Source organism: Silene latifolia, chromosome 8 (assembly GCF_048544455.1).
Source record: "Silene latifolia isolate original U9 population chromosome 8, ASM4854445v1, whole genome shotgun sequence".
Lineage (NCBI taxonomy): Eukaryota > Viridiplantae > Streptophyta > Magnoliopsida > Caryophyllales > Caryophyllaceae > Silene > Silene latifolia.
Genome location: NC_133533.1, coordinates 96058492 through 96130580, shown reverse-complemented (window position 1 = coordinate 96130580; position 72089 = coordinate 96058492). Strand labels below are relative to the sequence as shown.

Here is a 72089-nt window from a genome sequence, read left to right as displayed (position 1 = left end):
TTTGCACCGTGATTCCTTAATTCGCTCGTAGTTATAGACGATTACTTTGACTCACTAATCGAAACAACTAACTGGTAAATTTTTACCAAAACAGTTGTCCCAGGATAAATCAGTTATTGGTGAGATATTGCGAAGATGACGAATCAACTCGAGAGGATGAGAGCCTTTCATCCGAATCCATGAACAGTAAATATATTGGCGGTAAATCCCAAGGGGCTAAGCCTTGTAATACAAGTGTAGTAGAATTGACGACCCAACTTCTACCACTTAAAAGGCGCCTCAAAAAGGTAAGAGCATTTTGTGCTTCTACGGAATAGTCCGAGACAGAAACATAAGTTTTATGCTAGGATTCATTTGTTGGTGATGGAGAGGCCTATCTTGCCGAGTGAGGTTACTGGTGATGTCGTCTACATCTTCTGAGGATATAACTGATGGCAGAAATGGGATTCAGTTCATAGTTGGGTTGCAATGCTTGACCGTCATCAGGAGTATATATTATACTCGTACCGATGATGAAATCGGCATTGGAACTTGCGAAAGGAGCACCCCTAATAGGAATTTTATGATATGAGAAATGATCTAATGTACCCACGATGATGATGATGATAATGGCCATACTGCCTACCAACACTATTTACTTTGCAACTTTAAATAATGTAAATTTAAACTAAGATTACATGACATGTTTTTATGTTACTTTTAAAGTTAATTAGTCCTATCATGTTGTCAAAAGGTTCACCCGACATGGTAATAAAAATCATAAACCTGGCTTGGTGGAGCAGCAGAGTAATGCAAGTGTATATGTCATTGGTCGAAATGTGCCCGTGTATATAGTTACCGATTCACGAGTCAACGATATAAAATGAATTGAATCTTATTTTATGGTTAAAATGTTAAATTAACATAAAATTTTCGTCCTAGTTATGAAGGATATTCATCACATTTCGGTCATGTTAGATACACTCATTTAGATTACTAAATACAGTCTTTTACCTTGTTAGATACACTCCTTTATCTTCCTAGATACACATCTTTGACAAGCTAGATACACAGCTATGTGTAGATACCCAGTATCTGTCGAGTCTCCAACAAACACCCGATGATTATCGGGCTACAACATGCTTAGGATTCACAGCGTTTGATCGACAGTTTGTGTACAACTATACGTCGGAAAATTTAAAACAATTTCGAAAATAAAACATTTTAAAACTCTTCAAAAGTACCTGGAGCGTTTAATGCATGACGACAGGGTCGCAATGACACTAACTAGAGTCAAAACCAACACCGGACCATAAACCGACTCAAAATTCAAATCCCGACTCCAACAAAGAGTCAAACCGATTCAAACACCAAGAAACAAACTTTTCAAGACTTCGATGTTAAGTATTTCCCAGAATGCTTCATGGTCAAGTACAAATCAAGTTCATTCAAACATAGGATAGAACAAATTATCATTACAATTGCGTGATAGTGACAAGACACCTCGAAGACCCGCGAATTGGCGCGCGCCTCTTCGAGCTGCCCATGCGGCCACATCGCTCAAAACGCACATAACCACCCATTTCTCTATAAATATCCCTCAAATGCCACCATTTGAGAGTTACGCGAGTGTCCGCCCCCTCATTTCTCCCTTAAAATTCTAGACTCGACTTCTAAAGTCACAAACTGACACGTGTTTTCGACCTACCGATCAAAAACACAAGCCTTACACATTGTTTGGTACCGTCATCGTGCATTAAATCACTTGACCGACCATCTCGACCAACTACACCATCACTAAACTTAAAACACTCTTTTACATTGCTAAAACGGTTTGCAAACCGAGTTTTCCGACCAAACAAGTTGATACACTTTCGTCGTTTTCTCGTCTCAAGCCTAGCATGTAAGTATGAAGGTGTAAAAATACTATTCTATCATGTTTTTCATTTTTTTCATGACTATAATATGCTAAAACATGCATAACATGGTCCAATATGGGATGAATGGGCCAAAGCCGGATTTTTGGCCGAGACAGGGGCTGCTTGTATAGCAGCAGGGCTCGTACCTAAAGCCCCTCTCAGGCCTTAATCCAGCCGTGTTTGGTTTCATCTTCCTCTTTATTTCATTTCATATTTGTAATCGGTTTTTACCATTTCAAATATTTCAAATCATTTTTATGATAAACCTTTAACCATAAAAAAATTTTCATCCTTGGTTCATAATACCATGACGGTTTAATCCGTGTTTTGGTGATAATATATGGTTAATTACATTTTAAAAGGTATTTTAAAACCCTTTATTTCATTTCTTTACATTTTCAAAACAAATGCATTAGTCATAAGTACAAAATCATCCTTGGTTCTACATACCATGTCGGATTTTAACCCGAATAAGATGATAAACATTGACTAATTACAAACAAATGAACTTAAAACAATTAGTTCATAATCATTTTCAAAACTATTCATGTCAAGTTTACAAAACCAAACCCGACATCGAATATTGTCAAAACAATGACGATTATTCAAGTCTCGTTCTTCACATCAACACAAAAGCGGTTTAAACAACCTTTTCAAATAAGACGAGTACAAACACCCTCTTTTCAAACCATTTTACAAACTTTTTCAATGGTCAGAAGACGTCCTTCGATCGTCCGTTGACCCGCGCCTAAAAATGCCACTCATTTTCTTATTTTCAAATCAGGACAGGCCTGTTTGCATCGCCGGATGGCTCACGCCTATATAGGTTACCTGATGCAAACCCTGTTTCTTTCCAGCACTTGTCTAGGACGATCCCAACTTCGGTTAACCCGAATACAGGACAGATCAGATGACAAATTTGCCCATTTTACATCACATTTGCAAAGCGCCTTACTAAGACAAATGGATCACGTTATGCACCATAAACCTAACTCGGTAAATGGATGTTTAATTTCCGTCTTGCATGCAAATCAACATTAAATCCAACTCGACATCAAATACTTGATACTTGGATTAAACAACCGACATAGAAAGCTCACATGTTAGGTTAAACTTTTTAGATACGCATTCATGCATTTAAACCGTTTTATCAACTTTTGCATTTAACCAAACAAGATTGATGAGTAGAGGCCGCTACCGCGGGCGAAATTTGGTGTCTGATTAAAGGGCTTCCCAATACGTACCTTCACCTCTTACTCATAAACTTTGGATAGTGGACGACCTTATCCAAGGCGTACGAGAGTCATTCTAGAGATAGGATGCTAAAGAGGGACAACTCCTTATCTTTAGTACCTATGTCAAACACAGCTTTTTTCCCTTGGTTGACCTAGGTATAAAGTGGATTCAAACGGGTTCCAAGCATCCCAGAAATGCTGGGTGGTGACTCCCAAACATCTCTTGCATCGTTTCGAGACCCTTGCCGAGACGAAACCGACCGATCTAAAATGATCCGGTCGAAAGCATTTTTCACCGCCAAGCGTGGTTTTCAAAAGACCGCTGCTACGTCCCACAGATCGCCTGGGCATTGCAGGTGGGCCATGTCCACATTATGACAAGCTAAATGCACTCCTTTAGACTACTAGATGCAGGTCTTAACCTTGCTAGATACACTTTATTACCTTGCTAGATACATATCTCTTACCAGCTAGATACACTCTTTTACATTGGTATATACGGGTCTTTACCTTGTTAGATACACTCAATCACCTTACTAGATAGTGCTAGTTACAGTCTTTTACCTTGCTAGATACACATCTCTAACAAGCTAAATACACTCCGTTAGATTGGTAGATACACTCTTTTATTTTGCTAGATACATTTCTTTTCCCTGCTACATACACTCTTTTACCTTGTTAGACGCACATCTCTAACAAGTTAGATACACTTCTTTAGATTACTAGATACATGTTTTTTACCTTGCTATATACAATCATTTATCTTACTAGATACTCATCCATTGCATAGTATATATGGTCTTTTACATTGATATAGATACACTCATTTTTTGGAAACACAACGCAAAAAAATACAAAAATAATCTAATAAATTTTAGAACAATTCAGATACGGTTTTTTCCATCTTACGTACACTTTCCTTTATGAAAATGTGTCTAATATTTAATAATTATTGCATCTGCTAATATTTTCATGAATCATACACCTAATTACATGAATAATCTGATACAACATGCCAATTCGAGCTAGGATGTTATTTTTCCCAAAATAATCTTGCTGAAAAAAGCTAATTCGTCCTATTGCAATTGTTATTTAGATGACTTACCTTTGTTCTTGGAATTTGCTTTGTTTGTTCCCGCTAACTCATGAATTGCACAAGTTGCAACAATTCATCATCATTGTTTTATGACTACGCTAATTAGTATTGCTCTTATCTGCGTTTTGGCAACCATTTTCGTCTCATATGGTGCAATTGAACAGCTCATCGTCATCCATTGCAAGTTCTAATTCACAGCCTACTCCTACCACACAAGAGACCAACGTCATAGCCTACTTTTACCATTCAAGCACACCGCCGGATACTAAGCAACCGTCTGCCACTTACGGTGCGACCCACACGAAGCAAATGAGGCGACCGTCTCACCATACTCACCGCTGTCCACGCCTCCGGCTAACCACCAATCAAAACCATCACAATCGTAGAGCACCATTCCCCAAAATCGATCCCAAAAAATGCGATACCCCTACATCTATGCTCATAATCGAGCTATTAATGTCACCGTCAACTACAACATACACTCGTTGCGACACCCATAGACCACCTAACCCCGCAAAAATCATTGTCGAGGCGCTAATACAACCACCAAGGAGAGGTAAAGAGAGTTTCGAATGGCTCAAAAGTGGTGGTTAATTAGATCTGGGTCACCAGCCAGATGCCGAGTATGTCTATACCGTTAATGGTCAGAGGAGGCGATTCTGGTGGTAGTCTGCATCGCCGGTGATATGAACGATGGCAATGAGATGTGAAGGTAGAAAAAGAGTAGGAGGAATCCAATCAGCTATAATGGTGGTCGTCGCCGCTGGTGGAGTAAGTAGTCGTGGATGGTCGGTGGTCGTCGTGCCGACAGCAGAGAGCGTAGGCACCGATATGCGAGTATGTAACTGTTGATTGGTAAGGGAAGGATAGAGAAGAAGGAGAGAGTCTGGTTATGGATTGATTTAGAAATAATCTGAGTCTTTCATTTTGACTTAATTCAAATGTTATTATGGAGTTCGTACGGTTCGTACGGTTCGCACCGTAAGATAGTTCGTACGGGATCCCGCCCATATATAGAGGTGGGATCAAATGAGTCCACCCAATTTCATTGAGTCCATAAGTCATCTTTAGGGTCATTGAAAAGATGAGATGAGGGGCTGAGATTGAAGGGAAAAAAGGAAGGGATTAGTGCAAAAAGAAGGGATTAATGCTAATGTAAGACACTCTCTCTCACTACCTCACTAATCAACCCCTAATTTCACTATACAACCCTTCTTTTTCCACTCACTTCTCTCTCCTATCACACAAATATCAATCCTCCATATCTCTAAAAACCAAAAAAATCAAAAACCCAAAAAAATAACACTCCTCTCATCCTCACCCCCCGCCACCACCCCACATACCCGGACTTCCCTCCTCCCTCCTGTCCGCCACCACCACCCCACCCTCAACCTCCCCCACCACCGCAGCCATGACCCACCACGCATCACTCTCATAACAACCCCATCTCCTCTTCTCTTCCCCTCGACCCACAAAATCTGCCACTCCCCTCCACCACCCGCGCCCACGACCTCAAACCGTGCACCACCACCGCCACTACCCCTCCTCAAACCATGCACCACCACCGCAACTACTCTGCCATGTCGCTCTGTCACGCGCCACCCCAACATCGCGCGTCCTCCTCTTCCACTCGTCTCAGATCTGAAAATTATAGGCTTGAATTTTGAGTTCTCATATCTGAAAATTTTTTATTTTGGTTTTCTATTTTTAACATTTAATTTTTGATGCGTTTTTTAACATTTAACATTGTTGTGAATGAGGTTCTTTTTTTAACATTCCACTCCTCCTCTTCCACTCGTCTTTTTTTTGTTCTTTTTTTTTTTTAGTTTTTGTCTTTTTTTTTTTTTGATGAGTTGTGAATGAGGTTGTATTTCAGTTTTTGTCTTTGTTGTCCATTTTGTTGTTTGTTTCACCTTTCTTCCAGATCTCGTTTCAATGTTTTTTTTTTTAATTTAATAAGTTATTGTTTGTTAAGGGGTTATATATTTTTTGTTAAAGTTACAGATCTACTTTTTAATTTTGTGTGGGTTGGTGAGGGAGCACGGTGGTGGTATTGGTCTCATTTTTCAGATTTACAAGTGTAAATCTAAAAAAAAACTTGTATTTTATTAAAATTACATTCATTTTTCAGATTTACACTCGTATTTTATTAAATTTACATTCGTAGATCTAATAAATATATAGTAGATTTTTGAGAAAAAAAACGTATTATCATAATTTTTATTCTTAGATCTAATAAATATATTTATTTTACTCATATTTTTTTACATTTACAATCGTACTTCTTCACATTTACACTCATATTTCTTTACATTTACACGCATTTTTCAGATTTACACTCATATTTCTTTACAGTTACACTCATATTGTTTTACGTTTACACTCATAATTCTTTACATTTACACTCGTAAATCATTACATTTACACTCGTATTTCCTCACATTTACACTCATATTTCTTTAAATTTACACTTGTATTTCCTCACATTTACACTCATATTTCTTTAAATTTACACTTGTATTTCTCACATTTACACTCATATTTCTTTAAATTTACACTTGTAATTCCTTACATTTACACTCATATTTCTTTAAATTTTCACTTGTATTTCCTCACATTTACACTCTTTACATTTACACTCGTTAAAATTATATAAATTTGCATTCATAGTTTTTGTGGATACGAGTTGGTGGTGGAGGAGGACTTGGTGGTGTTTGTTGGTAGTCGGACTAAAGTTTTACTCGTAAAGGACCAAAGTTACACTTGTAAAGGACCAAAGTTACACTAAACGGACCAAAGTTACACTCTTAAACCTTCAAATTTATACTTAAAATACTACATTTACACTCGTAAAATATCACATTGATGTGATCAATATTTGAGCATATTTAGTCCCCGAATTAGCCTCGTTCCTATGCTTTTTAGTGCATATTTGGGTCATTTACTATCTTTAGTTCTTTGTTTTGCATATTCTTTGAGGTTTTGTTTCCTTGGTAGGAGAGGAGTGCAAACCTTGCATTTTCATGGCAAAATAGAGCTAAATTGATCGAATCTAATGACCAAGCATCAAAGAGAAGACAAGACTAGAAGCCTTTGTACATAATGTAGTAGATGGGCAATGATGAAGAAGATCCTTGCATCTCCGACAAAATCCCGGAGGATTGTTGGAAAAAGAAAAGAAGAAAAGAAGAAATGGCACGCTGGACTAGGATCCGAGCGTCTCACCTATCGGGACGCTCGTCCAGAAGCTCCACAGGCCGCTCGTCCAAGCCGCCAGGCCGCTCGTCCAACGCCTACACAATCCGCTCGTCCCGACCTTTTGGACGCTCGGATTGTCCTCCAGTGCAACACGTCCTCTTCTTTCTCCATTCGAGATGCGCATATTTTTGAAAGACTAGCAAAAAGAAGACTCGCATATTTTCTTGAGAGGAGCGATTCCTCAAGGACTTAATCGTCATTGGGAGATTGACAACCTTCCATCAATCATCAAGTACTTCTATTATTCTTTGCATTATTATTTTGGAATCATCATTAGGTATAATTCTCTTAATCCCTTTTTAATTATTGTTAATCATCTTCATTTATTCATCATGTTTTGCTTTGTTAATATGATTGACAACCTTGTTAACATGTTAAACATGATAATGAGTGAGTAGTTTCCTTAACTAGGGTTAATGGGGAATTAGGGGAAACCAACATGGGGGATGATTCATGCTTAATCTAATATGTTCACATAATTTATTTGCTTGCTTGTTGTGATCTCAACTTATGCACATGTTATGTTTGATGAAATGCGAGCCTATGAATCCTTGCATTTTTTACCCATCACTTACCTTTTCAATGAGACTTGTAAGACATAAACAAACTCGAGTCTCATTAGACCATGCATATAGTTGAGTAGGGAGGATTAAGTCGACTTGTAGGTGTTGTACAATCTAATCGATTCGGCTCCGGGACCCAAACCTTCCTAGGATTGTAAGATATAAACTAACTCGATCCTATCACAACAATAATTGCTTGCTTATAATTTGAGAATATGTTTGTATGATCAATTCCCATGAATCCCCTATGAAACCATGACACCCTAGTGCTTTTAATCAATTGTTCACATCTCATTTTAGTTATCTTGCTTGTTTACTTTTATTGTTATTTAGTTTAGTGATCTTCTTATCTCAACCCAAATTGTGACACCCTTAGACACCACTACTTGCAATCGAAAATCCTACTTCAATACCCGTCCCTTGGGATCCGACCTTTACTTGCCTCTTTACTAATAGTAGAGTTGTTTATGAAGTTATAAATATTGTTTTGGTCTAGGTGCTCCTAACGACAAGTAACCGAAATCTAAGCTCAAAGCGGACCCGACCAAAAATGGCGCCGTTGCCGGGGACGGTGTTAACTTGATTTGATTTTCTTTGATTGTTATTAGTTGTGTCTTTCTTTGCCTTGGGGAAGAAAAAATCCTCAAGGTTTGTTCTAATTGTTTTCGAGTTGTTTGATATTTTGCATGTCTAGAAGATCACAAGGTAACTTGTTACCCATTGATCACGAAATTGAAAGAACTTTGACAACTAATAGAAGAATTGCTAGAAATACTTTGAGAGGTATTGGTGAGGTTGTAGATATTCAACCAAATACTATTGAGTTCATCAACCCTTTTTCAAGAGAAGGTGAGGAGAACCCAACACAAAACCCAACACAAAATCAACCCACGATGCCTAAGTTTTCATCACATTCCGTACCAACCGAGGAGAACCTACCCAATGGTACTCCCACACCACAACACTTAACCGGAAATTTCATTGCAAAATCCGCATTTATCCAATTAGTCGAAAGAAGCCAATTTGGGGGGATGCCTAGTGAAGACCCTCACTCTCACATGGAGGCTTTTTGTGACTATTGTGATGCGATTTCACAAACCGGAGTGACTCAAGACCAAATTCGATGGGTCTTATTTCTTTTTTCTTTAATTGGTACCGCGAAACAATGGTTGAAGAGCCTTGATAAGGCTACTCTTGGAATTGACTCTTGGAAGAAGGTGGCTCTAGCTTTCTACAAAAAATTCTACCCTCCGGAAAAGACTAACATGCTAAGAGCTCAAATCACGGGTTTTAAGCAAAGGGACGAAGAATCGTTGTATGAAGCTTGGGAGCGATTCAAAGGAACTTGTCGCTCATGTCCTCATCATGGACTTAGCGAGTGGTTCTTGGTACAAAAATTTTGGAATGGTCTTTAGGAAGACTCAAGAAACATTCTCAACATGGGATCAAATGGTATGTTCACCGAAGTTGACGATAATCAAACTTGGAACAAGATTGAGGAAATGGCGGTCCATAATTCACAATATAGTAGACCTCGCAAGGCTACTAGAGGAGGAAAGCATGAAGTGGACTCTATTACTCAATTGGGTGCTCAACTTAGTGCTCATATTGATACCATCAACTTGAAGTTTGAAAAGGCTATGGCTAAGCTTGAAGAAGCCTCAAAATCACCAAAGCATCATGTTAATACCATGGTGGCATCTTTATCAATCCCAAGTGGAATATGTGAGAATTGTGGAACTTTGGGACATGACCAAAGTGAATGTAGGGGAACAAATGAGCAAGTGAATGCTTTTCAAGCATACAAAAGTGGTACCCCTTATTCCAACTATTACAATGAAAACACCAAATTCCATCCAAATCTCTCATACAAAAGCCAAAATGTTCAAAACCCTCAACCAACATACACCCCACCTCCCATGAGAAACCAAAATCAAAGACCCTTTTTCAACCAAAACCAAGGTTATCAAAATCAAACTCCATACAATCAACAAAATGACCAAGGTTTTGATGTTCAAAAAGCGGTCCTCCAAATGCAAAAGAATCAACAAGAATTTTTCACTCAAATGCAAAAAGATAGCCAAGCAAAAGACATCACCATCAACAACATCCTAGCCCACACAAAAATGTTGGAAACTCAAATGACCCAACTAGCATCTTTAAGCTCTCAAAGACAAAAGGGGCAATTACCACCTCAAAGTAATCCCCCAAGACATGAAACAGTTAGTGCCATCCACTTGAGGAGTGGTACAAGATATGAAGGGCCAAAAAAGAAAGTTGAGGATGAAGTTGTGGAAGCTAGTGACAAGGAAAGAGTTGTGCAAAACTCTAGGGAAGAAGAACCCACCAATCAAGAAGTTTCAAAGAAAAGTGAAGAAAAGGCCAAAGAGAAGGAGCCCATTGTGATTAGACTTCCATTCCCGAGTCGTCAAGCTAAGCCTAAGTTTGATGACCAACTTGGAAAATTCATGGAAATTGTGAAGAATTTAGAATCTCGATTCCTTTCACGGAATTGATCAATCACGTTCCGGCCTATGCAAAGTACATGAAGGACATCCTTACGAAGAAAAAATCAATCCGGAAGCTTGAGACTATTGCCTTCACTAAGGTGAGTAGTGCCATCCTTCAAGGGAGTTCACCTCCAAAGCTCAAGGATCCGGGAAGTTTCTCCATTCCATGCACTATTGGTGACACTACAATCAACAAAGCTTTATGTGACCTTGGGGCAAGCGTTAGTATCATGCCATACTCGGTTAGCAAGAAGCTAGGAATGGGAGAACTCAAATGTATAACATCACGCTTCAGATGGCGGATAGATCAACAAAGACACCTTTAGGGGTATGGGAAGATGTTCCCGTGAGAATTGGAAAATTCTTCATCCCGGTGGATTTCGTTATTGTTGACATGGAAGAAGACTCCAACATTCCTATTATCTTAGGAAGACCTTTCTTGCACACCGCAGGAGCGGTGATCGATGTGAAGCATGGAGAGCTCACCCTTGAAGTGGGAGATGAAACCATCACTTTAAATCTTGACAAGACCATGAGAGCTCCCCGATTGCATGAGTCATGCTTTATGGTTGATCACTATAGCCGGAAGGATGATAGGAAGAAGTTGGAATTTCAATGGAAAAAGAAAGTGGATGATGCTCCATCAAAAGAACAAGGAAATAGCAATAATGAGAGCTTGAAAAGCTCACCCATGACAAGTGAAGAAGATGGCCCCATTGGCCAAGACAAGAAAGAAGGAGGGTTGTCTCTATCAACTCAAGAAATTTTTAGTGATCAAGTAGACGAAGTTTGCGGTCTTTGGGATGATGAGTTCGAAGGGATATTCAATCCCTATATTGGTAATGCTATGAACCAAGACTATCAAGGAGAACAACAAGTGCAAAGGTCTATTGAGGATCTTTATCATGATAATGAGCAAGCTTTCGACTACTTCTTCAAGGTGTTGAGTAACATCAACAACACCTTGAACACGCCCCCTTGACATCTCACATTGGATGAGAGTTTGGTGGAGTACTCCCAAAACCACCGTTTGTAAATATTCTAACTCCCTAACTTGCATTTCAATTATTACATTGCATTTTTGTCATTTTTGGATTTATATTTTTGTGCCTTGATCAAGATATTCATCATTTTGAGAGAAGTGAGGGAGGGACTTATGATTTTATTAATGTGTAGTGCTTTACCTTAGTGTGGGGATAGCAATTGCCTAGGCTATTCATGCCTTTGTAGTGCCCCTACAATGAAGAACACGAGAATTGAAGAATGAAAATGACACGGGTTACGAAGTACCCACGGATGGACCTGAATCCGTGTGGTCAAGGAAGAATCCGAGCGGCCAAACGAACAATCCGCTCGTCCTAAATAAACCCGAGCGTCCAAGTTACCAGACGCTCGTCTGGTAGAGCTGCAGAAATCAAAAATCTAGTCTGACTGTGAATCCGAGCGTCTCAGCTGAGAAACCGATCGTCTCATTTTGGACGGTCGTCCTTCAAGAAAGACGCTCGTCTTTTTGCTGTAAAATTTTGGGATTTTCTCTGTAAAGGAATCCGAGCGTCCATCCAGAAAGACGCTCGTCTCACCACGAAGAATCCGCTCATCTCTCCAGGAATCCGCTCGTCCTGTGGCGTCTTTTCCTGAGCCAAATTTTGAAGAATCTGAGCGTCCCGACACCTGGTCCGCTCGTCTTCCCCTGCAGTTTCAAATATAACGGGTCTTTTTAAAACCCTCTTCTCACTTTCATTCTCATTTATTCAAACATACAAACACTACCCAAAACCCAAAAAACCCAAAACCCTCATCCTTTCCATCAACAAAAACAAATTTCCTCAACCAAATCAAATCCAAACTTCCTCACAACAAAAATTAATCACTCCTTTTGCAACAACAAGTGATTCAAACACCAAAATCTTCAAACCTTTGAGTCGATTTTCAAGATACAAAGCAACATTCTTTTCATCCTAAATCGATTTGGGTCTCACTAAAAATTGAAGATTCCAATCTTTCATTGGTGTAATCAAGCAAAGGAGAATGGCAAGAACTAAAGGAGGCAACAAGGCACCCCAAAAGAAGACACTTTCCAAAAGGCAACTAGCTCTTCAAGCAAAACAATTGTCAAAGGCATTGGTAGTCCATGAGGCAAGGTTGGAGGTTCAACAACAAGATCCCCCTATGGAAGCTACAACATCAACAACTCCAGTCATTGAACAATTATCCAATTATCCGGAGGTAATTTTCACTTCCGACTCTCATAGGGAGAAATTTATTCTCTTTGCTAAGAAAACCATCATGCCTACTAAGTTTATTTATGAAGATGCATTGTCAAAATTGGGTGTCCTTGAACAAACCAAAACCTTCTTTGAGTCTATGGGATTGGGTAAATTGTTTACAATGAAAGAATTGATATACCCCTCCCTCTCCTTGGAATTTTTAAGTTCTTTGAAAGTCACAAGGGTGGAGACTCGAACCAACATCGAGTTTCGTCTTGAAAATGTTGATAGACGCATAACTTATGGCGAATTGGGTAAGATATTAGGCCTTAGTGATAACCCGAAATATACAAAGATTCCTATCAAGGATGACCCCGCTCCTCTTTGGATGGCGATTTCCGGAAAGAAATTCATACGCTTTCATGATTGTCGTGCTCTCTTAGTCCACCATCCGAGCATTAGAGTATGGCATAAGGTTATTGGGAATACTTTGATAGCTAGAAATGGCACAAATCATCTTACCAAGCTCGATTGTATTCTTCTTGAGTCGGCCTTGAACATTGGGAGGGAATTTACCAAGCCATACAACGCTCTAAGACTTTTGGTTGAACGATGGCTTAATGTCGATTGTGGCAAAGAAGGCACCGCCTTTATTGTCAATGGAGGACTAGTTACCCATTTGGCTAAGCATTTCAACCGGAATTTCAACAAAGACAACACTTATATGCCGGTTAAAGGAGGCCATCTTATTGATATAGACACCATGATTCACAAGTTCAAGTGGGTCAAGCACGACACTCTTGACAACAAATATGGGTGGTTAACAAATGAAGCTAACTCCTTCACCTTGCCTTCCAAAATTTGTCGATTGAATGTTCACCGACCGAACTACCTTCTCCCACTCTCCGAAGAGACCGAGTATATCATTCAACAACAAAGGGGCGAAATTGTCAAGCCCTCCTCCTCCATTATCACCCCACCTTACCCATTTGAATACCACGAGTTCAAACCCAAAGATGTCGAAGTGGGAAATGATTACTTGACTCTACTTATGAGGGAAATGCATAAGCAAGCTTACAATGATAGAGTGGATGCTTACAAGGCCCAATATCCACCCCTCCTACATCTAGCTAGACAAGGACTTCTTGATCCGTCTTGTCCTTTGCCTAGTTGGGCGGATAGGGAAGTATTCTTTCCTAGCATTTCTAGTGGTGGTAGACCGGGTGGAGAGGATATGGTTGTTGAAGAGGGTGGTGACCAAGAAGGAGAAGAAGAAGAAGAAGTCCAAGAAGAAGAAGAGGAAAGTGAGGAAGAACAAGCAAGTGAAAGTGAGAGTGGACATGATTCCACATCTATGGAGGTTGATGATGCTTCAAGAGAGGAAGATGATGATGATGATGATGATGATGATGATGATGATGATGATACGATGGGTGAGGATTAGCAAACTTTGGAGGCTCCTACATTCTTACACCTCCCTTATGGTTTGTCTACTTCTCTGGTTTTTATTTTATCTTGATCATTTTATTGGAGTCCTAGCAACATTATAGGACTAACACCTTGGCTTCATTAAGGTGTTCATTATTATTGTTCCCGACTTGTAAAATCCAAAATGACAATCTTTAGTTTCATGCATTGCATTCCATGTGCATGAACTCCCCCGAAATTCATGACATTAGAAATAATGTCTATTTTGGTTTGGGGAAGTCCATGCATATGCATTGGGAGCTAATTTAAATTATGCTCTCCGCCATAACAAAAACTCATGCATCATGTAGTGTAGTATAGTTTGCATTTAGTTTAGAAATCATGCATATTCATTGCATAATTTCCTATCGTATTGGCCATTGAAGACAATGCCCATACTAGTGTGGGGATGGAAAATTCTAACTTGACTTTTATACAAAAACCAAAAAAATCAAAAATTTCGAAAAATCCAAAAAAATTGCAAAATTGAAAATCCAAAAACAAGTTCATTTCCTTTGTAGTATAGTCTTGTATATATTGTGTTTGTTCATCCTTTTTCACATTGATTGACTACGCCACATCCGAGACATGAGGATATTGAAGACCGCATGGTATGATCTTTCCAATCTCCTTTTTCCTCTTTATGTTAATGACTATGTGGCTTTATTTTGATTGATGCGATATAAACAATGTGAATTTAGGACTTGCATTTAGATTATTTGGCATACTAGTTGGTAGAAGCATATGCATTAGGATGTATAAATGTTAGTTGCAGCATGGCATGTAGTTGCATGTTAGGAGAATTTCGCGAAACCGTCTATTTGGGAAGCTTGACAAGTATATATAGGCCCTAGTAGATGCTTTTTCTTCTTAAAATTTTGCTTGTTAGAATACTTGTAAAATACCCTAGGATGTGTCATGCTAGTATCCTTTGACCCATGGATTAAGGCCTAGTCAAGAGTACCTTGTGGTGTGATAACTCCTTGGCTACCGTTTATTCCAAGGTGACCCTTGAAACCATGCAACCATCATCCATGTTCTACCATATATTTTGTCATCAAAGGGAATGGGCACAAAAATTATTCAAATTTGAGTTCAAGAAATGAAATGAAAAGTCAAAAAGTTTGCAAATTTATCAAAAGAAAAGAAAGGAGTAACAAAAATGAAAACTCCTATGCTTCAAATATAAGCACCCTCCCTACAAATGGGGTGACTTTGAAAATGTTCAAAAGAAAATGCAAAAGTTGAAAGTTGTCAAGTATTGAAATGCCAAAAAAAATAAAAAATAAAGTGTTCTCAAATGTTATATGCCACAAGAAATTGGGGGGAAAACAACAACAACAAAAGCAAACTCCCAAATGAAACTCAAATACTATTGATCCCTTTATCCATCGTATCCATTTTTGTGCATGGTAGAGAGGGGACGACCCTTCTTCTTGTCTAGGCAAGAAGGGGAATTCCGCGATCCTCCGGTGTTTCTAACACCATGGGGAGTCTATTCTTGACAAAAACATTTAACGATTGAGGACAAAGGTACCCTAGCTTGACACAACTTGGAGGTGATTTATTGGTATCCTTCTAGGCTTAATAGTTTGAAAAAACCATATCTATGAAGGAGTGTGTACCCTTGGATTGCTTCCCCTTTAGATAATTTCCGCCACTTAGATGAGGAAAGTGGCTATTCTTTTGTATATGCATCCATTACTTGATTTTGTGTGCTTTAATGATTGGATGTGTCGCCATTTTGACAAGACCCACATTGCCTTGCAAGAAGGCATCCTACCTCATGGTTGTCTTGTTGTGAGTTGAAGGGGCGGAGTGAGACCCGTTAATTGTCTCATATCGGCTATATTAGTAGGATAGTTTAAATAAGGGTCCTAGTTTTGTCACCTCTTTACTCGGGACGAGCAAAGGTTCGGTTTGGGGATATTTGATGTGATCAATAATTGAGCATATTTAGTCCCCGAATTAGCCTCATTCCTATGCTTTTTAGTGCATATTTGGGTCATTTATTATCTTTAGTTCTTTGTTTTGCATATTCTTTGAGGTTTTGTTTCCTTGGTAGGAGAGGAGTGCAAACCTTGCATTTTCATGGCTAAATAGAGTTAAATTGATCGAATCTAATAACCAAGCATCAAAGAGAAGACAAGACTAGAAGGCATTTGTACATAATGTAGTAGATGGGTAATGATGAAGAAGATCCTTGCATCTCCGACAAAATCCCGGAGGATTGTTGGAAGAAGAAAAGAAGAAAAGAAGAAATGGCACGCTGGACTAGGATCCGAGTGTCTCACCTATCGGGAAGCTCCACAGGCCGCTCGTCCAAGCCGCCAGGCCACTCGTCCAACGCCTACACAATCCGCTCGTCCCGACCTTTTGGACGCTCGGATTGTCCTCCAGTGCAACACGTCATCTTCTTTCTCCATTCGAGATGCGCATATTTTTGAAAGACTAGCAAAAAGGAGACCCGCATCTTTTCTTGAGAGGAGCGATTCCTCAAGGACTTAATCGTCATTTAAGCCCTTAGTAACCCTAATTTGTGCACCTAATCCCCACTATAAATACCCCATTAGTCTAATTAGATTATCATGTTCTTCTTATCAATCTTTAGTGTAGTTTATATTATTCTAATCTCTCTTTAATCTTGTAATCAACTTCTAATCAAGTCTTAATACAAATCTCAATTCCTTGATCTCTCTATTGTTCATCTTTTATTTTGGGTAAATTGAAGATTATTTGGGTTTATTGGGAGATTGACAACCTTCCATCAATCATCAAGTACTTCTATTATTCTTTGCATTATTATTTTGGAATCATCATTAGGTATAATTCTCTTAATCCCTTTTTAATTATTGTTAATCATCTTTATTTATTCATCATGTTTTCCTTTGTTAATATGATTGACAACCTTGTTAACATGTTAAACTTGATAATGAGTGAGTAGTTTCCTTAACTAGGGTTAATGGGGAATTAGGGGAAACTAACATGGGGGATGATTCATGCTTAATCTAATATGTTCACATAATTTATTTGCTTGCTTGTTGTGATCTCAACTTATGCACATGTTATATTTGATGAAATGCGAGCCTATGAATCCTTGCATTTTTTACCCATCACTTACCTTTTCAATGAGACTTGTAAGACATAAACCAACTCGAGTCTCATTAGACCATGCATATAGTTGAGTAGGGAGGATTAAGTCGACTTGTAGGTGTTGTACAATCTAATCGATTCGGCTCCGGGGCCCAAACCTTCCTAGGATTGTAAGATATAAACCAACTCGATCCTATCACAACAATAATTGCTTGCTTATAATTTGAGAATATGTTTGTATGATCAATTCTCATGAATCCCCTATGAACCCATGACACCCTAGTGCTTTTAATCAATTGTTCACATCTCATTTTAGTCATCTTGCTTGTTTACTTTTATTGTTATTTAGTTTAGTGATCTTCTTATCTCAACCCAAATTGTGACACCTCTAGACACCACTACTTGCAATCGAAAATCCTACATCAATACCCGTCCCTTGGTATCCGACCTTTACTTGCCTCTTTACTAATAGTAGAGTTGTTTGTGAAGTTATAAATATTATTTTGGTCTAGGTGCTCCTAACGACAAGTAACCGACATCTAAGCTCAAAGCGGACCCGACCACACATTTACACTTGGTAACATGTTAAGATTATATAAATTCAAATTTTTATATAGAAAATTGCCTAAGAAATTAAATTTACACTCTTAACATATTTACATTTACACTTGCAAAACATCAAATTTACAGTCGTAAAATGTTAAAATTATATAAATTCAAAATTTTCGTCACAAAAAAACAAATTTACACTCTTAAAATATTACATTTACACTCGTAAAACATCAAATTTACACTTGTAAAATGCTAAAATTATATAAATTCAAAATTTCCGTCACAAAAAATCAAATTTACACTCTTAAAATATTACATTTACACTCGTAAAACATCAAATTTACACTTGTAAAATGTTAAAATTATATAAATTTAAAATTTCCGTCACAAAAAATCAAATTTACACTCTTAAAATTTTACATTTACACTCGTAAAACATCAAATTTACACTTGTAAAATGTTAAAATTATATAAATTCAAAATTTCCGTTACAAAAAATCAAATTTACACTCTTAAAATATTACATTTACACTCGTAAAACATCAAATTTACACTTGTAAAATGTTAAAATTATATAAATTCAAAATTTCCGTCACAAAAAATCAAATTTACACTCTTAAAATGTTACATTTACACTCGTAAAATGTCAGATTTACACTTGTAAAACTCATACAACATTACATTTACACTTCTGAAATCTGAAACTCAAAACTGATTAATTAGGGGCTAGAGAGAGAAAGAAAAATTAATTAGTGTATAGAAATTTGATTAGTGGTAATTTTTTTTTGTTATTTTCAATCTCAACCACCCATCTCAATCCAACCATCCACATTTTTTTCCTTTTCTTTTTAATAGCCCTTAATCAAATTCATCTCAACCATCCATTGAGTCCATCCAATGGCCCTTAGAGGGACTTATGGACTCAATGGCATATGATGGACTCATTAGAACTCCTATATATATATATATATATATATATATATATATATATATATATATATATATATATATATATATATATATATATATATATATAGAGAGAGAGAGAGAGAGAGAGAGTCGGAATCCGGTGAGAACTCCTAAATATTTGAGGATTGAGGATTAGTGAATACAATATCACAGGTTCTTCAATACAATATCACGAAAAATCTGACCTTAGCCTTTTTTTTTTTTTTTAAAATAATAATTTTTTTTTTGCACAGGTGTGTTTTTTTGGTGATATTTTATCGAATAACCGGTGATATTGTATTGAAGAACCTCTGATATTGTAACGAAATCCTTAATCCTCAAAAATATAGTGTATCCTCACATGATCTCATTCATATATATATATATATATATATATATATATATATATATAGGGGAGTTCTAATGAGTCCACCTCCAAATATAAGTCCCTAAGTCCTTTTGTTAGCCACTGGATTAGGAAAAATCAATGGATGAGATTAAGAGGCTCTTTAGTACAAAAAAATATAAAAAAGAAAAATTAATTAGAGAGAACACACTCTTTATTCTACCAAGACTGATTACGTTGCAATCATAACTACAACTGTCATCACTTTATTTTATGTTCTCACGCATAACCACTAAAACCCTTTCTTCTTCATTTTGTTTTCATCTTCATTCGTGCAAACCCTTTCTTCTTCCTTTTTTTTTCATCTTCATTCGTGCAAACTGTTCCATCTGATTCCTTTTGTTTTCACCTTTTGTTTTCTCAAGCACACCGTTTGTTCCTAATCCTGTCTCGGCGTCGTTGAACAACAACTTATCAGTAACATAATCATATCCTTTATTTTCTTCATAAACATGTCTTGTATGGATATTGTAGCAGTGGAGAATGGTAAGTTCGTTTTTATCTTTCCGCTTTTTTGTTTAATTTCTTCTTCTTTATTTTGTTTTTTGAAGATATAGTTGAAGCTGTTGATCTAAATTTGCATGTGTTTTTTATTTTTTGTATTTTTTTTTTAGTAATTTTGTTCGTTATAGTAAATGTTGAAGATTCTTATTGTAATGTAATATAGGATTTCGTTAATCACCATTGAAGGAACTTGAAAATAAAGGTTGCAGGGTTGTTGTCTGTAACAATTTTGATCTGTTAACGGCGAAAGTGTCGTTGTATATTTGTGATGATGTTAAAGTTTTTGGTCTGAGGAATTACAGTTGGATAGATTGAGTTCGGCGTTGATTTTTGTGGTTTTTGTTTTTGTATTAAAGTGTAGTTGTAGATTGTAATAAAGTTTCATTTTTTATGTATTACAGTTTCACAAATTACAGTTGAAGTAACTAAATAACAAAGTTTCAGTTTTTGTATTATAAGGTTTCAAAAATTCCCGTCAGAGTTACATATTTTGGCAGTTTAAGAGAATTTCAGGTTTGATTATTAAAGTGTGATTAAGTTTAATTATTAAAGTTTCATCAAAAGTGAAGTAAAGTTTTAGTAGTTAGAGTTAAAGTTACTAATTCATGTTAACTGAATTCTATTCTGAACTGAAAAAAAAGAGTAGTATTAAAGTTTCAGAAGTAGAGAATTGAAGTTTTGTACAACATTATTAAAGTTATAAAGTACAAACTCATTGTAAAAGTATGAAAGTACGGAATCAAAGTTCCAGAAATCCGAGTTAAAGTTACCAATTAAACAGTTGGACTGTAATTACTAGAAGTTAAATGCGAAACATTTAATCCTATTTAAGTTAGTTTGTTGTTTGTTATTGTTCAGTGACAGATGATGGTACACCAAAAGCACATGTTACAGAGGAGGAATTTTGTTGGCAGGTGGAAGATGTTTTTACACCGTACGTCGGAATGCAGTTTGGGGACATTGAGGAAGCTATTACTTTTTATAATGTGTACGCACTTGCTATTGGATTTGATGTGCGTAAGTACACGACAAAGAAGTGGCGTGATGGCGCTATAAAATCGAAGCTTCTGGTGTGTAACAGGGAAGGTTTCACTCCAATAATTAAGGAGAACATAAGTAATGAGGGGAATGAGGTGAAGCAGAAAAGGAGAACTAAGTTAAAGAGAATGGGGTGCAAGGCTAGAATTAGGTTATTTTTGAAGAATGGTGTCTTATTAGTAGACCAATTTCACGAGGGGCATAATCATGAGCTTGTATCTGTCAAAGATAGAGAGTTTCAGAAGTTATCGAAAAACATTTTGAAGTTTCACATGGGTTTGATTGTCGCAAATTCAAGGGTGAGTAAACTGAAATTATTTATACATCTTTAAATGTTGGTTGATGTTCTTATGCGGTCTTGTAGAGTTTTATACACATTTTCAAAAGTTAAAGAAAAAAAATTGGCAGTGGAGAGACTGTTGGTGTTAAAGTGATGAATATACTGAGATAAACTTTCAAAAGTTAAAGAAAAAAAAATTGGCAGTGGAGAGACTGTTGGTGTTAAAGTGATGAATATACTGAGATAAAGTTTCAAACTGAATGCGTATAGTAGTAATTCGTAGTACATTTATTATAGTTTTGTAAATGTTAGTTGTTGTTATAATGAACTCTTCTAGTCAACTGTTAAACTCACAATTTTTAAAATTTCGTTTTTTGGTTTTGTCTTTGTAGCTAAATATTGGAGCAACAAAGACTTACAGAATGTGTAAGGAGCTTGTTAAGGGTTTTGAGAATATTGGAGCTAGTTTGAACGACTTCAAGAATTTCCAAAGAGACATTAAGTGTTTCGTTCACGAGAGGGATGGACAGCTTTTTATTGATCGTTTCAAGAGCATGGCAGAAACTCAGCTAGGTTTCTACTTCGACTATGATGTGGACTCAGATGGTAGCCTGCGTAGGGCAATTTGGGCAGATGGTATTGCTAGAAGGAACTATGTCGCCTTTGGTGATGCTGTTTCTTATGACCCTACCTACTCGACAAACAAGTACTCAATGGTTTTCACCCCATTCACTGGTGTTGACAACCATAAACGATCCGTAACCTTTTGTTGCGCAATTATTGCAAAAAAAAAATCATGAATCGTTTAAGTGGGTTTTTGACAGGTTTCTCATTGCAATGGGGAGTAAGGAACCAGAGTATTTAATAACCGATCACGGTCCGGGAATTATGAAAGCTTTTCCCCTTGTTTTCAAGACAACAAGACATAGGTTTTGTATGTGGCATATTACGAATAAGGTGCCTACTAAGTATGGTAGCTCGCGAGACGATTACCAGGATTTCTTGAAGAAATTAAATGCTATCATATGGGACGAGGATCTTGAAGCGGAGGAGTTTGATGGTAAGTGGTTAGAAATAATGGATCAACATATAGTTGGTGACGTTGAGTGGTTTGTTGACTGCTACTCTATAAGGAAGCAGTGGGTGATGGCCCATTGTAAAGACTTGAATATGGGGGTTGTAATGAGGATGACGCAGAGGTCGGAGAGTGAGAACAGTTTTTTTAAGCGGTTTGAGCACAAATCTGGTACTTTGGTAGAGTTTTGGATGCGCTTTGAAAGTGCTATGGAACAACAAAGACACAATACAAAGAGACTTGACAACGAAAACCGACAATCAAACCCTAAGCTGTCTACTAAGTTGGCAATAGAGAGTGACGGGGCAAGGGTTTACACACATTACGTATTTGAGGAGTTTCAAGAGGAGGTGAAGTACTCCACTGATGCATGTAGTTGCAAGGGTTTTGTGGTATTGGGTAACTTAGAGGTGAGTACCGTGATGGATGCAGAGAGAAGCCGTAATTTTGAAGTTCAGTTTAACCCAGGTATGACTGTGTTTGGAGTTTATTTTATCAAAAAGTAATAAAGTTTAACTCTGTAAAATATAAAGTTTGCTAAAAGTGTAAAAAATTTACAAACCATGTTAATGTTGATTATTCACCTACTGCTACAGTTTTTGAAATTATAAAGTTGTAAAGAGTGTACTTAAAGTTAAATTTTTGTGTTTGTTACAAACTATGTTAATGTTGGTTGTATCCATGTTTCCTTCCAATTAATAAAGTTATAAACCGTGAACGTGAAGTTAAATTTTTTGTTTTTTTATGATGACACAGGTACACTCGAGGCGAGATGTACGTGTAGACTGTTTGAGCGTAGGGTACTGCTATGTAGACATATAATTTGGATCTATTCGGGCAATAGTGTAAAAAAAATTCCGGAATATGCAGTTGCCAGGAGATGGTCGAAGGATGCAGTGAGGGGAACTGAGTGCATTTGTGACGGGGAGGAAATTGTGGACATGGATATCATCGACGCAAAACAGCTTGAGATGACGAAGTTGTGGTCGGAAGTTTATGAGACCGTTGGATTACTTGGTGGCAGAGATAAGGAAGATGTTGATAGCCTTTTCAAACTAATTAGAGACTTTCGGGAAATGCTATTACCGTCAGTTGAGGAACTGAGTAAAAAAGAAGAAATGGAAAAATTACTTGGTTGTAAAACAAGTAAGGAGATCACTATACTACCACCTAAGTATTCGAAAAATAAGGGTAGTGGGAAAAGGTTACTGTCTCGGAAGTCGAAGGCGATTGCAATTGCGAGAAAGCCGAAACGGATGTGCAATAACTGCAAGCAAATGGGGCACCACGACAAGAGGAACTGCCCTAACCCGTTTGCAGAGCGTCCACCACCATTGCAAGAATCAAGTGAAGAAGAAGAGGAGGAGGAGGAAGAGGACGATGAGGAGAAAGAGGAGGGGGAAGAAGAGGATGTATCACACGAATAGATTTTTATGGCGTAGGAGTAGGAAAACATTTCAGTACTGTTTAATTGTTTTGCATTTGAACTTTGAACAATGTATCTTTTGCATTTAACATTTGCAACTTTTGAACTAAAGGTTGAACAGGCAGTCTGAAGGTTTTATTATATTTTTTGGGAGGTTAAGAAATACTTTGATTTAAAGTGACTAAATTTGTTAATTGAAGTTTCAGAAAACAGTATTAAAGTTACACTTTCTGTCGAAAAGGTTTGATCTTTAAAGTTTTGTAGGCAGTGAATTAAAGTTCCGTAATTTATTGTTAAAGTTTACGAAATTAAGAAATTGGAGTACAAAAAAAGTAAGTATTAAAGTTTCACAATTAGTAAATTGAAGTTTCAGAAAACAGTATTAAAGTTACACTTTCTGTGGAAAAGGTTTGATCATTAAAGTTTTATAGTCAGTGAATTAAAGTTTCGTAATTTGTTGTTAAAGTTTACGAAAATTAAAAACTGGAGTACAAAAAAGTAAGTATTAAAGTTTCAGAATTAGTTAATTGAAGTTTCAGAAAACAGTATTAAAGTTACACTTTCTGTCGAAAAAAGTTTGATCATTAAAGTTTTGTAGGCAGTGAATTAAAGTTCCGTAATTTATTGTTAAAGTTTAAGAAATTAAGAAATTGGAGTACAAGAAAAAGTAAGTATTAAAGTTTCAGAATTAGTATATTGAAGTTTCAGAAAACAGTATTAAAGTTACACTTTCCGTGGAAAAGGTTTGGTCATTAAAGTTTTATAGTCAGTGAATTAAAATTTCGTAATTTGTTGTTAAAGTTTACGAAAATAAAAAATTGGAGTACCAAAAAAGTAAGTATTACAGTTTCAGAATTTGTGAATTGAAGTTTCAGAAAATGGTATTAAAGTTACAATTTCTGTCGAAAAAAGTTTGATCATTAAAGTTTTGTGGTCAGTGAATTAAAGTTGCGTAATTTGTTGTTAAAGTTTACGAAAATTAAAGTTTCATAATCAGTGAATTAAAGTTTTGTAATTTGGTGTTAAAGTTAACAATTGAAAATTTGTAGTGATCAAATATTTTGAGTATTACAGTTACGTGAGCACTGAATTGTAATGTCGGGAAACACGCTTAAAGTTACCTAATTCAAATATTTAGTGAAAAAGGGTTTAATTATTAAAGTTACACTATCTATATAATAAAGTTTCCTAAATCAAGGTTAAAGTTACCAATTCATAATTTTGGGTCAGGGAAAGAATTAAGTATTAAAGTTACGCAACCGCCGAACTAAAGTTTCGTAAAATAGGGTTAAAATTACCAATAGAAATTCTGTTGGAAAAAAAACGAGATGAGTAATAAAGTTACACGGGCACTGAATTGGAGTTTCATAAAACATGGTTAAAGTTACCAAACTTAAATAGCCTTATCATTCGGAATATTCAAAAGTCAGGAACTATCATTCAGTACTAGTTACATATCATTAGAGACGAATACATGTTATTTTTAATTTGTAGGCATAATCTTCGCAATCTTACGCCTAGCATATACAACTTTCCATAAGCTTTCTTTTTCCCCAACAAATTTGTCAACCTTCTGCAAAACTTCTGTTCGTATTTTGTTCATATCAGCTAGGACAAGGGTAGCTGCCAGTTGGATAACCAGATAGCGTCGGTTAACCTTCCGCACAAGGTCTTTGTGCTCAAATGGGGAACCCTCGTAGAATAACATATGCATCATGGTGAATAAGCCGGACTCAAGAGAATTTGGCCTCGGAGACTGCCATGTAAATACTACCTGACGGTGGTCAAAAGTTGCAACCTCCTGTGCTCTGGAAACTTTTCTTGATTCCAAGTAATCTCTCATTGCACTAGACTACAAATATTTCAAAGTAATCATAAATTAAATTAGAAGTTAGGTCATCTCAATTTAAATAGAAAAAAGAGAAGCAAACTTACAATTATATGAGACACCTTGAATATGTCTGACTTTGTAATATCAGTATAAAACACATTGTCAAGTACATCGACAGTTTTTGAGTTGAAGTTGATACATATGCAAGCAAAATGATCGTCGGCATTAACCGGTACGAAAATGTAGTCTGCCTCCAAGTTAAACCTCTTCCCACAGTCATTTATGAACAAGTTCCATATATGGTAAAGGTTATCGTACTGGCTATCATTAGGCGTGCCCTCGTTTTGGCTGTCCAGTAGTCTCATTACCACGTCCTGCATCAAATAAATGGTACAAGTCAGAGGACAATGGTTATGGTAAAGGTTATCGTAATCGCTCATTGCACTAGACAACAAATATTTCAAAGTACAGCTTAGAATTTTATATTAAAAAAGCTAAAGTTACAATGGCCATGTCATGTAAAACATCTAAATTTCATTTTAAAAGTAGATATAAGATGCATACAGTATGACGTAAACCGAGGAAAGCCATCATTGCAACCTCATTGTCCTCTGACTCTATCCGATTCAACAGCTTGGACCAGCATTCAATCACTCTTGTTGACATTTTTGATTCCGGAAGCATTGACATTATGTCATCCCGACAAAGCATGGCATTACGCCCATAATTTGCTAGGTGTTCCCTATAATGATAATATATTAGTTGACCAATACAACTTACATAATCAAGTAAAACAGCTTGATTAGATCGAGAACTTCATCTTACCTAAGGTTCAAGTTGTTGTCGTCCAGGAAGCAGTAGTCTGCAACATGCTTTCTTGTATTCGGCACATCTTTCAGTAATAATTGGTTGCTTCGCAGAGTCTTCGAAATAACAAGGGTGTTTAAATCAGCAACACCACAATCAAGGGAGCACCCAAGACCATCCCCCTTCCCCCGAGGACGACTGTTTAAAGCAGATAGATTTCCATTGACCGCGGATTTTGAATAAGAGGATTTAGTTTCAGCATTACTTGAGTCAGATTTATTAGAACAAGGACGCTTAGCGGATTCAGTCCGTATGCGAGAATCAGCATTCCTTTTAGTGCGAGGGGTTTTGAAAGAATCCATACTTTCAGACGCCGCACACGAAATACTTTCATTATTTCTGAAGGACTTCACCCCTGATAACACTTGTTCCCTTGACTTGTTAAGGTCACTTAATACAAGGGTGGCAGCAATTTCCGCTCTGTACAAATTCATGGCATCCATGGTGCCTAACCCGCAATAAAAGGGCACACCATTATAAAGCAGCATGTGAATCATCATATACGTACCACAATCATTGGCAGAGTATCCTAGGCCTTGACATCTAAAGATAACGTTAACGAGTTTAAACTCGCTAACCTTGGACCCTTTGCTTAACCCTTTATGCACCATATACTTGCCCATTTCATTAGCCTGTCAGTGTTTTAAACTCCTCAGTCACAAAGTTTCAAATTACATGCTTACAGTGAGCAAATAAAAAACTGAAAGTCAAAAATAATAATTCAGAAGACAGTTTAAAGTTATAAAATACGTGGTGAAGTGGAAATCAAATGCTGAGAAATAAAGTTAGGCAGGTTGTGTAATAAAGTTTCACAAAAGATGATTAAAGTTATAAAAAATAAGATCATTGAAAACTAAAATAAACTGACTGAGTGTAACTTTAACATTGTTTAAATTTTAGTCGTAATTAGTTTATTGAGTGTAACTTTAACACTGTTTTACGAAAATTCAATATACTACTTCTGCAACTTTAATAGTCATTTGTTTTTGTACTCCAATTTTTCATTTAGTAACTTTAGCACCATTTTCTGAAACTTTATTTCTCTAATTCCGTCACTTTATTTCATTTCACATATTTGTAACTTTAACCGTGATTTCTGAAACTTTATTTCACACAAAGTGTAACTGTGATTTAAGTACTGAAATTATTTTTTCACTTCAAGTATTCAGTTGGTAACTTTAACCAAAAATTATAAAACTTTAATTCGCAGATTGTAAAACTTTAATGATCAAACTTTTTCACATAAAGTGTAACTTTAGTACTGTTTTATGAAACTTCAATTTACTACCTGTGCAACTTTAATACTTACTTGTTTTTGTACTCCAATTTTGGATTTAGTAACTTTAACACAACTTTCTGAAACTTTATTTCACTACTTTCGTAACTTTATTTCTTTCCACATATTGGTAACTGTAACCGTGATTTGTGAAACTTTATTTCACACAAAGTGTAACTGTGATTTTAACACTTAGATTATTTTTTCACTTCAAATATGCAATTGGTAACTTTAACACAAATTTATAAAACTTTAATTCACAAATTACAAAACTTTAATGCTCAAACTTTTTCCCATAAAGTGTAACTTTAACACTGTTTTATAAAACTTCAATTCACTACCTCTGCAACTTTAATACTTAGTTGTTTTTGTACTACACTTTTTTTTTCTAGAAACTTTAGCACAACTTTCTGAAACTTTATTTCACTACTTTCATAACATTATTTCTTTCCACATATTGGTAACTTCAACCTGTATTTTTGAAACTTTATTTCACACAAAGTGTAACTTTAATAAATAAACATTTTTCCACTAGTTATTTGAATTTCGTAACTTTAAGAATGTATTCTCAAACTTCAATTTACTAATTCTGAAACTTTAATGTCCAATTTTTTCCCACTTCAAATTTATGGTTTGTAACTTGAATTCACAAATTGTAAAACTTTAATAATAAAACCTAATTCCATTTCAAACTATGAATTAGTAACTTTAAAATGTATTGACTTACAGAGATACGTGCCACGCCTACATAAGGAAAAATGTCAAAATCTTCACCATAGGAACGGTTGTCAAGGTATTCAACCTGTTATGATAGAAAATTTATGCATGCGCAACTGTAATGTTCGCCGGCTAAAACCGGAACAAAGACCTGTGATCGCGAAAAGACGAGTATTATAAGATGTTCGATCACAAAAAGACACTATAATCCATTTAAAAGCTGCTACTTTAAGTGTTATCAGTTATACAGTGAAACAAGAAGGTAACATATACCAGATTAGAGTCAAGATGAAAGGGAGATCAACACTCTTCAACCCACATGTCCCAAGCTGTGAATATGTCTTTACTAAGATCCAAAACTTCACCTTTTTTTTCGGCATTCCAAATTTCAACCACAGGACCCTGTCCAAGAATATGGATTACAATGACATATCATGAATAATAATTTAAAACTAAAGCGATAAAAAAATGGGCACATACAATGTGGCTAAGACCAAACCAACAACGGGAAGTGGAGACTGATGCAGTGTTCTCATTTCTGATGTGGTTGAGTAGTATAGACCAACAATCGATCACATTGTTCGTGATTTGCACCCCAGGGTACAAAGACGAAATGTCCTCCCTCGTAATGCAGTAACAGTTGCTGTAAGACACAACTTGTTCCCTAAAAAAAATTGAAATATGGATGTCAAATGCATTTCCCTATAATGGATGAAGTGAACATTAACTTAAACTTATTCAACCTAGTATCTAGCTTTGGAAGTCACTTACGTTTTGCTATAGTTGTCGGACTTATAAAAGACGTAATCCATTACGTCCTTCTTCTTGCTAAAAACCGTGGTGAACAGTCTCTTGTTGCGGCGCATTATCTCTGACACTATTAGTTGTTCTGGATCAGGTGACCCGCATTCAATAGAGCAGCCGAGGTTTTCTGGGGCAACAGCCATACATGACAGCTTGGTTTTGTTGGAATATGTGTCCTCCGACAATAATGCGATCACAACTGTAGATCATGATGATCACATGTTTAAATCTCGTTTTAAGAATACAATTGGGAAGTAATATTTTACTGTCAACTGGTCCACACATATCGGTAATGATTGGCTGACTAGAGTTTGACATTACTGTCGTGCGACGGTGGTGATCAGTTGATCCCCTTAGGTCATACCTAAAGGGTAACATTCTTAATTTATTATTTAATTGATCGTATGACGATACGGGTTAATTAAATTACTTAAAATTGACGGACGATTTTGGAAGTAATATTTACGTATCTCATTATAATTTGATTAAATAAGATACGGTCTAAGTGATCGAATTGTTTTATTACTTAGATGAAATTATTGTTTAAGGAAACAATTGCATTTGAATGAATTATTTATTATAAATACAAGATGTTGTGATTTATAATTGGTAAATTATTTTGGTACAAGTAATTATGAATTACTAAGTCAATTTTGTACATGACGTATTTTTATTAATGCGTTGATTTTTAATATGTTAAAAATACATAACAATCTTACATGACTTGTGACATGTGACAAATTGACAAATTGACAAAGATAAAATGGAATCCATTTTATCTCAAATGGACCGAAATAATGGAGTGATTTAGGATAAATATTGTGTTGATTAATTAAGTGGAAAACATAATCATTTTTACCTAAACCTATCCATGCATACCTAGTGCATCTTGTGAAGAACACCTTGCTCATGCATTGGCCATAAAAACTCCCCCCCCCCCCCCCTACCCGGTTTTGTCTATAGAGAAAGACCATGGGTTTTCTCTATAATTTTACCTATTACACTACTTCAATAGTTAGTGTAATATTCATTCAAACACAACATCTAAAATATAGTTTTAGAGAGATAAAAATTTCTTCCTTCTTCTTCCTCCTCTTGACCGAAATTCCAAGAGGACAAAAATATTTTGGGTCAATTTTATTCAAATTAATATTGTTCTAGTATTAATAATATTAATTTTATTAAGTGGTTACCTTGGGTATTATTCCTTGGGAGGGATTCTATACTTGAATCCTTTGTTATTCCATTTTAGGAGTGCTCAAGAACAAGTAAGAAAGAGATCTTACTTGTGCCCTTTGATCCGAAATATCAATGTAAGAATGATGATTTTTCTCTAATATTTACTTATGTTTGCATGCATAAGATCAATATTTAATTTTATGACTAAATTAATTCATCACATATATGAATATGTAAAGTAATGAGATAAAGATTTCTAACAAGTGGTATCAAGAGCCTTAGGTTGTTTGCATGCAAATCGGTTATAATTTTTTCGAGTTATACTATAAACATATAAAACTTATAAATTTGTGTTTATTATGATATATCACGAAATCAATTTTGCATGTTAAAGTTTCCGATCCTAAAATGTATTTGGGATATTTTGGTTAATTTATGGATTTTTATTGTTCATTTTATATAATAATGGCATTAAAAATGTGATTTTATGATAAAAATGTCATTTTCGGAATAAAATTAGCTAAACTTTGAATTTTTCAGTGGTTTTTGGATATGTCACATATATTATTTTTAGATGACCTGTAAATTTTCATAATTTTTGGAGTTCTTATGCTCGAAATATGGATTTTTCATGATAAAAATCGAATTTAAATGAAAAATGGGTTAATATGAGATAAATTTCGAATCTGGTCATAGAAATTAAGTATATTGTCACATGAAATTTTACAAGATGTGTGTAAAATAATTGGCTATAATGAAGTCTTTATGCATGATTTATGAATTTTTGATGAAAAATAACATAAATAGTGACTTAATTAGTGAATAATTGCTAAAACATACTTCATGACTAAGGAAAAACGTCACATGTTCATTTTATTACCTATTTCAGATCTAAAATTGAAAAGTTGATAAATATAATTTTTCTCATGTTTTTATGATTATATTTGATAAATCCGATAAACCGCAACAATGTTTTTCCCGATAAATTTTCGAAATTTTAACCTAAGTTTTTGAACATTATGAGTGTCATGGTATTTTTTTCCAGAATGTTCATGAGTTTAAATTTCAAATTTCAAATTTATTTGAAATTTTTATGATTTATTTGGAGTTTATGCATTTTATTGTAATTTTGAGTCCATTAATGAACAAATTTTAAGAAATAAAAGTTAATTATTGTCAATATGTTAGTGGAGACTAATTTTGAGTCCTAAGTTGGTTAGGGTAATTAACTTGTGCATAAATATGATTTTATGTAATTTATTGTGATTTTAAAAGGTTGAATCACGCAAATCCGTAAAAACCGTTTAATATACGATATTGGCTCCTTAAAGGCGATTTAGCATAAAATTGGGCATGTAAATACATATTATAATGCTGCATTTTATTTATGATTGTCATAATTTTATTTTATGTAATTTTTGAATTATGTAATTTTACTTAGTATGGCCTTAGTTTTTAATTGGTATTACCCGAGATGTATGGGAATATCGATTCGGTTGTAATTTATTGTGATCTCGTATCACCGTTTTGTTATTTAATAGATTTATTTTATTTTAATTACAAATGTATAATAGGAAATTATGTAATTTGTTATGTAATTTATTTATTCCGGAGATCCTTGAAGACGGTGTCACTCAAAAGGAAATCCATTAAAGACGGTGTTACCTCGAGATGCGTGCCAAAACCGAAGTTCAAGGGACCAATGGAGTTGGTTTCCGAATATGTAATAGTTAATTAGATTTTCTATTTTAGGAAGGCCATACTAGGATTTAATTTATGCTTTGCATTTTATTTATATGTCGCATGCATCGCTAAATCGCCATAACTAAAACATGCACTATCTTTTTAATCGAGTTTATCGACCGTGTCAATTACAATTATCGTAGTTCACCGCTTTAGTTCACTTAAAACGTGATAGATAATAAATTGACATGACCTCTCGCTAAAAATAAACAATTGAGACATAGCCTTACCAAAAAGTAGAAACCATGAAAACCTATTTCGTGAGGGAGTGCACTCGGCCACACCGGGGTACAAACCTTGTTACGTAGGGGAAGTGGGTGATAAATGTCTATCCACCGAATTTATATTAATGAGGGGTATTTCGGCACACCGTGCCCTAAGTTGATATGAGTTTGGATCATGGACACATTTATTCGAAATTTGGGTTGAACTCAACGAAAGTATTCACGACGATTTCCGGATGTGTTCCGGGCTAGAGATAAATATTAATGTAATTTTATCGACCAAGAGTTCTAATAGTAGAATCGATTAAAAGGTTAATCCACCGAGTTATGTTAATAAAGGGTATTTCGGCACACCGTGCCCTAAGTTAATATGAATTTGGGTCTTGGAATCATTTATAATAGTTGGGTAGAGGTCACTATATAAATGCTCATATATATCTTGTTTAAATTTTATTTACAAGTATGACTAAAAAGACAAATGTTAATATTTCCTTTTCCTCCATACTTGTAGTTCATTACATTGAATCCATCAAACGCTACCGCACCAATAACTATTGAGTCATGCCACAATGTTTTTGACGACGTTTGCTCCAACAATGATTTTGACACTACTAGAGAACTTCATTTTGGGATAGGTTCGGATGGAAACCTTAACTTCATCACTTCTACTAGACCACCTACTACTACTAGATCTCTTGTGAGCCGGTCTCAGGAAGACCGCCTCATAAAATCTATAGGATCTTTGTCCTTGGAAGATAAAGATGCCAAAACTAGTGGGAGCTCAAGCAATCAAGTTCTTGCTTCAAAGGGCAAAAGGTTCAAGAAGAAGGGAAAGAAAGGGAAAAACTTCAAGCAAGTTGAAGATGAGTGCCATTATTGCTATGGCATGGGACATTGGCTTAGGAATTGTCCCGTATATTTGCGAAATATAAGGGAAGGAATCATCGTACCAAAAGGTAAAATTCCTAAGTAAATTTATGTTATTGATATAAATTATACTTCCACTACGACATGGGTACTGGATACCGGTTGTGGTTCTCACCTTTGTAATCATTTACAGGGTTTAAGAGACGTGAAGAGGCTTAGCAAAGGAGATGTGGATCTATGTCTTGGAAATGGAGCTCGAGTAGCGGCCGAATCCAAAGGAACTTATGTATTAGCTTTGCCTAATGGATTTGAGTTGTATTTACATAATTGTTTTTATGTGCCTACACTCTCTAAAAACATTATTTCTATCGCTATGTTAGACATGGACGAATTTTGTTTTGTCATTAAGAACAATCGATGTACTATTTCGAGAAACGACTTGGTTATAGGCCAAGCTTCTTCCATTAATGGCATTTACATTTTAGAAACCTCGAATCCGACTAATGATATCTATAACATTCAATCAAAGAAACTCAAATCAAGTGACCCAAATGAATCGTTCATTTGGCATTGTCGATTAGGTCACATAAACGAGAATCGTATCAAAAGATTAATTTCAACTAATGTGATTACACCATTTGATTTTCAATCATATGGAACATGCGAATATTGCCTTCTTGGCAAAATTACTCGAAATCCTTTTAGTGGTAAAGGGACACGAGCAAGTGAACTATTGGGACTCATACATACCGATGTATGTGGACCAATGAGTATCACCGCTCGAGGAAACTATGACTACTTCATAACCTTCACCGATGACTTGAGTAGATATGGGAATATATATTTAATGAAACATAAAAGTGAAGCTTTTGAGAAATTCAAGGAATTTCAAAATGAAGTAGAGAACCAATTGAACAAAAGAATAAAGTCACTACGATCCGATCGTAGTGGAGAATATCTTAGCCTTGAATTCGATTCACACTTGAAAGGTTGTGGTATTATATCACAACTTACTCCACCCGGAACACCACAACTCAATGGTGTTGCCGAAAGGAGAAATCGAACCCTACTTGATATGGTTCGATCCATGATGAGTCAAACCGAGTTACCGAACTCGTTTTGGGGATTTGCGATTCAAACCGCAATAAAATCTTTGAACGTAAGTCCAACCAAAGCAACTGAAAAGACTTCATATGAGATATGGAGAGGAAAGGTTCCAGTTCTATCCCATATGAAAATTTGGGGTTGTGATGCTTATGTCAAAATTAAAAATGACAATAAGTTGGCACCACGATCCGAAAAATGCATTTTTGTAGGTTATCCCATGGCCTCACGAGGCTATTACTTCTATAAGCCTCAAGAAAACAAAGTGTTTGTGTCTCGAGATGCTGTCTTCCTAGAAAGTGATTTTATTTCTAGGGGACAGAGTGGGAGAAATTTTTAACTTGATGAAGTTCAAGAGCCACAAACCGAGGTAGAGACACAAGAAGATGTTCCTTCGTCGTCTAGCGCGGTTGTCCCTCCTCCTCTTAGAAGAACGGGCCGAGTTATTCGCCATCCCGATCGATATGTGGGACTTATCGAAGAAGATGGAATACTCGATGTGTTGCTTTTGGAAAGTGACGAGCCCGACACCTACAAGGCCGCAATCTCTAGTCCTAATTCCTCCTTATGGCTTGAAGCCATGAAGTTCGAAATGGATTCTATGCATGAAAACCAAGTTTGGAATTTGGTAGATTTGCCTAAAGGGGCAAGACTTCTTCAATGCAAATGGATTTTCAAAGTCAAGAATAGCATAGAAGGACATGATGATGTCTACAAAGCTAGGCTAGTGGCAAAAGGATTTACCCAAGTCCAAGGTCTTCATTATGATGAGACCTTCGCCCCCGTAGCCATGCTAAGATCCATACGGATTTTGTTAGCAATTGTCGCATTTCATGATTATGAAATATGGCAAATGGATGTCAAAACCGCTTTTCTAAATGGGCATTTAGAAGAGGAGGTGTACATGATACAACCCGAAGGTTTTGTCAATTCTAAGAATCCTAACAAAGTGTGCAAGCTTAAGAGATCCATTTATGGTCTTAAGCAAGCATCTAGAAGTTGGAATCATCGATTCGATCATGTGATAAAAGAGAATGGTTTCACTCGAATTGTTGAGGAACCATGTTTATACATGAAATTTAGTGGGAGCAATGTTGTGTTCCTAATCTTGTATGTCGATGACATACTACTCATTGGAAATGATATTCCGATGTTGTCTTCAGTTAAGAAGTGGTTAGGTAACCACTTCCAAATGAAGGATTTAGGAGAGGCACAACGCATATTAGGTATCCGGATCCGTAGAGATAGATCCAAGAGGATATTGGCACTAAGTCAAGAATCTTATGTTGATAAGATTCTTCGACGTTTCAGCATGGACAAATCAAAAAGGGGATTGGTACCTATGGTAACCGGGACGATATTGAGCAAGTCTCAATCGCCCTCCGAACCCCATGATGTTGAACGCATGGAATTGATCCTTTATGCTTCCGTTGTTGGATCAATCATGTATGCCATGATATGCACACGTCCTGATGTCTCGTATGCCTTGAGCATGACGAGTAGATATCAAGGAAAACCGGGTGAGAGTCACTGGATAGCCGTCAAAAACATCCTTAAGTACTTGAGAAGAACTAAGGATTCTATCTTAGTGTTTGGAGGAGACACCGAGCTCCGTGTTAATGGCTACACGGACTCAAGTTTCCAAACGGATAGAGATGACATGAAATCACAAGCTGGTTTCGTTTTCATGCTCAATGGTGGTGCCGTTAGCTGGAGAAGCTTCAAGGAAGCTGTGACTGCGGATTCAACAACGGAGGTGAGTACATTGCAAAGCATCGAAGCGCCAAGGAAGCTGTGTGGATCAGGCAATTCACGGAAGGTCTAAGAGTAGTACCTACCGCCAATGATCCCATCACTCTCTATTGTGATAATAGTGGGACGATCTTCCAAGCTAAAGAGCCTAAGTCTAGTAATAGATCTAGACATGTACTTAGAAAATATCATGTAATTAGAGATTTCATTGAAAGAAAGGAAATTGCGATATGTAAGGTTGGGACGGATGACAACATAGCCAATCCGCTTACCAAGCCTTTATCGCAGGCCAAGCATGATGGACATGTTGCGTCCATGGGACTTAAACGTGTACCAAGTTTTTGTTACATTTTGAAATGAAATAAAAGTGTTGTTTTTGTGCATGTTCATAATCACATTTGTCTTTTATTTTTCTTTATACATTTGTTACATCCAAACGGGTTGTAGTGACAAGTTGAACCCCGTTAAAGTGAACACGGATTAACATAGTATTCGCCCATAGTCACTTGTATGAGGTGACGTCTCGAAGTGACTAGAGTGTGATGCGATTGATGGCAAGTTCAAGTGCCATGGAGTCATATGTGAATGACTAGTCGATCACATAGGCAGACTGTTAGGAACGCTTTGTCGGGCCTTATGACCGCTTATAGAGTTCTGGCAAATTTATATAGCCTGGTCGTGGCGAGAGCTACTATAGTATTCTAATGAGTCGATTCTTTTGACTAAAGACTGTTCGCCTAAGATGGCACAGTTTCAGATTAACTTTGATTTGTGTTACTCCGACCTTCGTAAATGGGGTCAAATGGGCATATTTTGGGTTATGATGGCTGTGGCTAGTCGAAGGGAATGAGTGCGATAGGAATTGTCCACCCCTAGTCAGGGTTATAACAATATCTCAGGGCCACTCGAGGAGTAATGAACTGGAAATGCGTGGCCACGCTCGGAAGATATCTATGGTAGATAAATCCGGTCAATCAGTTATTCTCCAGATCGAGGAAACCACTCTCGATATGATCACTTGCAAGTACGACCTGAAAGACATCTTGCATTGAGTGGGAGATAGTAATAGGACAAGATAATTGGTGACGCACACTTGTCGAGGACAAGTGGGAGATTGTTGGAATATGTGTCCTCCGACAATAATGCGATCACAACTGTAGATCATGATGATCACATGTTTAAGTCTCATTTTAAGAATACAATTGGGAAGTAATATTTTACTGTCAACTGGTCCACACATATCGGTAATGATTGGCTGACTAGAGTTTGACATTACTGTCGTGCGACGGTGGTGATCAGTTGATCCCCTTAGGTCATACCTAAAGGGTAACATTCTTAATTTATTATTTAATTGATCGTATGACGATACGGGTTAATTAAATTACTTAAAATTGACGGACGATTTTGGAAGTAATATTTACGCATCTCATTATAATTTGATTAAATAAGATACGGTCTAAGTGATCGAATTGTTTTATTACTTAGATGAAATTATTGTTTAAGGAAACAATTGCATTTGAATGAATTATTTATTATAAATACAAGATGTTGTGATTTATAATTGGTAAATTATTTTGGTACAAGTAATTATGAATTACTAAGTCAATTTTGTACATGACGTATTTTTATTAATGCGTTGATTTTTAATATGTTAAAAATACATAACAATCTTACATGACTTGTGACATGTGACAAATTGACAAATTGACAAAGATAAAATGGAATCCATTTTATCTCAAATGGACCGAAATAATGGAGTGATTTAGGATAAATATTGTGTTGATTAATTAAGTGGAAAACATAATCATTTTTACCTAAACCTAGCCATGCATACCTAGTGCATCTTGTGAAGAACACCTTGCTCATGCATTGGCCATAAAAACTCCCCCCCCCCCCTACCCGGTTTTGTCTATAGTGAAAGACCATGGGTTTTCTCTATAATTTTACCTATTACACTACTTCAATAGTTAGTGTAATATTCATTCAAACACAACATCTAAAATATAGTTTTAGAGAGATAAAAATTTCTTCCTTCTTCTTCCTCCTCTTGACCGAAATTCCAAGAGGACAAAAATATTTTGGGTCAATTTTATTCAAATTAATATTGTTCTAGTATTAATAATATTAATTTTATTAAGTGGTTACCTTGGGTATTATTCCTTGGGAGCACTACTACAAAAAAAAGCCTAGGAAACCGGTTAAAAACCCCCTAAGAAACCGGTTTATAACCGGTCTCTAGCTCATAGGTGTCTTAGCCTAAGAGACCGGTTTTTTAAACTGGTTTCTTTGGTAATATCAAAGAAACCGCATATAACCAAAAACCGGTTTCTTTGATCAGAGACCAGTTATTAGTCAAAACCGGTTTCTTTGATCATTTATTTGAAACCATTTATGGCCAAAACAGGTCTCTTAATTTTATTTATAAAAAAAAATACAATTCCAAAATGGAGTTTGCTGACACAATTTTAATCAAAAATTACAATTATCAAATTACATCGTCCATATGTACCAAACAAAAAAAAATTACATCATCCATCAACTTCCAAAAAGTAACCAATCTTAAAGTTATATTCGGATTTCATATAAACTCATCCACGATTAAAAAAACAGTAAATCTAGCGAAATTTTAACTCAAAAGTTGACAAAAAAGTTGACTTTGTCGTCGAAGTCGTCTAATCTGAACCCAAACTCTAATTCACGGGTCTCCCTCCTGCATATAGGGAAAAAAACAACCAGTAGACCCTGAATTAATATAGAATGGAGGTTCACCAACAAAAAATTAATAGCTGTTGCAAAATAAAATTCAACATATATGTAGAAAGTACTCTATTTTCAAGGTACTAAGAGAATAACTCCAACAGACCACCAGTCAGCTGCTGACGAGGTTATAAAGATGTTCGTTCACAAACAATCTCAGTGGTATACAATAGAAAGGTTAATATTACATGCAAAATGTGAAGCAAGCAATCACAACACAAAAGTCATCAACTGTACAGTATATAGTCGGCTAGCAAACTACATTTCCTTGGTAAAAAAGCTGCCCCAATAGAAGCCTTGCTTGTACTGATTGATAAACTCCTTATTTACGTATCTAGTTGCATCAGATGAAGGTGTAAATAGCTCCGAAAAAAAAGAGTATACAAACTATGAATAAATAAGAATATAAGATCATACTAAATATTTCACACCATGTAATTGCTATCATGTAGGAATGCGAAATGGTCAATGCCTACTATGTAAATAATCGCAGCAAAGTAAGAGGCCTGAATGCCTGATCATAATTGAGAGAAAAATGTTCTTTACCATAACTTTGAACAACCAGATAGTTTGATGCGTATCAAAATCAAATCGCTCAAGCAGATATTACATGACTCGAGTCATTTGATAGAGAACCATACTGCACAAACTAAATGATAATTCCTTTGCAAAAAAAGAAAAATTATCATATCATTGATAGAGAACCATATAGTTTGAAAGAAAATTATATCCAAATATCCAAAATAAAATTTGATGAGTGGTAGAATCACATTCAATTTTGATTGTTTCTCAAACCTCATTCAGTCATAAGCTCTTTCAGAATCTATTCACAATATAACTTATTTGTTCACAAGATTAGCATGAAACTTAGCATAAGCTAGTATAGATCAGACTTGGAATTGTTGTCTCGATTACAGCTCCTCATTATCGAGACAAAATGATAATAAAGAAAAATACATACGCCCATAGGCTGAGTATTGAAAAATACCTGTGAGGGCTGTGAACCAATCATGACAGCAGCTAAGAAAGACAAGGCATGTAATATTTCATTTAGCGCATTAAGGTTTGCATACACCTAAAACTCTTTAGATTTCTGCATCGAGAGAGAAAAAAGAGGAAGGAGCTGATTTAATTACACTTATAAATCAAAGAAACCAACCTCCAAGATTGGTTCAGATGTACACACATGAATTACTTACTCACCTGACAAACACATCAAATTGTACGAAAACAATACAAACTTTCAGAAGCTCAAGGGCAAAATAAAATGGCTCCAAAAAGGGACGAAATTTGCTAAATTCTGCAACTAAGAAAGAATGACATATATGAACATGAAAAACAAATTGATCTATGTGGCGTAAACACTCAATTCAAGAATGAATTGAGCACTAAAAACTGACAGTGAATACAAACACATGAATTCAAAGAAATATACAGTATCATTTACCTCCTAGAGAAAACCTTCCTAGCACTTAAAAATTAACACTATTTAATTTCACATAAACATGTAAACATAACAAATTAATTTGAATTGAATAAAAATCCCGTAAGTTGATAACCCTAATTAGCACGTCCAATCAATTTAGGTTAAATGCTTCGAATCCAACAATACGTATGCTATTATTATCATATCATAACAACGATAGCAACAATAGGCACCTAATAATATGAATTTCAAATAATTCAAGGAGACCTGAAAAGGAGAAGCGCAGTAGTGACCATTTCCAAGCACCGACGAGGACCAGCGTTTTCGACGTCCATGGTCTGAGCAAGTAACGGCGGTAGGCAAGCGATGGGCGAACATCCGGTGTGGCAAGGCGTGGATTCGTCATGGCCTTGTGGGAGTTGAGGGAGAGAAAGTGGTGGAGATTGGTGTTTTTTGATAATCGTTGAGTATTCTGCGTTCCTTCCTTTAATTTCTAGAAGCCCGATTTAGCAGTTTTCCAGAGAAACCGGTTTTAAAGTTAACAGATTTCTTATCTTTTAATACGAAACCAAGTGGTGTTAGTCCAGTGGTAGCTGGGTTAAACCTTGAAGCTTGCAGTAATGCAGGAGTTGAGAGGTCCCAGGTTCGACTACCAGTTGGGGCGATGATCACTTGGCCACTGCAGCCCCCTAAGGGGGTGGCTTACATGGTCCATGTGGTGGTGCGGGAATGCATGGGCCCGGGGGGGACTCAACCCCCTCGTCATGAAAAAAAAAAAAAAAAAAAATACGAAACCAGATTTGAAAAATAACCGGTCTCTTATAATGAGAAACCGGTTTAAAAGTAAGACCGGTTTCTTATATATGATCCCTTAGAGGTTTTTTGTAGTAGTGGAGGGATTCTATACTTGAATCCTTTGTTCTTCCATTTTAGGAGTGCTCAAGAACAAGAAGGAGATCTTACTTGTGCCCTTTGATCCGAAATATCAATGTAAGAATGATGATTTTTCTCTAATATTTACTTATGTTTGCATGCATAAGATCAATATTTAATTTTATGACTAAATTAATTCATCACATATATGAATATGTAAAGTAATGAGATAAAGATTTCTAACAGGTTTTTGAGTGAAGTAAAAAAGGATGGTGTTCACTGTCAGTTTGCGGAACGTAAATTGAACGAGATGCATTATTTCCTTGGTCAACCCCTGCCACCATATCCCCTCCACATAACGCCTCGACATCAATTTCTGACTCTCGCAGATCTCGTAAAACCGAATGTATTTCAGCAGTAGAATAAACCTGAGCGGACCCAATCATTTGGATAATAGACTCGTGAAGAACCTCTCCTTTTTTAACAGCAGGGCCATCAAGTGCTTCCGTAACAGCCACTTCTACCATCACCTCATCTACGGTCTCATTATTTTCAACGACAGAAGAAGTATTTTTGTTGATCAAATTCTGTGGTGAATAGTTTCCAGGGACCTCATCAGCAGATAAATGTACCTCCTCAACAACCCTTTCCTCCGGCCCGTATATCTCATTAACATCCTGGGTAGTATAGAAATCATTTGTCCCCAAATTAAGGACCGATGAATCTTCATTCAGCGCAACATCCAGTTCATTATCTTTCTTTCCAGCTAAATCAAAGGAACCGTCACCAGCTTGCTGAATATTTCGAAAATCATCTTCCTTCCTATTTTGTCTGGTCACTGGTGCTTCCTGAAAGACGGGTGCTTTATCCACCAAATCTTTCATTCGTTGTGATAGATCAGCTACTTGAGCAACATGTTGATGAAGTGAATCGGATTCAAAGAATGCTTGTGTGGATTGTGACGGGACAAAGAAAGTTGGATCAGTCTGTGGAGTGGTTAGACGTCTAATCCTTGAGGCTGCATCTGAGTACCATGCATGGAAGACAATTGTGTTCCGCTGCATCTTTAAATAGAGCTCATTCACATCCTACAGATGCAACACATGATACCAACTATCAATAAAAAAACATGTTATCTAAATTTTTCCAACTTCAAATTTATGGTTTGTAACTTTAACCATCTTGTACGAAACTTTAATTCACAAATTGTATAAAAGCTTCAAGTTATTCTCTACACAAGTCCAACTAAAAAAGAATATTTAGACAGAATAAGAAAAGAAAATATTGACTTACATCCACGGCTCTAGCTTGTAATTCCTTGTCATCCTCAACACCAGAAGGTAGTTGAATCTGAATGAACTTCGTATCGAAAGGTATGTCTGGCGTAGACGGCAATAATAATTGAGGGGTATCAGTACCAATGATCTGATTTGGCTTATAGGAAGGTTGAAGGCATCGGGGATAAATCACAGTTGAAAATTTCTGACGCCCCAAAGACCCACCAATCAGCTCGCCGTCTAACCTCTCGGTAATACTCTGGTCATCCCAATGTTTTATCAATGGGAGGTCATGACTTGAAACTTTACCACGAAAGTCAAACCTCTGGAAATATGAAATCATAAGAAAAGGGATTAAGCCGCGCAAGCACGTGATGGGTTTCCGAGATTCGAGACCAGCAACAACCATACTATCTAACACATATGAACACCAATCAAATTGATTAATGAGACTTACGTCTTCAACTGCCGATAGAAGCTTCATGTCGACCTCATTTGTTGTAGGGGCCAAGAATGTCCCCATACTGAACAACACAAACAACTTGCAGAATGTGTCTCTCCCGTCTTCATCTGCCTCAATATCTTTTAATATCTTCCCTAAGGGAATAGGATCAGAACTTTTTGTTACTCCATATTTCTTCCTCCACCGATCCTTCAGTTGCTTAATTACAAGCTCAGCCGCCTCCTTCTTACGACCAGTAGGTACTAGTTGGAGTTCCTTAGGACCGAGAGGTAACATGAAGCAATCATGTACATCATGCTTAGTCAACAGGAACTCTTTTAATTGAAAGTCAGAGGGCCTAAACACATAGCTGCCATCGTTAAAAGCATCATAAAACAGCCGTACATGTTCAACAGGGAACTTTTTGAGCCTCATCTCGAGCAGCCCCCCAAACCCAATTCTCTTCAATGCTTCTCGCTGCCTATCATTCAGCTCTGAAATCAATTTCAAAAGCCTGTGACACTTGCATTTAACAACTATCGAGGGGGTAGAATTAGCAACAGGTACGACTATCGAGGATTTTGAATCACAGAAGGTTCTCTTTGTCGATGGAGCTGAATCAAGAACATGCTTCACAGTTTCATCTTTACCAGCCATCTATAAATGACAAAAACACAAAAGCAACATTCATATTCCAGAGTCATATATACAATATACAATGAAGCATACATTAATTGAATGCTTAATTGAAGTTATTAAAATTGAAACAGTTAAAAAAATATATCATTGCAGTTACATAATCAAAAAATTAAAGTTATAATTAGGGAAAATGTAACACACTGTATAAAATACTAAAGTTAAAGATAGACAAAGCACTCAAAAAATCAACATTGCAAGATTGCAATTCAAAAATTAAAGATAGACAGAGCACTCAAAATCAACATTGCAAGATTAATTGAAGTCATCAAAATTGCTAAAGTTACAGAAATAGATCATTGAAGTTTCATAAACATTCCAATGCAAAAAAAAGAACCCGTTTGATGTAAGGGCACTCAAAATGATGAACTGATTAGGGTTAAACTTTCCACTACATAAATTACAAATACAAAGAGCAATCAAAACCCTAACTTGACCGATTAATTGAGGTTATCAAATTTGCTACAGTTACACAAATAGATCATGGCAGTTTCATACTCATAATAATAAGAAATGGGTACAAATAATGGTTAAAAAAATACAAAGATAAACTTTATAATAAACAGATAATTATTGAAGGTGAAAAAAACTAACAATCGATTGCGATTTGATACTAAGCAAATTGATTTTATGGAAAAGTGAAGTAAAATGAGGATAAAGAGAAAAATACATGAAGGATGCAGTAAGATGATTGCGTTCCAGTAAAATGAAGAATACCAAGTTGATTTTCTGGAAAATGGATAGAAAATGATGAAGAAGTTGAGTAAAATTAAGTAGCTGAAGAGACAGAGGGAGAAGAATGAACCGCGAAAAATGAGAGATATGAGAGAGACAGACGTTTTTTTTTTCTGAAAATGAATTTTAGAAAATTGAAAAAGTGTTAACGTGGGGAATTGGGTAAAATTGCATGATTAATGTCTGCATGGGGAAGTGGATGTGTGCTTAAAATCTCAGCCATTCATTTCTTAAGATCTAAGGGCTAAGAATTGGACTTAGCGACAAATCCCGGAACCATTGTCGCAACGCATTCTCAAAAGCATCCATGAAATATTTTTGTGGAAGAAGAAGAAGGGGTTTTGTAGAGATGTTTTTTGTGTTTCGGATGATGAAACAATGAAGCGAAAACATCACTATTTATACAAAAAAATCAGCGCGTTTTTCAGAAAAAAGGGAGAGCTGGCTTCTATCGCCAAATAGCTCGCGCCTCTTTAGGCCTATTTCCAGGATTCCCGCCTTGAGTTGTCCCTTTCAAGTTGTGTTTTCTCCTGACACCTCAAACCTCCCGCCGGAATGCTCGCGCCTCTTCGGGATGGTCCAAGACATTTTGTGTTTCCTCACACTCACATTTCCTTGTTTTCGCGTTTTACGAAATCCGACACGGTTTCCATGACGCAGCTTTAAACATACGGATTTTTATTTCTTTTTTTTTTAAAGTGGGAAGGGCTAGTCGCCCCGATCCGCGACGGATCGTTTCCATGTCAGTCGAAATTCCGAAAATTTTTCGCTTTTTTCGCGATTTTGCCAAAAATAAAATCGAAAATTGATAACACGACATCAATTTTCCTCAAAAATTCAAGCACTCACAAATTCGAGTCTTGATCTCACAAAAAAATAAAATCAAATACACTCGCAAAAATCTTTTCTAAAATTCACCCCTGACGGTTTGAGTTTGAATTTTTTTTTTTCAAGTCACAAGTCCATTTCAACAATTCTGATGCAATTTAATTCAAGACACGAGTTAATTGCTCATTTTTCAAATCAATCCCTTTTGAAATCCAAACGCGACGACTTGTCGCGGATTTTTCAAAATATCATTTCAAATTTCAATTTTCAATTTTGAACTTCGTGTCATCGCGGTTAAAATTTTGTTTTCGATCAAATGCTTTTACGTGTTTACGTTTATATGTGCTACCTGTTGCCTGTTTTCTACACTAACGATGCAGGAACTAGTGCAAAGCAAAAGGGGAATTGACAGCCAACAGCGCTCCTCCGAAACACAACACAAATAGCCAAAATCACAAAATAAACCACAATCCAAAAACACATATATACAAACCGCCTCACGCAAAATATAAATGTGTACAAGCAAGAGTCCAAAACACGGACAAACTATTACTACTCAACGCCTCCCGTCGGACCAGTCCCGGTCTCACGAGAAGTCGCAGCCAAGGCAGACACTACCATCTGCTCAGACTCCCTCTCTGGAGAACTCTCCAACGTCTCGTGCTCCATCACGACGCGAAGCTCCTCCACCGCAGCCAACTGAGCCTTAAGAGAGGCAATCTCCGCATCTCGGCTCTGTAACTCGTCCTCATTACGCCTCAGCTCCTGGTCTCGACGGGTGATCCCCAACCCCTGGGCCTCGATCATCGACCTAGCTGTATCCAACTCAGCACGGACCCGAGCAAGCTCCGCCGGATCCGCAGTACCCTACAAAACACAATACAGATCATCAAGATCTAAAAACGTGAAATGCAACACAAAATACGCAAAAACAACACACAAAAAGTACCTGAGAAAGCCGAGCCTCCCTCGCAGCCAGGTCACCAGCAAGCGCCCTCCAGCGGTTAGCCATCCGCCACAGAGCCTGATGACTAGTGGTCGTCACCTACAGCCAAGAAGGTCCTTCAGTACAATGCAAGGCAAAACACAAATGAGGAAAAGTGTTCAGGTCAAGAAATCACCCTCAGAACAACCAACCCTTACTTCATGACAACGTCGGTCACCTCAGCAACCGCAGGCTCTGGCAAGCGCAACTGTAGCTCCTCGCCACCCGGCCCCTGAAAGGTGGTCTCCGCCGGGAAAACTGGGGGCTGAGTCCTCATCAGCATGTCGACCCCCTGCAATTTGGGTCCACATCAAAGGTAACAAACCCTCATATCAAAAGACGCAATAAAAAACAAAAGAACAGAGTAAAACATACCTCGATCGGGTACCAGGCAAGCCTCGACAACCGAAAGGTGTCGTAGTCGACGTCCCGTAGCAACAGCTCCTCACCACCCTGACCGTGAAGGTGCTCCTCAACCTCGTCGGGAGTCGACTCCTGGAACAACACCTTAGGCGGGTCAACCGGTACCACGAAGATCTCAGTAAGGCACTAACGAGCTAAAGGCTCGCCCATGTACCAAACCGGCTCGATCGCCGTCTCCAGGTACAAGCGCTGGGAGCTGCGAGGCCACAAACGCTCCCTGACAGCGGCCGGCACCTCCGTGTAGTGCTCCCAAGGCCACCCGACAAACTGCATTCAAGACAAAGCTACTCAACCGACTGGGGCTTCCTAAGCTACCTAGTCATCCTATCTCTATCTATTTCTACAAAGAAGAAGGAGCAAGGAACAACAACTTACGTCAGCAACTCGAAGGGCGTTCACACGACGCCTGCAGTCCTCGTAAGTCGACTTAATCGACTTCTCCCGAGCCACCGTCCAAGCCCTCACGGCAGGGTAAGTCGAAGGGACACTACCAGTGGTCCCCAGACGCAGAGGGACGAAGTAAGCGTACAATCAAGCCTGTAACCAACACAGCAAACACAAATCAGCCAATCTTTTAAAAAATTAACAAAATCAAAATCAAAATCAAACTCAAAACTACAAAAAACGCTCGTACCTTCAAGATGAGGCCGGGACCAACCAATGCAGGGGCGCTACCATCCCCCACTGCCTCCAGACGCACCGCCGCGTGCATATACCGGGTAAAACTCGCCAAAGCCGGCGTGACCCAGTCAAATTGACCTAAAGTGTCAAGGTCAGCGAGGAGAGGAAGTACCTTGGTCGACAAGCGCTCACCCTTGTCACCAAAGTACGTGGCACCCAAGAAGTACCACAACCACAATCGCGCCTCCTGCGCGTCAGCTCTAGCCTCAGCCTCCGAACACGCCAACGGCGCCGGAGCAGCACCCACCACTCTCCCTCGGAAGTGGTCTCTCACGTACGAGCTCGCGATCAGGTACGGAGTAACGTCAGAAGGCTCAGGCAAAACAGTACCGATCAGACGAGTAACCGCAGGAGAAGACACCCTCTCCGGTGTCTCTGTGAACTCAACAGGCGTCTCGCCACAAGGGAGGCCGGATATCATGGCAAAATCCTCCAAGGTCACACCGACCTCCCCAAACTCCATGTGGAACGACGACGTTGTGTCCCAGTACCGATCCAACATGGCACGGATCAGACACAGGTTCGACCTAATCGAAGACCTGTGAATGTCCCGCCAAGCGGCCACCAACGGCCCAAAAGCCGACCTCTCTATCAACTCCCTCGTACCGGCTCGGAGAACGTCGTAGAAACCCAGGCAGGTAGTGAAGCCCGAGAAAGTCCTCATGGTGCTGATCTCCTGAAATCAAAAATAAACAACGTCAGGAACACATATTCAGGTCTGGCACTTCAAAAGTGACAAAAGTTCAATCAGGTGACACGACTTACCAAGCCCTCATGAGCACGGTAGGAGATGTGCATGTCTAGTCGAAGCAGCAACTGGCTACCGTCGAAACCCTCGGCCCAGCGGTGCCGCCGCAGTTCGGCCCCGCGGGGTCAGAACCGTCTAACGTCCCAACTCGCGACGTGAGCGTCGTCCTCAACCGTCTCCACTCTCCGTCTCTTCGGCCCACGAGACTCGACGTGACGGATAGGAGGCAACTCGACGATCCTAGCGACGTTCTGCAACGTCTGTCTGGTCTGTCGAGGAGCTCGTCTCCTCCTAGTAACCCTCCTCCCGGAGGTACCAGCCTCAGACCCAGTCTGAGCTCTCTCAGCGCTAGCAGCCCCAACAACGGGCTCCTCAGCAGCCCTCTCGGCCCTAACAGTCTCCTCGGGGGGTCCCTCCTCCTCAGAGGCGTCCTCCACTGTCACGGCACGTGCACTGGCCGGAGTACTAACCGGCCCTGTCCCAAACAGCTCCTTAAAAGTCGCAGCAAGGGACCCAGCAGGTCCCGAACACTCTCCTGCAAACAAAGAGCGTCAGCCGAAATTTCGGCATTACGACGGCGTAAAATGGACAAATCCAAAAAAAAAAACCTGCAAAGCAGAACAAGGGCAATCCCGCCCAAATCCAACCAAACAAAAACAATTTACAAAAAAAATGCACAAAAAACGACTCTCCCTTCTTTTCAAGCAAAAGACGAGTCAAAAAACCCACAACATAAAAAAAAAACGGCACCTCAAGACCCACACAAGGTCCGCCAACAAACCAAAATACATTCCCGATGCAATGGGGTATTTTTCTACGGCTCGAAAAGGTAATTCCTACGCCAATTTGAGCGCAAATCGGTCAAAATTTCAAAATACGACCACGGCAAGACAACGTGATTTTACCACGCCTCAAAGCGACCTAAACTACCAATGGGGTCCATTTCAAGGCAAACTGACTCAATTCAAGCCCAAACAGGCACTTATTTTGTCAGACATAAAACCGTCACAAAAGGCTAAAATTCCAATTTTACCCACAATACCCAACAAAGGTCCACAATGGCAAATACGGTCTCTCCCGACTACAATGCAACCTAGTGGGACCCATTACCCAAGCAAATAAACTTGGCATTGTGAAATGAGACGGTTTCTTCGCCTCACTCACGTTTTTCGAGCATAGGGAGTGGAAACGGGGACCAAAATGCAAACTAAAAGCACCCCTATACTCCTAAATAGGTTTCTAACCTAATGCAATCATCAATTTCACTCGAAATGGGCTCAATCAAAAACGCCCAAATCGATTGTCTAGGGTAAATATTTCGCCCTAATTCAATCTATCAAAAAGACCAACAAATTCAAATGGATTCAAGAGGAAATACATACCTTGAGATGACATGTTGATAATGGCACGGATGGGAGCAAGCTAGAGACCAACAATGGCGGTTTTGCGTGTTTTGTCGAGAGGTTGAAGACGATAGATGAGAATGGTATGCAAACCATTCTCGCGTCTTTTACAGGAAAATAGGGAAGCACCCTTACCTCGCCTGATTGCTCACGCCTCAATGGGGTTCCCTGCCTTTTTTTTTCAGCGAAATTTTGGGCTTTGGCCCAATTTCCCATAACAAACTTCAAATTTTCAATGACGACATTAAGGACCGTCATTTTTCAAATACAAAATAATAGTGAAAATTCAAAATTCACTATTTATTCAAATTTCAAACGACGGCAATTAAAACCGTCATTTTCAAAAATAATAGTGAAAATTCAAATTCACTATTTCTTCAAATTTCAAACGACGGCAATTAAAACCGTCATTTTCAAAATAATAGTTGGAAATCAAATTTCACTATTTTCACCACACCTGTCAACGGCGGCAAAATAAACCGTCACTTTAAAAATTAATAGTGAAAATTCACTATTTCCTTCACATGTCAACGGCGGCAACATAAACCGTCACTTCAAAACGTAATGGCGAAAATTCAAAATTCGCTACTTTCTTCAAAATTCAAACAAACGGCGATTAAAACCGCCACTTCAAATTCAAAAACGAGTAGTGAAGATTCAAAATTCGCTATTCCTTCGAATGTCAACAGGAGGCTTCCTCGCGGAACCCGCTTATTTCAAAAACAATAATAATGAAATTCAAAATTCACTATTTCCACGGGGGCATCAAGAGTTCGCTATTTCCAAAACAAGCCCATCTAACGCGGCTACTCTCACAGTCGATCAATCGACCCCCCCCCCCCCTCCCCATGGCTGGCGAGCCTTACAATGCATCGCGGCTGGCGAGCCCTCCTCATATACGCACCATGGCTGACGAGCCTTACAACGCATCGCGGCTGGCGAGCCCTCCTCATATACGCCCCATGGCTAGCGAGCCTTACTACGCATCGCAGCTGGCGAGCCCTCCTCATATACGCACCATGGTTGGCAAGCCTTACTACGCGCCGCGGCTGGCGAGCCCTCCTCATGTACGCCCCATGGCTGGCAAGGCTTACAACCCATCGCGGCTGGCGAGCCCTCCTCATATACGCCCCATGGCTGGCGAGCCTTACAACGCATCGTGGCTAGCGAGCCCTCCTCATATACGCACCATGGCTGGCGAGCCTTACTACGCATCGCGGCTGGCGAGCCCACCTCATATACGCCCCATGGCTGGCGAGTCTTATAACGCACCGCGGCTGGCAAGCCCTCCTCATGTACGCACCGTAGCTGGCGAGCCTTTGTCCGCAAACACGCAAGGACATATTCGAAGACGCCTCAGGTATGACTCCTTCTTATGGCTAGCGAGCCTTTTTACGTAGTCTAACGGACTTTAAACGACCCGCACGGACAGTCGACAGACTCTAAACTGTTCCCGACGATAGGTCCTTAGCTCGTACCCTCGAGTCGCCTTGGCGACGCCCTTCCCGGTGGCAGGTCCTTGGCCCGAATCCTTTTGAGCCGCCTCAACGTCGCTTGGGTCTCCACGTTGTAATCTTCGATTGACCTGGGGGCTCTACTTTGACTTTCGCCCTGTCCAAGCCTCAGTCAAAGTGGGGGCTCTGTAGATACCCGGTATCTGCTGAGACTCCAATAAACACCCGATGATTATCGGACTATAACATGCTTTGGAATCGCGGCATTTGATCGACAGTTCGTGTACAACTTTACGTCGGAAAACTTAAAACAATTTCGAAAATAAAACATTTTAAAACTTTTCAAAAGTACCTGGAGTGTTTAATGAATGACGACGGGGTCGCAATGACACTAACTAGAGTCAAAACCGACACCGGACCAAAAACCGACTCAAAAATTCAAATCCTGACTCCAACAACGAGTCAAACCGAGTCCAACACAAAAAAACAAACCATTCAAATGCTTCGATGTTAAGATTTCCCGGGATCATGAATGGTCAAGTACCAAACATGTGCATACAAATCCTAGGATAGAACAAATCATGATTGCATTTGTGTAAAAGAGACAAGACACCTCGAAGACGTGCTACATTGCTCGCGCCTCTTTGAGCAGCCCAGGTGGCCACGTCGCTCAAAACTCACACAACCACTCATTTTCCTATAAATACCCCTCAAATGCCCCCTGTTTTGTGTGGATTTTGCGCAAGGCGAAATCAGGTCAGGGTAGATTTGAGTAGGGTTAACTAGCTCTAAACGGTCTATTAGTCAGGTCATCAAGATGAAATATAAAGATAAGAATACAATAAAAATAACAATAATAAGACACAGAATTTTGTACGTGGAAAACCCTTAAATGGGAAAAAACCACGTGCACCAAGCCAAGAGAGGATTTCACTATTGTATAATGTATTGAGCACAATTGGACGTAATTATCTATGAACGAAATGAGAATGTTGTATATTGTCTTGTCTTGTGATCATCTCTCAAATGATTTCCAAATATCCCTTATATAAGCTATTGTTGAACGGTTGTGTGATGACGGCATTAATGTGGATTATCCTCCTTAATTATCCGCAATAATTGTCAATATTACGCCCTTAATTACTGCATTTACTGCGAGATCTTTTTATTCAATGCTGCGCATATATTCCTCTTGTAATATGTCTTCCTGGTCTGATATCGTCCTGATATTTTGACCGTTGTCCTCTCCATGGCCTGGCGCCTATCTTCATGTGTCCTGATAGCCTGACACCTTGACAGCCTGATGGTCAGGTTAAGGTAAGATACTGATCAGGGACGTCTGCGGATTTCCAGGCCTAACATTTGCCCCTTATCTCCTCATTTTCAATGTGTCAGGACAAAAAATGAGGAGATAACTTTAATCTCAGAAAAATTATCCAACGGTTGAATTTCGCCTAGTCAGTTCTTGTAACGGCTACTTCTTGCAGTTTATGACGCGTGTAGCTTTTACTGCAACTCCTTCAATGATTATCCATCTACTTGCGGTTAAAAACCCTAATTTACTCTACTATAAATACCCGTTAACTTCATTAAGTTGATCTCCGTCAGAATAGTCTCCCTTATTTCTCTCTTAATAACTTTCTTCTCTAATTTTCCTTAATTTCCAGTTCCCTAATCTTCAACTAATCTTCATAATTATTCAATAATAGCCGCAAAAAAAGAAGTCTACCAGGGCAGTGACTCCTGGAACTCCTCCTTCACAGAATCCTGAAGGGACTTCTTCTGAGAATTTACCTCTTTCTTCTGCTGCTCAACCTTCCACGGTCAATAACCCGAGTGATTCTCCATTGGAGATGATCTCCCTTTTCCATGGTGATTTCCAGTTCAAGCCTACGAAGGCTTTGAAAGACGATCAGTCTCTTGCAAACCGTTTGAAGCCTGAGTTTGAAAAGGTGTTGAAGGATAAGGGGATCATCCCTGCTGATGCTGAAGTCTGGATCCCTGAGAATTCTCCTATCAGGGCTGATTGGGCTTGTCTTGGTTGGTTCTGTATTCACGACTAGGCATTCAGGGCAGGTTGTAAGCTTCCTTTCTCCTCTCTTATGGTTGAGGTTATCAAGGAAATTGGTGTTCCATCTTATCAGTTGATGCCCATGGTGTGGAAGGTGGTCTGTTCTGTTGAGTACCTTTGCAAGAAACACAATATCTCGTTTTCTCTTAATGATCTGAAGGCCTTTTATGCTGTTAAAACTAACAGCCCTGGCCGTATAAGTTTCAAGGTCAGGGCTTCCACTACCCCCCTTTTAAGCAACCTAGATAGCGGCCATGATAAGAACTGGGCTGCTGGATACATGTTTGTCGGGACCAATTCTGTGGGTCTTGATCTGGCGTATTTAAATTACGAAGCTTGTGTTGCTGGTGAGTTTTTTTATCTTTCCTCTTATCCTGCATGTTTTATTCGTTAGTGAAGAAAATAAAATGAAATTTATAATAAGTCATACCTCTCATGTGTGCAGTTGATGATTGGGTTACTGAAACTGAGTATCCCACTGCGAATATTTCTGCTTTCCTTGCTATTCCTCCTTTGGAGAGGTCTTGGCCTCTCTGTTGTGGGGCTGGCCATCTTCCTCGTTGTCTAAAGGTTGATGTTACTGCCAGGGTGGCTAAACCTTCAAGGGATGTTAGTGCTACTACCTCAGGTAGTAAGTCTATCTTAACTTCTTTTTTCTTCTTACTTTGGCTTCCCGGTGAGTTTTAGTTTATATTGCTAATATAGTGTTTCGTGTTGTAGCCACCAGGTCGTCTACTCGCCTTGCCAGGTTTGGTATGTCTGACCTCTCAGCCAGGTTGGCTAAGATTAAGGAGGAAGGCTCCCAGGGAAGCGGAGATGCTGAGCCCCTTATCGATATAACCGAACAACCTGATGCTCCTGAGGTCACTACTGTACCTTTTGCCCCTGTTGAAACAAGTTCAGCAGCCCACAAAACAAAAATTGAAGACGTTGACATTTCTGCCCCGGTCAGGGAAGTGAAGGCCAGGGTGGACAATATGGAGGTTGTCAAGGTGAAAATCATGGATTACGCTGCCTCCAAGTCAGATGTCATGCTCACCCTTGACCCTGTCGAAACTGCTACTCAGGCGGTTGCTTCAGTGGATCATTCAGTTGGCCTTTTGGCAGGCGCCCTGGCTGCTGTGAGGGAGGTACGCTATCTTTACTATTATGTGAAAAATAGACTTTTTGTTTGGGTATATTTATTATTAGGGTATATTATTCATATTCTTCTTCCTGTTTTTGGTCAGGGTGTTGCGACCTGTCTCCATAACGCCTATCAGGCTACTTCTTTGGTAGCCAGGATTGATCTGATGAGATCAGATTATGATAGGATGAAGTCTGAACTGGATTTTGCACGGGCTGACCTGTCTGCTAAAGCTGCTAACTTGGTGAGGGTGCAGGCTGAGAGGGATGCTGCTAAGGCTGAGGCAGATTCAAGTAAGCGGCTCTTGCAGGAAGCTTTGGATAGGAATGAGGAGCTCACCCAGGAGAGGGATGATTTGGAGTTCAAGCTAGATGATGCCTCTCTGTATTTTTATATTAAGGGGAGGGTCGCTGCTATGTCAGAGCCTGTCGAGGCCAGGGCGAAGTGGAACCCTGAAGCTGAGATGGCTTTTGCTGCTTCAAAGTATCCTGACCTGCATAACATGGGAAATGAACAAGAGGTGGACTCTCCAGGGGAGCAAGATGTTGATGCTGATCCGGCCAGGGGTGGAAGTAGTGGTACTGTTTCCAAGGAGAAGCAGTAGTTTGATATTTTTTAGTTGGTATTTGGCCCATTCAGGGGGGATATCCCTGGACGAACAGTTTTATTTTCTTTTTCTGACTCTAATCAGGTTAGGGAGACTATCCCTGGCCTCTATGAATATTTTGGTGCCTTTGCCCCCAGGGGGTAAGGGCTTTATTAATATAGGCACGGTGGCCTTTTTTGGCTGATTTTGCTTTTTTCGACTTTGCTTGAGCCTGTGAGTTTTGCCTTTTCCAATCCTGTTGAATCTGTCAAAATTTTTGTTTGGTTAACCTGCAAAGCATTTTTGATTTGTTTTGTTATTTGAACTGTCATGAGTAATTCAACCAAGTATAGTTTTTTGCCATAATGGTTGAAGGGGTGGGAAAACCGGCCTGTCAGGAGGGCTTATGTCCCCTGCCTGACTGGAGGGCTTGGTATTCGGCCTGTCAGGAGGGCTTTTATGTAACACCCCCATACTCCGAGTGCCTTACCAGGACCACTCAGGTATGGAGACATCACCATCTCGGTTGCCCGAGGTATGATAATCAAACAACAGCGATAAAGAAACAACATTATTATTAATCGTTTAATGAATGAATACAATCCTTGAAACCCAAACTGATAGTAAGATACATTATCCAAACTGTCTATCAAACTGAAATGTAAATAAAGCTAAACTACAGCGGAAGACTCTATCGTCACGTCGTGGCCATCCCAGCTATCCCGTATCATCTCTATACCTGCTCAATATCTGCTCACCATCCCCGAATGGATCACCGCAGGTTTTCAAAACAACACCGGGGTCAGTACTAATCACACAATCAAAACAGATAACAACAATAAGACAAACAGACAGCTGAACTGCCACACACACACACACATCCACCCAACCGTCTCAATCATCGATCGTCCACCTGGACGACCCGCCAGTGGGGGACCGCAGCCGTTCCCACCTAAGCCCCGCTCATCATACGAGCGATAACCCTGTCCATTAATGTGCACATCCCCTTTCGTGGCGGGTTCCACTAAGGGCGAAACTAGGGCGTGAGATCACTCCCGCAAGTGACCCCACTCAGCCGAGAACGCATCTCGAGAACCATCAACAACACAACCACAATCACAAACACAATTACAATCATCAAATCAATTAACTAACTACAAAGACATCACCAATATCCCATTATGGGACTAATGCGAGTAGGAAATCCTACCGGAAAGCACACAAGCAGACGGTATCTACAAAATTGTCTCAAAACGCCTCTTCTATGAACTCTCCTCCTAACATATACACATGAATACTACTATTCAATCACTTATTCATAAAAACCCCCAATTACTAAATTAGGGTTTCACTAATCTTAACCAAAACGTTATAAAAATTATGCTAGAAGCTTACCCTCGACGCAACGAATCCAACGACACAAACTACGACGCAAACCGACCGTCTGAACTCCGGGAATTGTCAAGAACGCGATTAGGAAGAAGGACCAACTGCTTTCTCTCTTAAACAGGTTTTAGGTTTTGTAAAAAGTGTTTTAGAATAAAGACGAATATGTTTATATACCTTAATCGCGTAATTAACAAAACCCGAGAAAAACCCCCGATAAACCGGACACTCGATCGAGTACCCAAGGTACTCGATCGAGTACCCTAGTTACTCGATCGAGTGCTGACTACTCGATCGAGTACCCATCAGGTCAGAAACTATTTTATTCTGCGACACACCCTTACTCGACAGAGTAAGGGCTACTCGATAGAGTACCCCCAAGACCATAAATACGGAGTATTACAGTCTTCCCTCCTTAAAAGGAACTTCGTCCCCGAAGTTCAAACCACTACCAAAACAAAGGTACTCCCACAAGCTTCCCGACTCGAAGGTCAAAATAAACACAACGTAAAACATGCTACCTAACCCAACTTATCCCGACAACATACCAACACAACATATACAAGGGGTGTAAAAACCCTTAAAAACTCTCGCGATCATCTCCTACCCCCCTAAAAGAAACAAGGTTACGTCCTCGTAACCATACATACCTGATCAAAAAGGAAAGGGTAACGCTCTTTCATGATATCCTCCGCCTCCCATGTAGCTTCCTCAGTCTCATGGTTAGACCAAAGGATCTTAAGCAACACTGTCTCACCACTCCTGGTCTTTCTAACTTTTCGGTCTAGGATCTGCTTAGGCATCTCAAGGTATGATAAAGACTCATCCAGCTCCAAGCTTTCTGCCTCCAACACATGTGACGGGTCACTCACATACTTCCGCAGCTGCGATACATGAAACACATTATGTACTCTCTCCAAAGCAGCCGGTAACGCCAAACGATAAGCCACTTCCCCAACTCGCTCTAAGATCTCATAAGGCCCTATAAACTTCTGGCTTAGCTTGCCTTTCTTCCCAAATCTCATAACTCCGCGCATAGGAGACACTTTCAGAAGAACTTTGTCCCCAACTTGAAACTCTATATCCCGACGATGTAGATCTGCATAACTCTTTTGTCGATCCTGAGCTGCTCTCATCCGTTCCCTGATCATCTTAATCTGTTCCACCATCTCATGTACCATCTCTGGTCCTAAAACCACTGCCTCAGCACTGTCGTCCCAACAGATTGGACTCCTACATCTCCTCCCATACAAAGCCTCAAACGGTGCCATACCAATACTAGTGTGATAGCTGTTGTTGTAAGAGAACTCTATCAAGTCCAACCTCTGCTCCCAGCTACCACCGAAATCCATCACACACGCTCTCAAAGATATCCTCCAAGGTCTTGATTGTTCTCTCGTCTGCCCATCGTCGCAGGATGAAATGTTGTACTCATCTTCAAAGCTGTTCCCAACGATTCCTGCAACTCCTTCCAAAACCTCGATATAAACCTCGCATCTCTGTCAGACACTATGTCCTTAGGGACTCCATGTAACTTAAGCACGTTCTTTCGATAGGCCATAGCCAATTGTGCCTTAGTCCAGGTATCTTTCATTGGAACAAAGTGAGCTGACTTGGTCAACCGATCTACTATCACCCAAATCATATTGTTACCTTGTTGACTCTTAGGTAAACCCACAATGAAATCCATGGAAATGGATTCCCACTTCCACTCAGGCACCTCCAAGGATTGAACCTTACCTTGTGGTCTTCTCTGTTCCCCTTTTACTCTCTGGCATGTCAAACAACGGGACACAAACTCAGCTGTCTCTTTCTTCATCCAGTGCCACCAAAACGTTTTCTTCAAATCCTTGTAAAGCTTGTCTCCACCGGATGAATGAATATGGTGTGCAATGCGCTTGTCATGATTGTCTTTTTCAACTCCTCGTCATTAGGCACACACCACCTACCATCAAACCTCAAACTACCATCTGTATGAATGGAAACGGGACACCGTCCCTTTCTCTACTCCACTCTCCACTCCACTATCTTAGGATCCAAAGCCTGCTTACCTCGAATATCATCATAAAACTCCATGTGTCTTGACATATCACCCATAGCCTCTCCTTTCGCAACATATGAATCCCAAAGCTCGCTACCTCATCCCTCGGTCTCATCAAAGATAGAGCTGTACACAAGGAATGTACACTCTTCCTACTCAAGGCATCGGCCTACAACGTTGGCCTTTCCTTCATGGTAGATGATTTCCATGTCGTAATCACCAATCAACTCCATCCACCTCCTCTGTCTCATGTTCAACTCCTTCTGCGTGAAGATGTACTTGAGACTCTTGTGATCGGAAAATACCTTAAAGATTGCTCCATAAAGGTAATGTCTCCAAATCTTGAGAGCAAACACCACCGCACCCAACTCCAGGTCATGAGTAGGGTAATTCTCCTCGTACGGCTTCAAGCGCCTAGAAGCATAGGCGATCACTTTACCATTCTCGCATCAACACACACCCCAACCCATTCTTCGAGGCATCCGTATAAACCTCGAAATTCTCGCTTCCTTCGACGCAATGCTAGGACGGGGAGCTGTGGTCAAACGCTCCTTTAATGTTTGGAACGCCTTCTCACAACTCTCATCCCAACGAAACTTGTTCTCTTTCCTCATCAACGCCGTCATCGGTCTAGCTATCTTGGAGAAATCTTTCACGAACCGCCTATAGTATCCAGCTAAACCCAAGAAACTCCTCACCTCAAGAACATTCTTTGGTGCTTCCCACTTTGTCATCCTTTGCCTCAATCTTCGCCGGATCCACTGACTACCCCATCTTTGGAGATTACATGCCCCAGAAAAGCAACTTTCTCCAACCAAAACTCACACTTGGACAACTTAGCATACAACTCATGATCTCTCAACGTACGCGCAACACGATCCTCGGATGCTCCTCATGCTCCTCCTTAGTCTTTGAGTAGACTAAGATATCATCAATAAACACCACCACGAACTGGTCCAAGAACTGTCTAAAGATCCTATTCATCAAATCCATAAACACCACTGGGCGCATTGGACAACCCAAACGGCATCACCACATACTCATAGTGGCCATACCTCGACGTGAAGGCTGTCTTCGGTATGTCCACATCTCTAATCTTCACCTGATGGTACCCTGACCTCAAATCGATCTTAGAAAAGACCGTTGCACCACTCAACTGATCAAACAGGTCATCTATCCTTGGCAAAGGATACTTGTTCTTTATCGTCACCCGGTTCAGCTCCCGGTAATCTATGCATAGCCTCAAACTCCCATCTTTCTTCTTCACGAAAAGAACTGGTGCTCCCCAAGGCGATACACTTGGTCTAATGTATCCCTTCTCTATCAAATCATCCAACTGCTTCCTAAGCTCCTCCATCTCCTTAGGACCCATACGGTACGGTGCCTTAGAGATTGGCCCCGTCCCTGGCTTCAACTCAACGGTGAAATCTATCTCCCTCTTCGGTGGCAACCCCGGAATCTCCTCTGGAAAGACATCTGCATACTCTCCCACCACTGGTATCTCCTCAACTGCCGGGCTCTCTATCCGGTCATCTCTCACATGGCACAAAATCAGAGGACATCCCTTCCTCAGATACGACTTCAAAGTGACAGCTGCAATCAACTTAACTTTGGGTTTGACTAGAAACCCACGGTAAGACACACTAACACCCTTAGGACCTCTTAGGGACACTTTCTTTTGATGACAGTCTATCTTAGCTTTGTACTTTCCTAACCAATCCATCCCAACTATCATCTCAAAACCATTAAAAGAAAACTCTAGCAAGTCTACAGGGAAATCAACTTGCCCAACTATCAAGGACACATCCCTAAACAACCTCCCACACGATACAGACTCACCTGAAGGTATGAAAACTTGCTCCCTAACGAGACTCATATACCCTCAAACCCAATCGCTTTACATGACTCAAGACACAAACGATCGAGAAGCCCCGAATCAAACAAAACAAACGTAGGAACGCCATTAACAAGAAATGTACCGGTGATAACGTGCTCGTCCTCCTCAGCTGCTTTCTTGTCCATCATGAACAGCTTGCCACTTGACTTCTGCCCACCTCCCTGGACAGTACTGGCTGATGCGGTCGGCTTAGCACCACCCTTGATTGTTGTTGTTGTTCATCGGTGTCTTCGATAAGAATTACCGCCGTTGCGGTTGCCTCCCTCTGGTAGCTCGACCTCCACGGTTTGGCCATGATCCCGCCGGCCCGTTGCTCGCGAAGCTTTGCGCAGTCTCGGAAAGATCCGGTGCACTTGTGCACTCATGCCTCTTGTGGCCCTACGCCACCACATCCAAAGCGAGTCACTCCCGGTGTTGCTCACACTCCCACGACCTCGCCCAAAGGAAGTTCCAAGACTAAACCCGGAACAGAAGAAAATCCCTTAGATTGATTGTGGTTGCCTTTCTTGAAATTAGATTGGCCACCACCCTCGCTCTCGGACTTCCTCTTCTCTCCACCCGACCTCTCCTGAGCCATCTCCACTAGCCTCTCGGCCTCTCCCGGCCCTCTCATATGCTTCCTTCACATCGTAAGGACTCCCACGGGTAACTTATCCATGATTGTCGTGGTTAGCCCTCTCTCAAACCTCAAAGCAAGATTCTCCTCACTCAAACCCATGTCCTCAAAGATATCTGGATTTCTCATTGAACTGCTCGTAGTATTGACCCACAGACATCTCAGCCGTCATCTTAAACTTGTCGAACTCCTCCCTCAACTTACTCCTCACATGCTCTGGCACGAACTCCTTCCTCACAGCCCTACGAAACTCCTCCCAAGGTATAGCAGGTAACCCCTGGTTGGTATATAACTCCTTGGCACTCACTTTCACTGAGTCCCACCACTTGCCAGCTGCCTCCCTCAGATAAAATGCAGCTTGATCCACCTCATCTCATCGGGACGGCGAACTAAATCTAGTATGTTCTCCATCTCCCTCAGCCAACTATCAAGGTGGTTAGGCTCCTCAACCCCCTTGTACTCCTTCGGGTTAAACCTCGCGATATAGAGGCTGACTTTAGCATGGTCCACCTCCTTCTCCTTACTCTTATCCTTGTCTTCATTTACTCTCTTCAGGGTCTCTGTAAGAGCGTCTTGGTGTTCCAACATCTTAACGATGTCATCCGTAGTCATAAGCTCAGCTCTCGCGTACAAGGCATTTCTCTTAGGCGGCATCTTGAAGCTATAGAAGAAAGGGATAAACATAAACACGCGTATTAAACTTCAAAACACGAACACGCGTTGCCCAGCATCTACTCGATCGAGTATCCAAACCCACTCGATCGAGTAACGGGCTACTCGATCGAGTGCCACTATGTACTCGATCGAGTACCCAAACTCCAGAACCAAACAGACCTTCTGATCTCTAACCCACTCGATCGAGTATCTAGGCTACTCGATCGAGTGACCCCCCTACTCGATCGAGTACCCCTAGTTACGCGATCGAGTGCCCCAAAACTCGTTTCTGGTCTCAAAATCGCCATAAACCTACCCGATCGAGTCAGTCTCACTCGATCAAGTACCCCCAATACGTACAGGCTACCCGCATGTTATTCGTATACTAACATGCCAACTTTATCAAACCTCATTATATTCTAATAAATAGGCTACGCATCTATTCTACTAATCAACAAAATCAATTCATCGTGCTATTAAAGCCACATTATAAACATCCAACATGTTATCATTTCATTAACATGTTCCACATATCCTTTTCTTTCACATGCTCAACTTCCTATTTCAACACCAAACATTCAACACATTTCATCACTTTGTCGCACAAGTTATTAAGCACACACATGACTCAAACACATTTCCCCCCACGTGACCGGTTCAAAATTGTAGGGCGACCCCTTGCGACTTTAGGACGTCTCCCAAGCCTTTGCACTAGCTCCTACAATTTTTACCCCGGGTTCATTTTAATTGACTCCCTATGTTCATTAGGTTCATTGGTTACAGGTTTCAGGATCGTCGCTCTGATACCATTTGTAACACCCCCATACTCCGAGTGCCTTACCGGGACCACTCGGGTATGGAGACATCACCATCTCGGTTGCGAGGTATGATAATCAAACAACAAACGATAAAGAAACAACATTATTATTAATCGTTTAATGAATGAATACAATCCTTGAAACCTAAATCGATAGTAAGATACATTATCCAAATGTCTATCAAATCGAAATGTAAATAAAGCTAAACTACGAGCGGAAGACTCTATCGTCACGTCGTGGCCATCCCACTATCCCGTATCATCTCTATACCGCTCAATATCTGCTCACCATCCCGAATGGATCACCGCAGGTTTTCAAAACAACACCGGGGTCGATTAATCACACAATCAAAACAGATAACAACAATAAGACAAACAGACACCGAATCGCCACACACACACACACATCCACCCAACCGTCTCAATCACCGATCGTCCACTTTGGACCCGCCGCGCCAGTGGGGGACCGCAGCCGTTCCCACCTAAGCCCCGCTCATCATACGAGCGATAACCCGGTCCATTAATGTGCACATCCCCTTTCGTGGCGGGTTCCACTAAGGGCGAAACTAGGGCGTGAGATCACTCCCGCAAGTGACCCCACTCGGTAGAGAACGCATCTCGAGAACCATCAACAACACAACCACAATCACAAACACAATTACAATCATCAAATCAATTAACTAACTACAAAGACATCACCAATATCCCATTATGGGACTAATACCGAGTAGAAATCCTACCCGGAAAGCACACAAGCAGACGGTATCTCTTTTGTCTCAAAACGCCTCTTCTATGAACTCTCCTCCTAACATATACACATGAATACTACTATTCAATCACTTATTCATAAAAACCCCCAATTACTAAATTAGGGTTTCACTAATCTTAACCAAAACGTTATAAAAATTATGCTAGAAGCTTACCCTCGACGCAACGAATCCAACGACACAAACTACGACGCAAACCGACCGTCGTCGAACTCCGGAATTGTCAAGAACGCGATTAGGAAGAAGGACCAATCGCTCTCTCTTAAACAGGTTTTAGGTTTTGTAAAAAGTGTTTTAGAATAAAGACGAATATGTTTATATACCTTAATCGCGTAATTAACAAAACCCGAGAAAAACCCCCGATAAACCGGACACTCGATCGAGTACCCAAGGTACTCGATCGAGTACCCCCTTACTCGATCGAGTGCCCCAGCTACTCGATCGAGTACCCATCAGGTCAGAAACTATTTTATTCTGCGACACACCCTTACTCGACAGAGTAAGGGCTACTCGATAGAGTACCCCCAAGACCATAAATACGGAGTATTACATTTTAGACTAAGTGGTTGAGAGAGAACACTCGTGCACCTATCTTGCTGCGTCCAGCCGGTTGTAATCATTGGCAGTAAACCTAGTCAGGTCAGGCAATTATTTCATGCCTGATTGGTCCTGACATTTACTATATCTGGTGATGGTTACCAACTCGTCAGGCACAGTTAAGTGCAAGATTTTTTAGAAATTGATATATAGTAGAGTAGCCCTCAATCCTGAATATTTATGCATATATAAACATCTATCATGTATAATTGTTCAGGATTCAAAAAGTAAGAGAAAATGGGTTAGTTAAATATATATATATGAGTTGCATACAGAGCATGTAAAACACGTAGTTTTTTCAGGTAGCACATCAGGTTGAGTAATGATATGAGTTTGTACCTGATTGTAGCCTGATCTGATCTTTACATATGGAATAATTTTAAATGGGTTACATTCTAGGATCTTGTGATCATTTCTCCTTCTAGTGTTTGGAGCCTATATGCTCCTTGTCCAACAATTGAATCAATTAAGTAAGGGCCTTCCCATGTGGGGGCCGGCTTGCCTGCTGATTTTTCTTTTTTATTCGGAAAAACTTTGCATAAGACGAGGTCTCCTTCCCTGAAAACTCTGATTTTGACATTTTTGTTGTAAGTCCTGGCAACTGCTTGTTGGTATGATGCCATCCTGATTTTGGCAGCATCTCTTAGCTCTTCTGTTAGAACCAGGTTATCTTGCATCAGGTCTCTGTTTGCTTCAACATTGTTCAGGCTGTACCTTGATGTTGGCACCCATACTTCTGCAGGAATGACAACTTCACAGCCGTACACTAAAGAATAAGGTGTTTGGCCTGTTGATGTCTTTGGAGTGGTCTTGTCTGCCCATAATACTAATGGAAGTTCTTCAGCCCATCTGCCTCGTCTTCTTTTTAGCTTCTTTTTTAGGCAGCTTATGACTACCTTATTGCTTGATTCAGCCTGGCCATTAGCTTTTGGGTATCCAGGGGTTGACGTTACCAGGTTGATATTCCATTCTTGGCAAAATGCTTGGGTCTTTTTCCCCACAAATTGGGTTCCATTATCGCATACTATTTCTGATGGGACTCCATATCTGCAAATGATGTTTGTCCTGATGAAGGATATTACTTCCTTTTCAGTTACTTGCCTGAAAGAATCAGCCCCTCAATCCATTTGGAGAAGTAATCAGTCATAGCCAACATGAATACTTTTTGTCCTGGAGCTACGGGCAGTTTTCCCACAATATCCATGCCCCACTTTATGAATGGCCAGGGTGCAGAAATTGAGTGAAGGAGCTCAGATGGCTGATGTATGATTGGTGCATGTACTTGGCAGGCTTCACATTTTGATGAATATTCAGTGCATCGGCCCTCGGTGTAGGCCGATGTAGCTTTGTCTCCGAGAACTTTACTTGCCAGGCTCTTTCCTCCTTTGTGGTTGCCACAGTGTCCATCGTGTATTTCTTGAAGTACTAGTTTGGCTTCGTTAGGCTCCAAGCATCTTAGGTAAGGTCCAACCCGTGATCTCTTGAATAAAGTGTTATTGATAATAGCGTAAGTTGAAGCTCTAATTTTAAAAGCCCTTGCTTCATGTCTCCCCTGAGGCAGTATTCCTCGGAGAAACCAATCATAATATGGTTTAGTCCAAGAGTTATTATCCTGATTGACAGGATTGACTTATTCGAGCTTCTTTGATGGTGGCTCTAATAAATGAACAATTGGTATTTTATCGAAAACTGTAGGGGTAAAATTTGAACCTAAGCTGGCCAAAGCATCAGCCTGGGTGTTCAGGTCTCTTGATATTTGATCTATATCAAATAAAACAAATTTAGCGGTAAGTTTTTTTTGCATATTCTAAATACGAAATCATTTTTGCATCCTTAGCCGTATAAATTCCCTTTATTTGATTGTCAATTAGAAGTGAATCAGTTTTTACCTTTAGGTTTTGAACACCGAGGTCTAGACATACCTTTAAGCCTGCTATCAGAGCTTCATATTCTGCTTCGTTGTTTGTAGCTTTGAATTCGCAGCTTATAGCCTGTGCTATCATATCTCCCTGTGGTGATTTAAGCACTAATCCTAACCCTGTCCCCCTGGCGTTGGATGCCTCATCTATGAATAGGGTCCATTCTTGGTCTGGGGTTTTATTTTCTAATTAGTTGACTTTTTCAGGTCAGGTTCCAGGTTAGGGCTAAAGTCAGCCACAAAGTCTGCTAGGGCCTGCGATTTGATCGCTGCCCTGGGTTCAAAGGAGATATCGTATGTGCTAATTTGCACTGACCATTTAGCCATCCTGCCTGATAATTCAGGCTTACGTAGGACAGATTTTATGGGTAAGTTGGTCCTGACTATAATGGGGTGACTTTCGAAATAAGGTCGCAATTTAGTACATGACATAATCAAAGCTAAAACATATTTTTCAAGTAATCCATACCTCATCTCAGCATCCAGCAGGCTTTTACTTACATAATAAACAGGGTGTTGTTGGCCGTCCTGTTCTTTTACTAGATCGATCGATCGCCGTGTCAAGAACGGATAAGTATACTGACAGAGGTTCTACCTTTTCTGGTTTAGCCAGTAAGGGTGGAGATGATAGATAAGATTTCAAGTCTTGAAAGGCTGTCTCATGTTCATCCGTCCATTGAAACTGTTTATTCTTTCTGAGGAGGTTGTAAAATGTTTTGCACCTTTCAGAGGATCTTGATATGAAACGGTTCAGGGTAGCTACCCGGCCTGTCAATTTTCGGATATTTTTGACAGATTTGGGTGACTGTAGTTCCAGGATAGCTTTTATCTGTTCAGGGCTGGCTTCTATGCCTCTCTTTGTGACCATGTATCCAAGGAATTTGCTTGTCGAGACTCCAAAGTGGCATTTTGCAGGGTTGAGCTTCATGTTGTATTTCTCCAATATTTCAAATGATATTTCCAGGTGCTTCACATGATCCTCTGCACTTTTAGATTTTACCACCATGTCGTCTATGTACACTTCCATGATATCACCTATTTGATTTTTAAACATCATGTTGACCAGGCGCTGGTACGTTGCCCCTGCATTCTTCAGGCCCAATGGCATAGCAAAGTGTAAAAAGATATGCCTCGATGCCTCGTAATGAATGCGATACTCTCTGGTCGCAGGGTGCATCTTTATTTGATTGAATCCACTGGAAGCATCCATGAATGTCAGCATCTCATGGCCTGCTGTGGCGTCTACCATGGCATCAATATGGGGTAAAGGAAATGGATCTTTGGGACAAGCTTTGTTAAGGTCACTGTAGTCTACACAGACTCTCCACTTTCCATTCTTTTTATGCACAACAACCACGTTAGCCAGCCACTCAGAGTACATTACTTCCCTGATCATTCCCATATCCAAGAGTTTTTCCACTTCCTCATTAATTATGGCATTTCTTTCAGCTGCAAATTTCCGTCTTTTCTGTTGTACAGGCTTAAAAGATGGGTCAACATTGAGTTTATATGTAATTATATCAGCACTAATTCCAGTCATATCAAAATGTGACCAAGCAAACCAAGATGATTTATTTTTAACAAACTTTACCAGTTTGGGCCTGACACTATCTAGGGCGTCAGATCCTACTAAAACATACCTGTCAGGGTACTCAGGGTCCAGAGTTACCTGATCTGTTTCCATTCTTGGAGGTGCTACATAAGTGCTCCTGACAGGGTACTGTAATTGCTATGTAAGGGACTTACCTGCCTTGGAAGGCTTCAAGGCTGTTGTATAGCATTCCTGGGTTGTCTTGTGATCCCCTTTGACTGTGGCTATGCCCCAGTCTGTTGGTATTTTGATACACTGGTGATAGGTTGATGGCACGGCCTTGATATTATGAATCCAGGGTCTACCCAAAATCGCGTTGTAGGATGACAGGCAATCAAGGACTCCAAATTTCTCATAGGATGAGACTCCTTCAACGTAGGTTGGAAGGTGGATTTCTCCTAGAGTGCTTCTGGTCTCTCCACTGAACCCTACCAAGACGCTGAATTTTTTGGTGATTTGCTCCTCGTTGATTTTCATGGCTTTCAGTACGTCAAGCATGATCAGGTTTACTGAGCTGCCTCCATCTACCAGGATTCTTCTTACTGTGGCGGTTCCAATCTGCATAGAAATTACTAGGCCGTCATGATGAACATCAGGGATGCCCACCAGGTCACAATCATTGAAGGTGATTGTTGGGATATGATCCGGTTTGCAGGGTGATACAGTCATTGGCGTCCTGACTATCTTTTTTGCTGCTGAACTGGTCAGGCCGCAGATTTCCGATCCACCAGATATGAATTTTACTTCATAGATTGGAGGTGGTGGAGGGAGGCTGCGACCCTGCTTATGCTCCTGGTTTTCTTTGCCCTGGTCCGCATTCCTGCCTTTCGTCTTGATCAAGTCTTTTAAGTATCCCGATTTCAGCAGATAAGCCACTTATTTCCTCAGGGTGAAACAGTCATCCGTCGTGTGTCCAATGTCCATGTGGAATTCGCACCATTTGGAATTGTCCCTTCTAGGGTTAGGATTTTCCTACTTCCTGGGCCATCTGACTACTGCTCCCATGTTGTCAAGTCTCTGGATTAATCCTGCAATATCAACACTGAAGTTATGTTCGGAAATAGGTGGAAAAACTTTAGCCTTACCTTGATACTCATGAGCCAGGTTAACTTCTGAATGGTCTGGCCTGGAATATGGAGTAGGCCTGTAGTTGTTTCCTTTGTTGCTTTTCCTATTGCTCTTTTCGTAATCCTTTGGTCCACTGGGTGATCCAAGTTTATAGCTCTTGTCTTCTTCTAGCCTGATAAAAGCAAGAGTCTTGGCCTGGACGTCTTCGAAGGTATGGCAGGGATACTTAGTGAGCTCGATGTATAAGTCACTGTGTGGTAGCAACCCCTACCTGAATGCCTCCACTGCTGTTCCAACGTCACATCTGGGAATGGATACTTTCTCTTTGTTGAATCTTGCAAGGAATGTCCTAAGAGTTTCATCAGGCTTATGTGTAATTCGGTAAAGGTCACTGGATCGTTTCTCTAACTCTCTGCTACTCGCAAACTGCTGGTTGAAGCTGTTGATCAGGTTGGCGAAGGAATGGATGCTCCCAGTTGGCAGGTTGATGTACCATTGTAGAGCAGGGCCGGTCAGGGTCGTTCTAAATCCCTTAAACATGCAAACTTGTCTGAATTCGCTGGGAATAGATGCAACCAGCATTTTTTGCTTGTAGAGAGCCACATGATTTTGTGGATCTGTGGTTCCATCATAGATCTTCATGGACGGGATCACAAACTTTTTGGTAAATCCACTTTTGCTATTTCGTCTATGAAAGGCGAATCAGCATAGCTGCCAGGAGCAGCTTCTTCCATGCTGGCTGGTACTCCAGGTATCTTGTCGAATTTTTCATTGAGTTTCTTGATCTCCTGGATTACTGCCATCATGATGGCTGCTGCGGACTCATCAGGTTTCTCATTGTTGTTTTTTGGCTCATCATCACCATCAACATTGATAAATTTAGAACCACTTGGGCTCCCAAAACTGGAGAAATCGATGTTTTTGATGATTGATGCAAATGGGGTTCCTGGCTGGAATCTAGAGCCCGCTCCTTGGGTTTTCTCTAATTTTTGTTTCAGAGCCAACTCAGATTCTCTAAATTGCAGGATTTCTGCTTCAGTTTGGGCCACTTTTTCTTTCAAGCTTTCCAACTCAGCGATTTGTTGAAGGGCTGCATTCAATTGTTCTTCAATGGTAGGCTGGGCCATTTTTGTAGGATTTTTGAATTTTTGTGAGATGAGAAAAAAGGATTTAAAGAGCTAGATGCTCCACGGTGGGCGCCAATTGTTTTGTGTGGATTTTGCGCAAGGCGAAATCAGGTCAGGGTAGATTTGAGTAGGGTTAACTAGCTCTAAATGGTCTATTAGTCAGGTCGTCAAGATGAAATATAAAGATAAGAATGCAATAAAAATAACAATAATAAGACACAAAATTTTGTACGTGGAAAACCCTTAAATGGGAAAAAACCACGGGCACCAAGCCAGGAGAGGATTTCACTATTATATAATGTATTGAGCACAATTGGACGTAATTATCTATGAACGAAATGAGAATGTTGTATATTGTCTTGTCTTGTGATCATCTCTCAAATGATTTCCAAATATCCCTTATATAAGCTCTTGCTGAACGGCTGTGTGATGACGACATTAATGTGGATTATCCTCCTTAATTATCCGCAATAATTGTCAATATTACGCCCTTAATTACTGCATTTACTGCGAGATCTTTTTATTCAATGCTGCGCATATATTCCTCTTGTAATATGTCTTCCTGGTCTGATATCGTCCTGATATTTTGACCGTTGTCCTCTCCATGGCCTGGCGCCTATCTTCATGTGTCCTGATAGCCTGACACCTTGACAGCCTGATGGTCAGGTTAAGGTGAGATACTGATCAGGGACGTCTGCGGATTTCCAGGCCTAACACCCCCATTTGAGAACTTACGCGAGTGTCCACCCCCTCTTTCTCCCTTAAAATGCTAGACTCGACTTCCTAAGTCACAATCCGACGCGTATTTATGACCTACCGATCGTAAATACAAGCCTTACACATTGTTTGGTACCGTCATCGTGCATTAAATCACTTGACCGACCATTTCGACCACTACACCGTCACTAATCTTAATAAAACACTATTTTTTCTTACTAAAACGGTTTTAAACCGAGTCTTTTCCGACCAAACGAGTTGATACACTTACGTCGGTTTCTCGCCATAAACCAAGCATGTAAGTATGAGGGTGTAAAAATCCTTCTTTTATCATGTCTTTATTTGTTTCATGACTATAACATGCTAAATCATGCATAACACGATCTAAATATAGGTTAGACGAGCCAAAACTGAGTTTTGGCCTGAGACAGAAGCCCCTTGTTATGCACAGAGGCTCGCGCCTCAATGGGGTGTCCAGGTCAGACTCAACCGTGTTTATTCTCGTCTTTCCTTTTTAACCTATTTTCATATTTCTAATCGGTTTTTACCATTTCAAATATTTTCAAACCCTTTTATTTATTTTTACAAGTTTTTAACCATAAAATATTTTTCACCCTTGGTTCTTAATACCATGACAGTTTAATCCGTGTTTCGGTGATAATATTTGGTTAATTACATTTAAAAGGCATTTTAAAGCCTTTTATTTCATTTCTTTACATTTTGGAAGGTATTTTAAAGCCTTTCATCATTTCTTTACATTTCCAAAATAAATGTATTAGTCATCAACACAAAGTCATCCTTGGTTCTACATACCATGTCGGATTTCAACCCGAGTACGATGATGAGTATTGACTAATTATATTCAAATGAACTTAAAACAATTAGTTCATAATTATTTTCAAAACTATTCATGTCAAGCTTACAAAGTCGAACCCGACATCGAATATCGCCAAGACAATGACGATTATTCAAGTCTCGTTCTTCAAATCAATACAAATACGGCATAAACGGTCATTTCAAACCAAAACGGGTTCAAATACCCATTTTTCAACACGTTTTATAAACGTTTTTCAATGGTCGGAACACGTCATATACCGTTGACTGACCCGCGCCTAAACAAGCCATTTCTTTTCCTATTTTCAAACCAGGGGAGACCCTCTTATATCGCCAATAGGCTCGCGCCTCATCTGGCTGCCTGATGCAGGGTCTGTTCCCTTTCAATGGTCGGAACACGTCATATACCGTTGACTGACCCGCGCCTAAACAAGCCATTTCTTTTCCTATTTTCAAACCAGGGGAGACCCTCTTATATCGCCAATAGGCTCGCGCCTCATCTGGCTGCCTGATGCAGGGTCTGTTCCCTTTCCAGCGTTAGTCTAGGACGATCCCGACTCCGGTTAACCCGGATATAGGACGGATCAGACGACTAATTTGCTCATTCAAAAACCGTATTTGCAAAATGCCTTACTAAGACAAATGGATCACGTTATGCACCATAAACCTAATACGGTAAATGGATGTTTAATTTCCGTCTTGCATGCGAATCAACCATAAATCCAACTCGACATCTTATACTTGATACTTGGATTAAATCAACCGACTTAGAAAGCTCTCACATGTTAGGTTTAAATTATTGGATGCGCATTCATGCATTTAAACCGTTTTATCAACTTTTGCATTCAACCAACCAAGATCGATCATTAGAGGCCGCTACCCCGGGTGGGATTGGGTGTCTGATTAAAGGGCTTCCCAATACGTACCTTCACCTCTTACTCCGAAACTTTGGATAGTGGACAACCTTATCCAGGGCGTACGAGAGTCATTCTAGAGATATGATGCTAAAGAGGGACGATTCCTTATCTTTAGTACCTATGTCAAACACTGCTTTGTGCTTCGTTTGACCGAGGTATAAAGTGGATTCGAACGGGTTCCAAGCATCCCACAAATGCTTGGTGGCGACTCCGAACATCTCTAATCGTTTCGAGACCCCTACCGAGACGAAACCGACCGATCAAAAATGATCCGGTCGAAAGCATTTTTACGCCGCCGAGCGTGGCTTTCAAGAGACCGCTGCCATTGTCCACAGATCGGCTAGACATACGCAGGTGGGCCCCGTGTCCACAGGCGTGGGTGTGGCTGAGATGGAGGTTCATAGTGCCTTTTGCATTTGAGAGTTGAGACACTGACATATAGGCTGGCCGTGATTGTTTTTATTTTGATTCTAACTTATATTATTGGGCTTCTTCTTCTATTGGACCCGTTCTATGTTATAGGACGGTCCTATAAGAGAGTTGCTGACAAAAATTTCAACTTATATAAAATAACACTACTACAAGAAATGATTTCCGGAAATAAATAAAACTATTTTTAAACTCGTGAAATTCACGGACTGTTGTATACTCCGTAGTTAGATGATTATCTTTAAGCTAATACTCCATGTATTATTAATAAACTTAAAGTCA

At 39.5% G+C, this 72089-nt stretch overlaps 1 protein-coding gene and 1 non-coding gene across 2 annotated transcripts; one reads left to right on the top strand and one right to left on the bottom strand.

Annotated features, from left to right (window-relative positions):
• Nucleotides 1–9315: 9315 nt before the first annotated feature.
• LOC141597737 (small nucleolar RNA R71) lies at nucleotides 9316–9422 on the bottom strand. The gene has a single exon (XR_012522957.1). It is a non-coding gene; the product is annotated as a small nucleolar RNA R71 (small nucleolar RNA).
• A 10263-nt stretch (nucleotides 9423–19685) lies between these two features.
• LOC141595544 (protein FAR1-RELATED SEQUENCE 5-like) lies at nucleotides 19686–23557 on the top strand. Its single transcript, XM_074415511.1, has 5 exons — nucleotides 19686–19719; nucleotides 20596–21074; nucleotides 21448–21761; nucleotides 21880–22598; nucleotides 22887–23557. Exons 1-5 carry the CDS (start codon nucleotides 19686–19688, stop codon nucleotides 23555–23557), a joined length of 2217 nt encoding a protein of 738 aa, XP_074271612.1.
• The last annotated feature ends 48532 nt before the right edge of the window (nucleotides 23558–72089 follow it).

Bases quoted from the DNA above. Each gene is read 5' to 3' on its own strand.
- LOC141595544 (XM_074415511.1), top strand. From the start codon at position 19,686: ATGTCTTGTATGGATATTGTAGCAGTGGAGAATG. The intron at 19,720-20,595 runs GTAAGTTCGTTT...GTTATTGTTCAG, and splicing joins TATTGTAGCAGTGGAGAATG to TGACAGATGATGGTACACCA. The intron at 21,762-21,879 runs GTACTCAATGGT...GGTTTTTGACAG, and splicing joins CCTACCTACTCGACAAACAA to GTTTCTCATTGCAATGGGGA.